Raw genomic sequence first — 72,089 nt, 5'->3', positions numbered from 1 at the left:
TCAACCTTTTGTGCCTAATCTGTCAGCAGGTCACTCATATGTGGATGGTGACTCTATAGCGGCTCTGAATAGAGCCTTGATGAGGAGCTTGGCATCGCATCTGTGGTTACTCCTAGTGTAAGAAGAATGAGGGCTATTTTGAGGACAATTTGCAGTGATCCAGGTGTATGCAGGTCTACGAGGGTTAGGTACCCTGTTAAAAGGTTGAGATATGATGGATATATTTCCGATCATTATGCTTACAAGGTTAAAGCAATATAGGAATTGGAGCCCACTTGTTTTGAGCAGGCACTTGGAAATAAGAAATGGGAAAATGCCATGAATGAGGAGATGGCAACATTGGATGAGTTAGTGCCTTTGCCTAAGGAAAAGAATGCAACATGGGAGTTAGTGCCTTTGCCTAAGGAAAAGAAGGCAATTGGATGTAAGTGCGTGTATAAAGTCAATCATAACATTGATGGTTCAGTGAGAAGGTATAAGGTGGCGAAAGCCTATGCGTAGACTTATGGCATTGACTATGAAGAGACATTCAGCTCGGTTGCAAGAATGGCAACCGTGAGAGCTGTCATTGCTATGGCTATAGCAAACGGTTGGTCTTTACATTAGATAGATGTAAAGAATCTCTTCTTGCATGGTGATTTGTAAGAAGAAGTTTACCTAATGCAGCCACCAGGTTATGAGAGTGATGCACACCCGGATTTTGTGTGCAGGTTACGCAAAGCCTTGTATGGCTTGAAGCAGGCACCCCAAACAAGATTGGGGAGTATCTTGTTACCATTGGATGAAATACTACATTTGGGTGTAAGCAAGTTAATGTAGTATGTTATTTATGCTTGTTAGCACATTTCAAAAGCTTCTTTAACTAGCATAGAATATAATAGTTGTGTGGGGTGATATTATAATAGCCTAAAATGTGTGATAAATCTTAATAGTATATTTACCATGTGTGAAATGTCACGTCAAGTTTTCTACCACTATTCTTAATGATGTGTTCTCTTTCGTTCTTCTCATTTATATAATTCTGATATTGATGTTTCTTGCATGTCATTTCTAGAGCAAGATGGAAGGCCCCTAAGGTATATTATCCACTTCAAACCGCTTTTTGCTTAATTCAAGAGGATTTCCACACACAGTACAGCCTCAACATAGAAGGCAAGGACCCAAGGCTCTTAAGGGATTCAGATGCCTCCGAATCTGATTGGTTGTCAGTATTCAAGCACACAAGGGAGATAGGTGCATATCGGATTAAGTGCAATAGTATTCGAGGAGAGCAGTTCCAGGACGTTTTGATATTTTACAACACGGTATACCAGAAGCATCCTACAAACATGGAGTTTAACGTCTCGTTTGCTAGAGCATATGTGTTGCAGTTCAGTCCAAGTGTTGTCAGAGCAGGAAAGGCAATGTCTTTTGCTTAGGCTGTTGTTGTTGAAGATCACAACAATGATCTTCAGAAATGCAGCTACTTTGACATCCATTTCCTCCGTTGTTGGAAGGTAAACAATGGTGGCGTGGACACTGTCGTGGAGGACAACAAAGGGGCACAACTCCAAATTGAAGAAACTCCTAACTCAAGAGCAGTAAGCAGGAGCTTAAGTTTCCCGCATGTAGATTATATGTATGAGGCCTTGAAGATGAAAGCATTAATTGAAGATATAGAAATAAGAATGAGAGAGGCCAAGGATGCATATGCAATTTGTGAGAAGAAATTGGAGGCTGCAAAAGTTCAGAAATTGAGTGAGGAGAAATTTGCCAAAGCCCTCAAGCTCTTAAAAGAACAAAGGAAACAACACAATCCAAGTTGGCTTCCTTGGCCTAATGAAGACTCCATCACAAGAACCACACTTAGTGAGCAGCTAGCAACACAGGAGTCGATGTTGCAGGTTCTTGGAGAAGGATCAACAGATTTTGTGGACCTATCTATGATTGAGGTGTATTTATTAGTTTTTCTGTTTTTATATTGATTGTATGTGTGTACATTTTGATTGACTACCTTATGTTTGTTTTCTATATGGATATTGATTGACTGCAGGTTGATATGGAGCTACAGGTTGATGTAATCAAGCGGCCCAGCAAGTGTGCCTCTTCCCATCTCCACCTTCTCTGGTCTCCCACACCATAGACAACCTTACTGTAGGAGGAAAGTGTGCTGGGTGTGGGCAGGGTTTTAACGTCAACGAAACCCTCATGTTGGTGGTACTTCCATGCAAGCACACATATCACTCAATGTGCTTTGCATCATTATGCACGCTTAGGGATCAATGTATATTTCCCTATTGTACTATGGTGATTCCACATAGTGCTCATTTGAGTGTGGTTTGGAGAGCAGGTAAAGACCTTTGTTTCATTTTTACATGTATATAATTTGTCACCAATATACTAGTTAACACTCACATGTATGGTAGTTGATAGAATCCAATATACTAGTTAACAATCACGCTAACATGCTAGTCAACAGTCACCTATATTAATCAGCACTCAACATTTTCTAGTTAGCAGTCACCTATTCAATAGTATGCTAGTCAACAGTCACCTATATGCTAATTTATAGTCCCCAGTATGCTAGTTAACCCTTACCAGTATGCTAGTTAATAGTGCCAAGTATGCTTATTAACAGTCACCTACTGTTATTAACAAGCATGATAGTTAATAGTGCAAAGTATGCTTATTAACAAGCATGATAGTTAACAATGCCTAGTATGCTTGTTAATAGTCACCTATTAACAACCATAATAGTTAACAATGCCCAATATGCTAGTTTATAGTCCCCACTATGCTATTTTATAGTCCCCACTATGCTAGTTAACACATTATCAGTATGCTAGTTTTAACAATGCCCACTATGCTTGTTAACAATCACCTTTCAAAACAAGCATGATAGTTAACAATGCCCAGTATGCTAGTTACCACTCCCTAGTATGCTTGTTAACAATTTCCAAATCACCTGTTCACTAGCATGCTAACCAACAACCACCCATGTTAGCTAGCACTTAAATATGTTTAGTTAACAGTCACCTGTTCATTAGCATGCTAGTCAACAGTCAGCTATGTTAGTTAGCACTCAAGTATGTTTTGTTAACAATCACATGTTCACTAGTATTTGACTAGGTCTGTTAGTTAGCACTCATATTTAGATAGCACCCATACGCTAGTGCAGTCAACTACTCCCTAGACTCATATGTTAGATAGCAAATGCTTTCCAGTTTGTACTTATGTTTTCTAGTTGGTTTGTCTATTTTTGTAGCTTCGTTGACATGCAGCTCATCAAGACAAACAAATTCCCAAAATATGTTTTCACGTGGAAAAATGGAGAGCGACGTAATAGCGGTCATATGCACATGCAGGATAAGGGTGGTGAAGACAACGGCGCTTCTGCACATTTGGCCAATTTGAAGAATGCCACCTTGTAGGTCAAATTGCAAGGAAAAAGGATCATGAGCACATGGTGAGCCGAGCATCTCCTGCAAAGAAATGGAAGGTCACAGCACGTACAACAAAATCCTAGAAACCGAAATCACCTAGTGTAAAAGTTGGCAAAACTCGTGCATGCAAGAAACTGTGAGGTCACAAGGCTAGGTCTTTCTTTTGTCCATCCTAGTAGCTGCACACCTCATAGAGGTGGTGTATTTTGTAGTTCTCAATTATATTGGAACTATGTTTTGTAAACCAACGATATAATATAAAATGTCATTTTTTAATCCATGAGTTTCAATTTTGTGTATGAGTGCCTAAGTAGTACAACTTTGTTTGCAGGATACTTTGTTCTAGTGATATGGGTGCCCCCATGTTTATGTATTCCAGTTGATTGGTCAGTAGGGGGTTTAATGCATGTTCTTTGGGTGCCTTTTATCCATGAGTTCCAATTTTGTGTATGAGTGCCTAAGTACTACAACTTTGTTTGCAGGATACTTTGTTCTAGTGATGTGGGTGCCCCCATGTTTATGTATTGCAGTTGACTGGTTAGTAGGGGGTTTAATACATGTTCTTTGGGTGCCTCAAGTTTTGTGTTTGGATGCAAGTTTTCAAGCCTACAATCAGTTTAGTGAGGTGTTTACACATCTAAACATACCGATCATAGTTGATGATGAACAGTTAAAGCCATTGTTGTCCCCTGGTCACAGCCAGTAAAGTAACGAAAACAAAAGAAAAGAAAACAGGTAGTAAGGCAAGTGGAAGAAATAGTGATTTATCGAGTGCTACCTGTGGGGTAACATGTGAAGAGCCAGATTTGAACCAGAAACCAGCTTCAGAGGAGAATGATCACAGAGCATTGATACTAGATCTTAATGGTGTACTGCTGTGCCATTTTAGGGAAGGTGAATACATTCCAAGGTATACAACACAGATGAAAGAGGTGACATATGCCCCTGGAGAGCGAGTATTTGTCCATGAGGGAGCCTCTGCATTTTTGCTATGGTGCATGGAGAACTTCACTGTGTTTATATGGAGTTGTGTGAGGTCAAAGAATGTAAGCAGGCTGCTAAGGGTAGCATTTCTAGAGTCTCCAACCAAATTAGCATGCCAGATTTTGTCCCAGTAGCATTGTCAAAGACATGAAGACCGCAAAAAGTTCTTGGAATAGAAAAGTCGATTTTTTATAAGTGCATGTCTGATTTTTAGAGCCGCTACAAGTAGTTTAACGATTCGAACACTTTGATAGTTGATGATTCAACTTACAAGTGTTTCAAAAACCCACGTCACTATTGTTTAATCATTCCAAATCTTGTAGACGTGGAAATGTCAGATCTCGTAGGGTTAATGACAAGATTGTTAATTGGATTTGGCATCGGTTGCTTGCAGAGAACTGTCCAGAGCATGCAATCGCCAATCTTATATGTACACCCTTTGATAAAGAGAGCCTGGAAGTGTTTTACATGGTAACCAAAAAGTAGCTTTAGAGGGATTTTGTAAATTTGTGGTCCAATATGTAATCAATACTTCTTTTCACCTCTTGTGGCCTTTTCAAGGGGCTTTTGTAAATTTTTGTAAATTTTTGACCCAATATGTAAACATTACAATGAATATACATTCAAAGAATGTGCAGTCAATTAAAGTGTGTATAAACTAACATGTATAGTTTATGAAAGAGTGTTGTTTGTTCAAATGAGCCAGCTGTTGATTAGTTACAACAGTCACCTATTCTCTCTAGTTAGTCAATATGTTTAGTTAATAGTCACTTGTATGCTAGTTAACAGTTTTACCAGTGCTAGTTTAATAGTCCCTGGTATGCTAATTAACAGTCACATGTATGCTAGCTAACAGTTACTACTACTTGTTAACAATCCCTGGTAAGCTAGTTAACAGTTAGCAGTATGCTAGCTAACAATCCCTAGTATGGTAGTTAACAGTATACCAGTCTTCTTTTCACTGGGAAAACAAAGAGGCACCTATTATGTTCTCTTTAGTTAGTTAGTTAACAGTCGCATGTATGCTAGCTAACAGTTACCAGTATGCTAGTTAGCAGTCACATGTATGCTAGTTAACAGTTACTAATATGTGTGTTAATAGTCACCTTTCCACTAGCATGTTGTCAACAGTACCTATGTTAGTTAACAGTATACCAGCCTTCTATTCTCTGTCAAAACAAAGAGGCACCTATTTTGTTCTCTCTAGTCAGTTAACAGTCACATATATGCTAGATAATAGTTACCAGTATGCTAGTTAATAATCCCCAATATGCTAGATAATAGTTACCAATATGTTTGTTAACAGTCACCTTTTCACTAGCATGCTATCAACAAAAGTCACCTATGTTAGTTAACAGTATACCAGTCTTCTGTTCTCTGGGAAAACAAAGAGGCTAGTTAGTTAATAGTATACATGTATGCTAGTTAGTTCTCTAGCTAGGTAGTTATTAGTCACGTGTATGCTAGTTAACAGTTACCAGTATGCTAGTTAATTGTCACCTGTATGGTAGTTAACAATCACTTGTATGCTAGTTCACAGTCACCTATATGCTAGTTAATAGCACCAGTCTTTTTTCTAGGAAAACAAAGAATGTGCAATCTATTGAATTGTGCATTTATTAACACATAGTTATGAAAAATCGTAGTTTGTTTAAATGAGGCGGTTTATAAAATGCCATGTATTAAAAATGAGTCACATATCAAATGGCATGCTATTATAGATTGCCTCATAGGTTTTTGGAGTGATACAGTACAAATTTCTTTTTCTTGGAAATGCTCCATGGGTATCTTAATACAATGCACAAGATGTGATAGTATGTGAACTGGGGACATATTAGAAAGAAGATTAAAGGAATATGCATCTCTCTGCTTGTAATACAAACCCTTGATGACATATGTTCCTTTAGCAATTTTATTATGCCATTCATGCACATAATTGTCTTCAGTCTCATTCTTCTCTGCAATACATTTGATGAGGTAAAAGTCAACTGTCTCTATATTGGTTGGCAGCATCTAGTTGTACTGCAAAAGTGTCACCAATTTGTAGTGCATTGCTCAACACATCATGATGTCCCTCATATGACACTTCATCATATGCATCTTCGTCATCAGGAAGGGGTTCGGAATCAGGCAAGGGTTGCAAAATATGATAATCCCAGGAAGGAACATGTGCTTTGTTGACACATCTATTCCAACGACCATGCATACATGCATCACAAAAGCAAGCCAAATGTCTGATGGCAAGTCCTATAGAATCCCGTGGGTTATGAGCACGAATGGCATGCACAGAGAGCGTGACTTTGGGATAGGTTCACAATTCCATTTTACCTCCCTATTTACATCTCCTACTTTGACCTCCCAAAAAACACGGGCACAGTTTCTCTGTTTTGAAGAATAGCAAGCTTCAGCACCCTCTGATAGGTTGGCCCTATAGTAAGTGACCACATCAGGCAATACACTTTAAGGTAGCACCGTCTCGCTTTAATTGTTCATGTGTCAACATTCTCTTTACCGCAGCTCCTGCTCCGTCATGTTCTCCCTTGCCATGTCGTCCTGATGCTAAGACGAAATGACTCATTTGTATCCCAGTCAAACCTGCATACCTTGCTACAAAATTCTTCACACCATAGTTTTTGCATTGCCCCATCAAGCACTTTCTGTTATGGAAGGACTCATCTTCTTGCTTCGGGCAGACTATTGACTCCCACAACTGTGTGACACCATTGAAGGTATGTCCTATAGATGAGCATGTTTTGTTGCATGCCTTGAACTGTGAAGCACAAATCTCACAACTGCATGAACATCCACACCCATGGAGACCAAACTTCTCAGAGCGCATGTGATTGAGTGAATCTTTCAAGAAAGACATCTGCACGTGATATTCATAGCAACATGTATATCTATCCTTCACTCGACTAACAAAGAAAGACTTCAAATACTCAAATGAACGCAATTAAATTTTGCATTATGGATGACAAGCTTTGAATCTACAAAACAACTCAACCTACAGATAAAAAAACCAAAAAGATACATTACTTAGCATGAAAGATGTGCTACTTGGGTTGAAAGATATGCTAACAGCACGATAGATATGCTACTTAGCATGACCTGAAGTAGGAAAGATATGCTAACTAACATGCAAGATATGCTAATTAGTATGAAAGATATGTTACTCAGAGTGAAAAATATGCTAACTAGCATGTATGATATGCTACTTATCATAAAAGATACATTACTTAACATGACTTGAAACTAGCAAGATCAAATAGATGTGCTACTTAGCAGGAAATATATGCTAACTAGCATGCAACATATGCTAATTAGCATGAAAGATATGCTACTTAGGATGCAATATATGCTAACATCATGTTTTTCATGCTACTTAGAATGAAAAATATGTTACTTATGGTAATAAATATGCTAACTAGCATGTATAATATGCTGCTTATAGCATGAAAGAAATGCTAACTAAATTGAAATATATGCTACTTAACATGAAAGATATACTATTTTTAGCATGATAGATATATTACTTTGCATGATAGATATACTACTTAACACGATAGATATGCTAACTAGCATGAGAAATATGCTACCTAGCATATATGAACTTTTTATGCCATTTAGTTAGTATCATTTAGGCTAATCAACAGATGATAAAGATACTAATTAGGCAAAGAATGTGTCCATAAAATGAATTAGTAAGTTGGTTAACAATTGAAACTAGAATAATTAAACATAATATACCTGCGGCTCATCGAGTAGATGGACTGGTGGGTGTTTGATGTAACTTTTCTTTCCTTATCTTTTTCTACAAACATCCTTCTTATTGGGAGAAACACGTGACTCAGATTCCCAAAATGAGTAAACTAGTTCTTTCAATTCTTCAGTTATGGTACTGCCACATTGATGCTTCCAACATGACGCCAATGAGAATAAACCATTACCATCATCTAAAGTGGCTTGGACACGAGACCTTGCCTTGTACAAGGATGATTCGCTGCTTTATTGATTCATCAATCTCCATCAAGTTAGTCTCGCTCTTGCACTTGCTTCGTTCCCGTTGTTCTCTCTTCTTTTTGGCCTCGTACTCCCTGAGATGATGGCACGTGATTCAAGTTGTTTCTCCCAAAGGGTATGATTGATTGAATCTTCATGTCTTTAAAATCCTACAATTCGTGAAAGTGAGCTTTACAATCCAGTCAGGTGACTTGGTAACAATATAAAAATGTAGCGTGTACCATCTTCTTCCATGAACATTACAATCATAATACAAAAATTTACCTTATTCCATCACTATTGGAAATGCACCTCTGTTGTCCTCAACAATCAACCCTGTAATCTTGCCTCTAATGTCCATGTTTGGGAGAGAGAGAGAGAGAGAGTGAGTGAGAGGAAGAATGAGACGGGGCATTCTGAGTTTGTGTGTCCACCAAAACATTTGTGAGTATCAACAAATCAGCCCTTCCATCACTACTGAGAATGCACCTCTGTTGTCCTCAACAATCAGCCTTGTAATCTTGCCTGTAATGTCCACGTTTGGGGAGGGAGAGCGCAAGCAAGAGAGAGAGAGGACTTTCTTGGCAGGTGTTTGTTACAAAGAGGGAGAGTGGGAGGGAAGACATGGGAGTAACTGTTGAGGGTTCTTTTTTAAATTGTATTAAAAAATGTCTCATAAAAAAAAAACTCTTTTTCAAAAGGCACCTTGTTAAATAAATAGAAAGGCAAATAGCATATGCTAGCAAGCAATGTCCATGGACATGCTATTTAGTAAACGTTAACATGCTTACACCCGTTTACTTTTCGTAGCAAAGAATTTGTGCTTTCTTAAGATATCCAAAACTTTTCGGGTGTGCTTTTCATGATCAGTTGCATTCTTAGAATAAACTAAGATATCAGCAAAGAATACTGTACCAAAATCATCAAGATGTTCTTTAAAAAATTCTTGCATTAGTTGGTTGAAAGTTGCAGGAGCATTGGTCAATCCGAAGGGCATAACTGTAAACTCATAGTGCCCATATTTGGTGTTGAATGTTGTCTTTGGTATGTCTTGTTTCTTGATCTAGATCTAATAATATATCAATTTTGGCGAACATCTATGCATCATGTAATCGATCCGAAAGTTTGTCAATCCTAGGTATCGGGTACTTATTCTTGACAGTTAACTAATTCAATTCTCTATAGTCAATACACAATCTTAAAGTTCCATCATTATTCCACTGGAAAAGAATTGGCACGCACCCCACACTAGGCTTGATGAATTTCTATTTTAAAAGTTGTTTTAGTTACTCCTTAAGTTCAATTGCTTCAGGTACCGCCATTTTATAATTGGTTCAAGCTCCGAGTACAAGGTCTATCTCATGATCCACTTCACGCGGGTTGGGGGCATTTCAATCAATTCCTCAAGGAATACATCTACATATTCAATCGACCATTCAAGTTGAAATAAACCTGAGTCTTTCCCGGTAGGTTGCTTCTTTCTTCCTAAGCCCCTTCATCATTGTAGATGTCTTTACCAATTGTAACTTTGGCGATCTGGTGACTCCAATACCGCTTGATTCTGAGTAAGCTAATCCATTCCGAGAATTCCATCATAAATTTCTAAAGGTAAAACTTTGAATTTGCATTCAGTGGAGTTTTCATCTAGAGTATATTCAAGATTGTTCATTTCATAGCGTATGAGCAAAAGACTCCCACTAGGTGGCCAATTCGACTTGCATTGGTTTACCCTACTTCTAGTCTCTCTCTAACTTTCACCAAGCATGCAGGCGAAATGAAAGAACGAGTGCTTCCAAAATAAATTAAAAAGCTCAAATTGCTTACCTTGTTAGTTTGCTGATACACGAATAATAGAAATTGGTTATTTTTGCATTGATGCTCAATGGTTGCATGAATTCTATAACATCTTCGTTCCCCTCTAAGCTACACGGGTACTTGGGAACTTCCTCTTCTTGGTCCCACATTTTGAGAATCTTAGCTCAAATTTTGGATTCTCTTTCTCTTTGACAGGCAAATTTTGGTTCTCACCTGGGCTTGATAATCTTTTTGAAACAATCGAGGACATTCTTCTAGCTTGAGGCTTTTCTTTCGGAAAAACTTTATTGAAGTCTTCTACCATACGCACTGCTTCGGTTGTTAAGCCTAGTTTCACATTCTTGACCACCTTATCTACAGGTGAATCGAGCTTTCTAACAAACCTAGTAAGCAACGTGGTATCATCCATAGATGGGATGAATTGCAATAGATTTCCATAAGCTTGATGATATGCATCGACAGATTACATCTTGGGATATTTCCAAAAATTCATTCATCTTATCTTCTTAGTATCCTAGTGGGCAATACCTCCTAAGTCGTCCCATTTTAACTGATCTTGATTTATGATTTTTGAAACATGAACAAGCTAGACCAACAATCTTAAGACGGACCAAGGCTATCTTGCTTTGTTCATTGTAACCAGCAATATAAAAGTATTCATCCATGCATCCACCCAATTACAAACAGAAGTTTTCCCCAGCAACTTGAGACGAATCACAATCCCCAACATGATGAATATAGCTATCATCAAGTCCTAGGGAAATCATGGCTAAGGCTTTTGTTTGCTATACAAGTTCTCCATCTCTAGTTTGAGACTTATGAACTTGTCCTTCAGAACTTCATTTTTACTTGCCAAGCATGAAAGGCATGCATGGCCTACAAATTTTTCAATGGAAAGCAATGTAGATACCATTTATACCTTTGACTCAAAGTTAGTGTCTAGGTCTTTTACAATGATGCAAAGAAAAGATCAAATCTTGATTACTTGGAACCCAACTTCCCCATATTAGAAAATTTAAAAACCCTACAACCCTGGCATGTGCATAGTAATGAGGCTTAGTGGTTGTTTTGGACTTTGTTTTCTTGGCCTTGAGATTAGACTTGATCAGTATATACCCATTGCCATGAATTGGATATCTACGACCTTGCTCGCCAACTAGGGCAGTGTCACATACACATGTGGACATGCTTAATCTCAAGTTTTAGGTTGTGATTAGGAACCCTTTGGGATAGTAAACAGCCCAAGTTAATGCTAGGTATTTTACGCAAGGAGTTAGAGGACAGTTCCAAGCAATTAGGCATGTTATGTGTATTTATGCTTGTCCTCTAGTTTTAGGGAGTCCATAAATAGGCGAGTTAATTCCCGTTTGTGGGAGGCCAAGATTGATGGATACATAGAAAACGAATTTCAGCTACAGTCATGGATCTGGCATTGGGCAAGTCTGCTGCCAACAAAGTTACAGGGAACCACCGAGCTGGACAGGCACAGGAGGTCTGCAAAAAGACAGGCGAGGGCGGTCAGTGTCGATGGAGCAGCCTTTGGAGGGGAAGGGAGGGCAGAAGCTTCCTGCTTGATCTCAGTTGGTTTCTCTTATCCAAACCCGTCTACCAGGTCAATAGCTCTCATGCACAACAACCAGCCCTCTTCTCAGGAAACCCCCAAACCCCCCTCCCACTCCTATAAGGGCGAGTGTGGCAATCCCCTCACTATCAGCCTGAATCACCTCTGTTGTGTGTCCCTCGGCTCCTAGCTTCACTTCTCCCAGCCCCTTGCAGCAACCCAATGAGCATCCTTAGTTGGGTTGACATTTTGGCCCTAGCAACACCTACTCTCTCCTCCTCTAGATTGGCCCCGCTGGGGGGTAATGAACTATTTTGGCCACCAGGAAGAACTTTTGCATACTAATGCACTTCCATTTCATTGTTGGAATATCCAACGGATGTAGTTTTCGAGGTAACTTCACTCTTTCAACTTTAATCTTTTGACAAATAAGGCATTGACGGACATGATTCAACACATCCTTTTTCATTCCACCGAGCCAGACAGGGCGGTCACTGTCGATGGAGCAGCCTTTGGAGGGGAAGGGAGGGCAGAAGAGTTGACTATGAAGACACCCCCTGGCAAGGCCAATCTAGAGGAGGAGAGAGTAGGTGTTGCTAGGGCCAACATGTCAGCCCAACTAAGGACGCTCGTTGGGTTGCTGCAAGGGGCTGGGAGAAGTGAAGCTAGGAGCCGAGGGACACACAACAGAGGTAAGTGAGGCTGATAGTGAGGGGATTGCCACACTTGCCCTTACAGGGGTGGGAGGGGGGTTTGGGGGTTTCCTGAGAAGAGGGCTGGTTGTTGTGCACGAGAGCTATTGACCTGGTAGACGGGTTTGGATAAGAGAAACCGACTGAGATCAAGCAGGAAGTTTCTGCCCTACCAGGAAGGACTTTTGCATGCTGTTAGCTTTAGCATGCTCCCTCCCCACTCAAAATTGCTGACAATCATCACGCAAGATCTACCTTTCCTGCTTATAGGAGTCTTGCAGGAGCTGGCTCACTATTGCAGGATGCACTATGCTGCCAATGGAGGAACCCCCTACAAACACGACATTGCCATTGGAATTTGCCTAAAGGCCCCAGTGGCTGGTGATGGATCCTCCACCTCTTCAAAATGGGCAGTCATACGATCAGCACATCACCAAATAACAGCCATAACAGAACCATGGAACCCTTTAAACTGCACCAATCAAAGATAAAGGAGCTCGTCAGCAAGGCGGCCTGGCACATGTAGCGCAAGCTGTGCATCAAGGCCATACACAAATGTCACCACTTGGTCAAGATGATCCAATTCTAATGGAAAGATCTTATTCACACCCTCTGTGATCATTGGGAGTGCCTCTAGGGTCACTCAGATCATGCAGGTGCGTCAAGCAGCTTTTCTCTGCATTTGGAGCAGTCTGAGAACTTTTCTGATTTGCCAGACAGAGGTATCATATGCAATCAAAGGTCCCTCCGTGTGGCTTTTTCCTCGTTCCCCCATTGTTATCTCACTCCCTCCATGGCTAGCTTCTCTCAGAGGACTCCTCCTTGTGCACCTTTCCTCTATAGAGAGCTGAAATCTGCTTTCATGCAGTTGTACATATTTCTACGAAGGATCAAAAAAAATTTGCTAGCTCTTGCACAGATACAGAACAGCATGCAGCAATAAACATCATAAAATGACAAACTTGCATTACCATTAAATAAAACACTAAGAAAAATACAGTGAAGCATTGAATAAAGCCATTAAGGCAGTCTTTGACCACCTTCAAACTGCTTTAAATATGCCTAGATGATTACTGGACAAATGACTCAAATCAGCACCTAAACTAGACTTTCCCAATCCAAATCCCACAAGGCCACACTTCAAATGCAAGGCACCACAATCAAGAAATCTCTGAAGCATCTTTATCCTGCTTGTTCATATGGTCCAAAAGTGACGAGGCTTTGCGGCGTGCTCTCACCGTGCCATTCTTTGCAAGCTCACTTAATGGATCGTGAGCCCCAATTTGCCATACCAAAGCTGTCTGTACAGGGTCATTTAAGCAAAGGGATAATAAAACAGCAGCAGCATTCTCCTTGTTTCGAGGTGAACCTGTTTTGATGAGCTCTACCAAGACAGGAACGGCAGATGCCTGGGTGATAGCAACTCTGCCTTCTTGGTGTGTGGCTAGGATGGCAAGGATTGCAAGAGCTTCATCTACCATTTCTGATGCTGGATCAATAAGAAGCTGCATCAAAGGAGGCACAACCAGTGCCCTCACTGCTCTTGCTTTGTTGCCTTGGTAGATTGACAAATTAAAGAGGGCAGTGGCAGCATCTTTCTTTCCTCGCAAGGTACCATCACGTAGCAGACTGGCAAGTGCAGGGATTGCCCCAGAAGCTCCTATTGTCACCTTGTTCTCATCCACAACAGACAGACTGAAGAGCGTGGCAGCTGCATTTTCTCTAGCTTCCATGTTTCCATGCTTGAGAACCTCTACGATAGGATCAATTGCACCTGCTGCAACAATTGGACCCTTGTTTCCCTCGTGTATAGACAAATTCAGGAGTGCGGTTACAGCGTGCTCTTGTGTGCCTTGATCTAGGGATGACAGCAGCCCAACCAAAAGAGGGATGGCACCTGCCTCTGCAATACAGACCCGGTTCTCAGCATTCCGTTTAGCTAATGCCCGTAACTCTCCAGCTGCTTCTCTCTGCACATTCAGTTGACCATGTGACAATTTTTGCAGCAATATCTCAACTGTCTTTCGATCCCCTGGACCAATCTACAAATGCAAAATACCAGAGTTTACTTGATAGTTTACTTTCAAAAATTCTTGCATCAACTAAAACTGATCGACTCTGAGCCAAACCTTTTTGGGCAGCTCAATCCCATGAGTCTCACACCACTGTCCAATCAAGCTTTTTAGCACATAATTGGGTGTCAATACCAACTGCGGTAGGACTTGCTGTGTCTTTGGACAAGTTTTGTTTCCAGCATCAAGCCATTTCTGGATACAGGCTCGCTCATACGTCTTCAAAAGAAAGACAACTCATTATATACAATAGGAAAAGTAGAGGCAAAGCTACGGGTTACATATAGAAGAAAGACAGACCTGGCCAGTTGCCACAATAACTGGATCCTTCATGAGCTCTAATGAGATGGGACAACGGAAATCATCTGGTATGATAGGACATCCCAGCTTTTCAAGTTGCACAGTCTTTTCATTATCAACTACATCCAATAATGCATTGTCTTTCAATGCAAGGTCTTTGAGATGTGCCATTAATAGAGAGAATTGCTCATATTTCTCATTATTATCCCCATAATTTCCAGCATGAATAGAGTTCAAAGCTCGGCACTCTTGCTTTATTTCTGACAAAGTTTTAAGTTGCAGCTTCTCAGCCAACCTTTCCAAAGCAGTTTTGCTAACTGCTTTATCATTCCCTTCTGACAGCACAACAGCGAGATCACTGTAAAGATCTAAATCCTGTGCATCAGCTCTTCCTTTCGCTCTCTTTAATTGAGCATGTACAAGCTCAACCTGCATGGGAAGCATAGAACACCAAAAGCACGAACGCAAGCACAGGCACGCACACATGCATGCAAAATCAAGGCCACATTAGAGTGCCATATTTTTAGACATGCTAGGCAGCATGCAAAACAGGTGACAGACCTGAGAAAATTGTGCTATCATCTAGCCCTCAAAAACAATGTGATACAGAAATTCATAGCATTAGCTGCACAAAGCAATACCCTTCAAAAAGCACTACACCTGCTCTCGCACTTCATCAGATATGTCCAGCAGACTAAAGGGGGCCACATCTAGTGCCTGTTCCAGCTCTGCTGTTACCGAGAGAAATCTGTTTATAAAAGCTTCCCTTTCCAAGACCTGCAACAAGCAAGAAGAAAGTCAAATAATCAGGAATAAGCATCAAGTGGGGTATATACAGTTACAAAATGCAACACATGATACAAAAGAACACAATGTGCCAGCATCTCAAACCCTCCTGTCAAGCCTAATAGAAGAGCTTGACCACAAATGGTTGCGCCTACATCAATCTACTCAAAGAGAAAGCCCCCCTCGCTCTAAGTAGGGATAAGTGGGATAAATAGAAACAAGGATTACAACATACAAAGAAGGATTATTTATCATATTTTAGGGGACTACTTGGGCAGAGGACCCTTGACTCACACACAGAACACGTCAGAAGGCCCAATCATAATCTTCTTCTTCTTGGACAATGTTGCATGTGTCTTTGTCACGTGCATGGACATGGACATGGCTGATCTAAAACTAATCCATGATTTGCAGCAGATAAAACATCGGAATTTGAGCAGTAGCTGTCACACGCATGAAGAGGCCTAGGTGTGGACCAGGACCCTGTTGGCCAGCAGTTCAACATTCTTCCGATGAAGTCAGCAGCACATAGATTTATTGGTGTCCATGGAACTGGCCGCCGACAGCAGGTCAGCCAGTTGATGATGTCCTTGTTGGGTTTTATGCTGTGTATGCACCCAGAGGAGTGCTAGTGATCATCAGTAGATTACTGGGGCACTTTTTACTTCAGTTAGTGGAGGTTTTTTCCCCCAGTTTAGGTTAGTTTCACTTATGTGCAGTTTATAAGTGTTTTGGTCCACCCGGCACATTTATGGCCGGACATGTGAACACTTATCTTTTAGGGTCACTATCATGTGGCTATTGTACTTGATTTTTATTATTCATTGAAACATATTGGAAGTCGTGTTCTCTCATCTTGGTTTCCACGCTTGCTTGCTTGAACCTGTGTAAACCCTAACCCTAACCCTTGAGTGCCTTCAATTGGTATCAGAGCATTGAAGCTCTGCATTGCTGCTGCCCGTACAGCATACGTACACACCATTGTGCGCCGCCATCAGCTCAACGTGCGCATTAGCTGCCCATACGTACAGTCAAGCGCCGCCTACAACCTCGGTACCTGGTCGCCTTCAGTCGGGTACTGCTACCTGCATCGCCTTCAGCGTACGTGTACCAGCCCGTACAGTCAAGCGCAGCCATACAGCTGTGTGCCGCCTTCTGTAACCTGGTCACCTTCAGTCGGGTACTGCAACAGTCAAGCGCTGCCTACAGTACCTTCATTTGTACCTGTTTCGAATGAGTGCGCCTGTCATCGTCTGTACCTGAAACAGCAGCACATGCGTATACTGTACCTGATTCGAAGACTGCGCCAGGACAGTACTGTGGAACTGGTAGTACACGACTGCAATAGTACAGTCAAAGTACATGAACAGTACAGCACCTCGACTGAGTTGCTGAGTACCTGCACAATACAGAAGTGGTAAGCATTACATATTTTGAATATTGGGCATTTTTATTTTCTCTGTGAAAATATACAGGCACAACAGGCAGATTTTCTAGCAAGAAAATATACAGGTTTTTTGCACAGTTTGGGTGCAGCAAATTTGGGCATTTTTGGGGCATTTTGGCATTGTGTACGCCATTTGCTGCTCTACTCAGTCATTGGTGCATTGAGCTGCACATTCAGAGGATTGAGAGTGCAGGCAGATTTGGGTGAACTGTATTCAGTGGAGTACAGTTGTTATCAGGGTTTCTGTTATTGGGTTTTTTGGTAAACAGGTACAACATTGTGCGTAAAGCATAATGGCAAATCAACAGCAAAGTGATGTATTCACATATTTGTCTAAGGAAGACAAATTGGATGGCACGAACTACTCCTTGTGGAGTTTTATGCTGAAAAATGTGCTTGTGGCAAAAGGTCTTTGGGATTTTGTTAGTGGTGATGAACCACGTCCAGGTCCATTGGCTCCAGAGACTCCTCCCCAAGGGGGTGCTCGTGGACGAGGACAACAGGTACAGGCTCCAGGACAGCCATTGCCTGTTCAAAGAACAAATGCTCAAAAGACATGGGATGCCAGGGATGCACAAGCTTTGTCACTCATTGCATTGTCAGTTCAGAGGTCCATTATACCTCATATTCGTTCAGCTGGCTCTTCACAGAATGCATGGGTGACTTTGGAGCAGATGTATGCTGCTCGTAATGAGGCTAGGATCTCATTTTTGAAAAGAGAGCTGGAAAATCAGAAAATGAATGAAGGAGATGATATGTCTAGCCACTTAAACAAGCTGCAGGATTTGAGAGAGCAACTCATCAATGTGGATGAGATTATTCCTGAGACACAGCTTGTGTCCACCATCTTGCACTCTTTGCCAAGATCTTACTTGGCTTTCCATACCTCTTTGAACCTCAGCATGAGGAATGCTGTTGAACCCCTCAAGTATCAGGAACTTGTTGCTCTCTTACTACAAGAGGAGCAAATGAGGAAGAATATGAATATGAACACAAATGCTGAACAAGCATTTACTACAGGTCAAAAGGGGAAAGGAAAAACTCAGCCAAAGAGTGCAAATCAAAACTCAGGTGATGGTGGTTCTTCACAGGATACCAAGAAAGGTGATGGACAGCCCAAGAAGAAGGGCAAATGTCATTACTGTAAGAAGCCAGGTCACTACATCACGGAATGTAGGAAGAGGATTGCCAAAGAGAAGGCAAAGGAAGCTGGGATGTCTGTTAATGATGCTCCTAAAGCTCCTCCAGAGACTGCTTCTTTTGTTGAGGACAGGGATTACTGTTTTTATACATGCAGCTATGATGCCTCTTGGTCTTCACAGGCACTCAGTTTGACAGAGCATGCATGTACTTGGTATTTTGATAGTGGTGCCTCAAAGCATATCACATCTCGCAGGGATTTGTTTAGTCATGTTGGCCCTGCTCCTGTTGGCAAAACTGTTCAGTGTGCCAACAATGCTTCATATCCAGTTCGTGGCATTGGGGAGATTCAGCTCACAGCCATTGATGGCTCCATTCTCCGCCTTACAGATGCCTTATATGTACCAGGGATAAAGAAGAATTTGTTGTCCATTTCTTCTTTAGCACATTGTGGAATGCAGGTCCACTTTGATGATGATAAATGCATGGTCAGAGACAAAGCTAATGCCTTGACCTTGATGCTTTCTGGTACATTATGTCATGGACTTTATCAGTTGGATGCATTTCAGCCAGTGGATCAGTCTGCTTATCATGCATTCACTCTTACTCCAGCTATGGTTGATGCGGAGTTATGGCATGCTCGCATGGGGCATGTAAATTTTGGTAGTCTTATGCTTATGCAGCGACATAATATGTTTACAGATCTACCTCTCATGGAGAAGCCTCCAGATCACATTTGTGAAGGATGTATTTTGGGAAAAATGCACAGGTTTTCCTTCCCACGTGATCAGGCTCTAAGAGCAACTGCAAAGTTGCAACTTATACACAGTGATCTTTGTGGTCCCATGCAGACGAAGTCATTAGGTGGTTGCTTTTATTTTGCAACATTTATTGATGACTTCTCTCGTATATGCTGGGTCTATCCTTTGACACAGAAATCACAGGTATATGATGCATTTTTGGCCCTTGTAGCACTTGCTGAGACAGAGTCAGGATGCAAGGTGAAGACTCTCCGTTCTGACCGAGGGGGGGAATATATGTCACATGTGCTGAATTCCTTTCTTGGGAGTAGAGGTATAAAACATCAGTATACTACTCCTTACACTCCACAGCAGAATGGGGTTGCAGAAAGGAAGAATCGGTCACTCATGGAGATGGCCAGATGTATGCTAAAGGCAAAAAGACTACCACATATCTTTTGGGTGGAAGCAGTAATGTGTGCTTGTCATATTTTGAATCGATGTCCCACAAAGGCATTGGTTTCTATTACTCCTTTTGAGGCTTGGCATGGCCGCAAGCCTTCTGTATCGCATTTTCGTATCTTTGGGTGTCTTGCATATGCACACATACCCAAAGAGTTGAGGAGGAAGCTGGATGATAAAGCCACAAAATGCATTTTTGTTGGGTATAGCCGTGAGAGCAAGGGCTACAGGTTATATGACCCACTATCCAGGAAGATATTCATCAGTCGGGATGTGATTTTTGATGAAAAATCAGAAATATCCATGGCTGGTTATGAGGCAAATCAGGCTGAAAATGATGTGTTTGAAGGTCTACTACCCATGGAGTTTCATTCCACAGTTGGTGATCCAACTCATGAGGGTATTGGACAGCCAGCAAATGATGTAGGTGGTGCAGAAATTCAGCAGCCAAATGAGCCAGAAGCTGAACCAAATATGGGACAGCAGGCACCACAAGTCAGACATATACCTAGATGGTATTTGAGGACATTACAGGACAGCCATTTAGAGGGTCCTCTTGCTGGTCGTACTCGTAGGGAGACAAGGACCAATGAGCATGCACACATCATGGATTTGAATCTGGTTATGGCAGCCAGTTTACAGGATGATGATGAGCCTGATTCATTTGTGGATGCACGAGATAATGTGCATTGGAACAAAGCCATGCAGGATGAGATTGATTCTATTAAAAAGAATCAAACATGGGATTTGGTTGATCTGCCCAAAGGCAAGAAAGCCATTGGTACTAAATGGGTCTATAAATTGAAAAGACATGCAGATGGATCCATTGACAGGTACAAAGCCCGTCTAGTTGCAAAGGGCTATGCACAGAAGAAGGGCATTGATTATGAGGAGACATTTGCTCCTACATCCCGTATGTCGACACTTAGGTGTGTCATTGCATTGGCTGCACATCGTGGTTGGGTTGTTCACCAGTTGGACATAAAGACTGCATTCCTACATGGGGACCTCGAGGAGGAAGTTTATGTATTTCAGCCCATGGGATTTGCAGAACATGGTCATGAGGGGAAAGTATGCAGGCTGAAAAAGGCCTTGTATGGTTTGAAACAAGCTCCACGAGCTTGGTATGCAAAAATAGATGCTTTTCTACTCACTCAGGGATTTGTGAACAGTCCATCAGAGGCCACTTTGTATGTGAAGAAAGAAGAGACAGATCTGCTGGTCATCAGTCTTTATGTGGATGATCTCTTGCTCATGGGATCAAATGATGACAAAATTGCAGCTTTTAAAGAGATACTGCAACAGACATTTGACATGTCTGACTTGGGCCTTGTACATTACTATTTGGGCATACAGTTTGTGCAGGATAACAGAGGCATTGGGTTGTTGCAATCACGTTATGTTGCTAAACTTCTGGAGAAGTTTAAATTTCAGGATTGCAAGCCTATTAGTACTCCTATGGAGCCTGGGATGAAACTGTCACTACAAGATAACAGTGTTTCCTTTGATGCCACTACATATGCTCAGGCTGTTGGGTGCCTCATTTACTTGTGTAATACAAGGCCAGATATTCAGTATGCAGTGTCTCAGTTGAGCAGATTCATGCACAGCCCACGGTTGTCACATTGGCAAGCTGTGAAGCGTGTATTCCGTTATTTGCAGGGTACCTTGTCTCTTGGGTTGCTTTATCCTGAGGGGGGTGACATGCAGTTACACGCTTACAGTGATTCAGATTGGGCTGGTGACTTTGATACCAAACATTCCACTAGTGGAAATTGTTTCTTCCTTGGCGCTTCATGCATTTCTTGGCTAAGCAAGAAACAGACCACAGTGGCCACTTCGTCTTGTGAGGCAGAGTACAGAGCAGCCTACACTACTACTCTTGAGTGTGTTTGGCTGCGTCGTCTTATGACTGATATGGATATTTCAGTGGAGGAGCCTACACCTATCTATACTGATAGTCAGAGTGCCATTGCTGTGGCCAGGAATCCTGTGTTTCATGCTCGTACGAAACACATTGAGATTCACTATCATTTTGTTCGGGAGAGACTCCAGGCAGGAGATATCAGTCTGATCTACTGTCCTACAGATCAGAATGTGGCAGACATCTTCACCAAGGCATTACCACGTCCGAAATTTGAAGCATTCCGCAATGCTTTGAATTTGTTTCCTTTTGGTGGATGATGTACAGTGATCACATATCACTCCAGGGGGGTTTGTTGGGTTTTATGCTGTGTATGCACCCAGAGGAGTGCTAGTGATCATCAGTAGATTACTGGGGCACTTTTTACTTCAGTTAGTGGAGGTTTTTTCCCCCAGTTTAGGTTAGTTTCACTTATGTGCAGTTTATAAGTGTTTTGGTCCACCCGGCACATTTATGGCCGGACATGTGAACACTTATCTTTTAGGGTCACTATCATGTGGCTATTGTACTTGATTTTTATTATTCATTGAAGCATATTGGAAGTCGTGTTCTCTCATCTTGGTTTCCACGCTTGCTTGCTTGAACCTGTGTAAACCCTAACCCTAACCCTTGAGTGCCTTCAGTCCTCATTGCTCGGTTCAGATCATCTCACTCCCAATTGGAGTTAGGTCATAGATAGGCTTATGATTATCCTTTTTGGAAAGCCCAAAGGCCATAAACTATTGTGCCTTTTTGTATCATATGAATATATTGAATACACAGCCATCTCTCTATTCTCTGTCTATGTTGATTGTTCTTGCATCAAGAGTTCCTATGCAATGCTTAGGGCTGAGAGAAGGCAAAGAGCTTCCGCATAGGTAACATTGGTATCAAAGCTTCAGGCTGATTCTTGGATAGTGTTGATGCCCACGTCCCACGCACCCTTACTACATCACGCATGGATGAAACCATCGCCCATGTCTTGATCTTTTGGTGGTGTGGTGACCATGCGACTGTCACGTGCATCCCGCACTTGGATGCCACGTGGACATATATGAACAAGAAGGTGAGGACCTAGAGTGGAAACTAGTCCCATGTGAGCCCAATCCGGGACAAGTCAACCAAGGTTCCACTCTACGCGTTCAAAGTCAGGTGTGCATTGTCTTGCACATGAAGCAGTGCTAGTCTATATTGTGAGTCTGGCACGATGTCGTGCGGCACAACCTCGGCGCTTCAGCCTGTCTATGCTGGATCAACCTATGCGAAACATTATGGGATGAGTCTATCTCAGCTGCTCCCATAGCCTACCATTTTTCCAGTTCCACACTTTTAACAGATATGCCTTTCTCTGGCAGTTGTATCATGCCACTAGTTCCTCTTTGGCCACATGTTATAGCTAGTTGTTTTTCAGTTTTATGCTTTTCATTTTCTACTCGGGACCATAGTTGTCTGCGGGACGCGTACCGCAACACAGGTACGTAAAGTACGGGACAGGGCGAAACGACCGGAGCGAAACAAAACCGAAATGTTTTTTTAGGCCGACAGACGTTTCGGTCCAACAAAACAAAACGAGACGGTGGGTTCGTACCGTACTGTACTGGATGGATGCGAAAAGGACCCGGAAAAAATCGCCGTTTTTTACCTCTTTTTTTGCCCGTTTTTTATCGTTTTTTTTGCGCCCATTTTTTCGCGTATGTCTTTCGCCCGTTTGTTGTAGCCGTCTGGCCCTTGGAAGTTGGGCATGTCACATGTGCCATGGCCTTGGATCCCTTTAGGCTTTCACCTCCATGCTTGAGCCTTGGCCCTTGTTACTTGTATAAGAGCTCTCAAGGTCTCTCCCTCTCTCATCATTCAAGCTCAAGCTCTCTCTCTCTCTCTCTCTCTCTCTCGGCTCAAGCCTCGACTTTCAAGGCTCAAGCTCTCAAGCTCTCTAACAAGAGGATTGGCAGGTGTACTACATGCATCCGCCTCATATGCGTTTCCCTGCACTATGATCCCTTCCACCCCCCCCGCAACACTGCCCCACAGAACAGTTGGTATGATGATGAGTGTCGTGAGACACAAGCACAGCTACAGCGTGAGATTGCCATTGGGACTCACACGCATAGATAGGCCAGGATGATCTTTCGGCGCCTTGTGCGGAGGAAGAAACGAGCCTATCTGGCTAAGCTAGAGGAGGAGATCTACCAACTCTTCCTGGGGAAGGACAACAAGAGGGCATGGAAGATGTTTCAAGAGAGAGAGCTTGGTACTCCGATTACTGCACCTCAGGCATGGCATGCTTATGCTAGATAGCTATATGATGCACTGGGACAGCCCCCCACCCCCCCTCCAGTGGGAGCTAGACCGGCTAGTAGCACCTTTTTTACTATGCGGATGGTGCTAGATGCGATAGAGAGGTTACAGAATGGAAAGGCACAGGATCATGATGGACTAGTTGGAGAGCACTTCTCATATGCACGCGACACTTTGGCTCCACTCATCGTACATGTGTTTAATCGTGCCATTTGTGAGGGTTTCGCGACAAGCTCGACAGAGCATATCATTGTACCACTCTTTAAGAGTGGGGACCCCATGGTACCAGGCAACTACAAGACGATCATGATTGGTCATTACTTGGCCAAACTATATGACTCTATATTGGAGTCGGAGCTGAGCCGCTGGGCAGAGAGGCATGGTCATCGAGCACATGGACAAGCCGGCTTCAGGAGAGGATTTACTACCTTGGATCACATACTGACACTTCAGGCACTTATTGAAGAGGACAGGGCACAGAAGAGAAGGATATACTGCTGCTTTGTGGACTTCCACAAAAACTTCGATACCGTACCACGTGCCAGGCTTATACACAGATTGCATGACATTGAGGCACCCGAGGATATGCAGTGGGGGATATATGCTTTGTATGAGTCTGTGAGACAGGCAAAGTCCGAGCTCCAGGCGGACTATCCAATATGGTGACCAGCACGATAGGGGTGAAGCAGGGATGCCCGCTATCACCCACCCTCTTTGGACTATACATTGATGCTGTCTCTGATTATGTAGACAGATTGGGAGACCCAGGGGCATGCTTGGCAGGGGTGTTGATACCCATCTTGTTATATGCTGATGATATTGTTCTAATCTCACCACCCTTTTAGTACAGTCTGGATTGTCCATTTTTGGATCTCACCCGCTCAGAGCAAAACCGCGTGATCAGGATGGATATCATCAGAGTGGACACAGAGAGGACATGGACTAGCCGCCTTGAGCCCTTAGGCACGAAAATGGCTCATTACAAGAGCCATTTTCTACACCTCACCAGATGATTTTATCACCCGCCGGGCATACATAGATGTACACCTATCACATGGGATACGTTGTGCCATTGGACAGATCCGGACCTCATCACACCAGCTGCGGATTGAGACAGGGCAATATGTGCATCAGATCTTGGATGACCGCATTTGTCAGCTATGCTACCAAGAGGCAGAGACAGAGGAACACTACATTTGCCGATGTACAGTCTATTATGAGATCCAAGGGAGATATCATTACCTCTTCCGAGAGGGTTTTGGGCCGTTACGCAGGGTCATGGAGTTTGAGGATCAGAGACGCCTGGGATTGTTCCTACTTGAGCTCAGGAGACACAGAGAGACCCTCTTGGTAGACAGGAGACCGAGCCATGATGTACCTAGACAAAGGACCCTGACAGATTTCTTCGGCACCAGCACCAGCAACCTAGCCCACACACCTCCTAATACCTCCTCCATTGGGCCATCAGGACACCGACCACGCTCCCAAGCAATCACCACTGATAGAGCAGTCATCTTATGTCGTGCTCGTCGGCCACGCCCACCAGGATCCCGACCACGGCATCCTCACCATTGCCAGATCAAAGCCATTATTGCTCGGTATCAGAGGCGCCTACCTCGCTTCTACGACCCCTCCATTCTAGACAGCCCCATGGCGGAGACACTTGATCTAAGGAGAGGGCAACACTTCAACTGATCAGCATACATGGATCTACCTGATATACATTTTCCAGTATTTTCTACTCAGTATCATCTCGGAGTCTTACAATTCTGTTCTTATAACTGTAAGACAATCAGTTTATTGTACTTTTTAGTCTCATTTAGTTGTTCTCTTTGATGAGACACCAACTTCAGATGTACTCTCAGTTTTGGGCTCATAGGCCATTATGGCCTCTTAGAGACGTTAATATATCATTTCATTTCATTTCTCTCCCCTACCTCTCTCCCTCTCCCGAGTCCCGCCCTCTAGGGCCTACTACCTAGTACCTAGAGGCTAGGCTCTAGAGTGTAGCCTCTCCCTCTAGGCTCTATCTCTCTCTCTCTCAAGCTCTCTTTCCCTCTCTCAAGCACTCTCTCTCTTTAGACTTTGGCAATGAGGTCCGGAGGAAAGGACAAGCATGAGGCTTTTGCCTTATATACCACCACCGGTGAGAAACCTACCGGTAATTCAAGGTCATGGAAATGGACGTGTAACTTTTGTGGGAAGGGTTACACAAGTAGCGTCACAAGGCTCCTTGCACATGTGTCCAAGCTTGGTGGGGAAGTGGCGCCGTGCAAGGAGATTCCCCAAGAAATTGCGGATGGTATAGTGAAGAAGTACTCCCTCATCCGCAACCAAGGCAAAGGTGGACGTGGGGGAGCTTCCATGTCCGGTACCTCCGCATCCGACTCCTTCGCCCGTCCCATTTGGCTCCAGCTCCGCCTCAGGCGGCTCCAACTTCCAATCAAAGAGGCCAAGGGAGGAGAGCTCTCCGGTAATGAGGCAAACCACCATCGGTGCAAACATTAACAACCTCACCTATGTGAAGGCGAAGATGAAAGCAACGAATGAGGAGATTGCACGCACGGTGATAGACTGCAATCTCTCCTTCAATGTGCTCAAGGTTCCACAATGGCACAAAATGGTGAAGGCCATTGCAGAGGTGGGGCCATCCCATGGTGAATGGCATGGTATCACCTACCATGAGATGCGGCAAAGGATCAACGACAAACTCACACCCGTGCAGGAAGGATGGGCAAAGTATGGTTGCTCTATCCTCTCCGATGGATGGAGTGATCGGAAGAAGAGAGGTATCATGAACATCCTTGTTTCATGCGCTCTCGGCACATACTTCTTACGCGCCGTGGATACCAGAAAGGCGGGGCAAAAAACATCGGGGGACTATCTATCGTCACATCCGGAAAGCCATCATAGAGGTATGTACTATGTACTATGTTCAAGCTTCTACTTCTAAGAATGTCATTGTATTTGCCAAATTGCCATTGTGTTACTTGTAGGTCAGACATGAAAATGTCATTCAAGTCATCACGAACAATGTATCCAATTGCCGCAAAATGGGGCGCTTGGTAGAGACGGAGTTCCCACCCATTGTACGGACTCCTTGTACCTCCCATTGTCTAGACCTACTCATGGAGGATGTGGGGAAGCTAGAGTGGGTGAAGAGGGCGGTTGCACAAGGCCTATCCATTGTGAATTTCTTCACAAAGAAGGTAAAGGTGCTCGCTATGTTTCGCGAGCAAAGCAACTTGGAGCGCCCTCTTCCACGCGGTTTGCCTACATGTGGCTTCTCTTGGAGCGGCTATACGACATGCAACCGAAGCTCCAGATGATCATGGTCTCCCCGGATTTTGTCGCATGGCCAAGAGAGGAGTTGGTGATTAGTGCGGACGAGGCCCAAGCCGTTCAACGACTATGCATGAGAGAGTCCTTTTGGCACGAGGTGCGTGCCATTGTCATTGCAGTGACTCCCTTGTATAGGGTATTGCGCATGGCCGACATGGAGGGCTCCACATTGGGGCTACTCACCCACTTCATGCGAGAGGCTCTAGCGGAGATTCGTACGACCACAGTGCTTGATGAGGAGGACCCCGACACTCCTATGGAGGGGATTAGGTAAACCCATGTCCCATGTTTTCAAATCTCGTTTTCACCTCTCTTTCTCGTTCCTTAAATACTTAACCTTAAAGTGAAATTTTTGCATTCTAGGGATCCCACCAAGCCTCCACCCACTTCGCGACGCGATTCGATCATGGTGTTTGTGGAGAGGAGATGGCGATGGATGCATAGACCTATCCATGGTCTTGCACCTTGTTGCATCCCGCCTACAAAGTACCAAGGCTCTTCGTCGCCGATGAGGAGCTACTTTCTGATCGGGATGCCTACTTGCCAAGGATACTTCCCGTCCACGAGCAAAGAGACTTCCTCCAAGAGCTCATTCGGTATAATGATCAGAGGGGAGCTGCTTTCACGAACCCACTTTGCTCAAGTAGGGAGTCAATGGTCTGGCCACCTTTTTGGTGAGAGTCATTTGGTTATCAAATGGCTCACGTACAAAAAGTGGCTTTGAGAGTCTTGTCACAGGTGACTATTGAATATATAGTGTATACTCTAGAGTCATAACTACTAACCAGTTCTTACATTCTAATTTCTAAATCTCTTATTTTTCATAGGATTGCTCTTCGGGGGCATGTGAGAGGAATTGGAGTTCCTACTCACTCATACACACAAAGATACGAAACCGTCTCAGTACCATGTAGTTAGAGCGGCTTGTATATTGCCGTGCTAACATACGCATGGTGGAGAAGATGCATGACATGGAGATCTCCAAACAGGTAGAGATCTCCAAAGTTCAAAGTTCGACTCATTAATAATGATTTATAAATGCATGACTAAAGTCTAATAATTTATAAATGTTCGAACTTTGCTTTCAGGTGAATGTCGAAAAGTTTAAGTTGACAGTGAACACAAGGAGCGAGATCCAAATGAGGAGGCCATATATGCCGATCTCTAAAGGGAGCTAGAGGAGATTGACCGTCAAGTTTCTCGTACTCGTAGAGGTCACGTAGCTAGAGGTGGCACACGAGTAGGTCGCAGATGCAGTGTTCGGCGCCCTACTTCGACCTCGGTGGCTACATATGTGAGGCGTGGCTCCGGCTCGCCTTCGAGTCGCACTTTAGCACTTGTTGCTAAAGAAGAGGATGCTCCTATTGCAGGCATCAGAGAGCCCGAGTATGATGACGAGGGCAATGTCCTTAGCGAGGGCAGTTTTGGGTTGGCCTCTGATGATGGAAGCACCTCTAGCAAGGGCATTCCTTCCCCTAGTGATTTCTCTGAGGAGGAGGACTAGAGTCTCTAGACTCTAGTCTCTAGAGTCTAGACTTTAGACATTTTTGTACTTAGTGTTGTGACTAGTCAGTGGTCACAACACACTTTTTTGTATTTCCTATTGTAGGTCGTGGGCCACGACTCTTATTTATGGCATGTTCAATGTTCATTGTTCACGACTCTTGAGTTTTTGTACTAGTTTATGTCATATGACAAATCATAACTTCTCTAGACTTTGCATCTCTAAATGTGTACAAATATCTTTTTTTCAAGTGTTTTTTAAAGTGGATCGTACCTCAATCGAACTTATTTTCAAAATTTAAAAGTCTCGTACCAGTACTGTTTTTTCGTACCTGACAACTATGCTCGAGACATTTAGTTTCCTTGAGTTTTGGATGTATTGGTACTTTTGTCTCATAGGCCACTTTGGCCTCTCGTAGACGTTAATATATCTTTCTTTCTTTCTTTCTTCTCTCTCTCTCTTGCACATCTTCAACATTGTGCATTATTTTATTTTTTTTTCGAGAAAAGATCCTTTCATTAGTTATAAAAAAAACGCCCGTAGGGCTACAAAAGATCCTCTCCTGCTCACAAGAGAAAACAGAGCAGAGAAAAAAGCAAGGCAGCCAGGGAGACTCTCCCTAGGTGCTGAAAAGTACAAGTATCAGTACAAAGAACTGAATGGCTATATCATACAATAGGAGGGGGGAAAAGCCAAACAGGTGGCCTGTAGTGCCAGCGGGGGAACCCCGCGTGAAGGGTATAGAAGGGGCCGCTACGCCAGGTGGTGTGAAAGGCCTGGCGCCGCAAGATCGCCTCATCCGAGTCGCCCCGAATGCGGTCGTACTGTCCCCGCAAGGTGTGGATCAACTCCTGCCAGATCCCCCGAACAGTCTCTGCTGGTGGCTCCAGTCTCCCCTCAAAGGCCCTGAAACACTGGGCCTTCCAGGTGAACCAAATGGTGATGCTGCTGAGGAGCTCCCATCGTAGATCCCTCTCCTGTGTCTAGCTGGCGGACGAGAAATCCGGTGAAGGAACAAGGCGAGGCTGGCCCCTAATGAATCTGATGGCCTGGCTGTCCTGCTCCATCTCATAGCCCATAGCAAGCCCTGACGAAGTCGACCAAGCAGCGGCACCCCACGTATACGTACCCTCTGGAGAGAGGGGGGCCAGAATACGCAGCATCCGCAGCCAAATCTGCTGCGCCTGAGGGCAGTCCCAAAGGCAATGTCTCTGTGTCTCCATAGGGTGGCCGCATCGGACGCAGGCCGCCGGAAGACCGCTGTAGACAAGCCAGGTGCCAACTGCTGAGCCCCTGTGGGCGACCAGCCACCACTGGAAAGTCGAGATCCTGCGGGCCTGTCGACTAGCCCAGAGCCGGGCCCAAAAATCCTCCAGAAACTCCTGTGATGAGAGTCCCTGTAGCCGCCCGCTGCAGCTGGAGAGACCATCCTCCTCGCCGTCAAAATATGCCGTCCCAACCGAATAGTATACTGAAAAAAGATAATCTCTGTGGCCTCAAGGGATGCATAAGGATCGTGCCACTCGTACTCACCAGGGTCCCACTGTAGCCAGGCCAAGGGGCGCGCTGCATATGCCCATATGCGCCAATCCGGGAGCACATCTACAGGGTCTGGGTCAATATGCCACTTCCGAGAAGCGGCGGCCACTACCCGTATCCTCTGAAAGGTGCACTCTGCAACCAAAGGCGACTCCACCTCCACTCTCTGAAGTCTGCCCTCATCCTGAATCTCATAGTAGAGACATCTGCCATCCTCAGTGCAAGCTCTGAGAGCAATCAGGATCTCCAACTGTGTAAAGGCTCCCATCCACCATGGGGCCACTAGCTCGATAGGCGTGAACCACTCCTCTGTGAGTACCTCCTGAATGTCATCCCTCATAATCAACCCACCTCTGAAGTGACTCAGCCTCTCCACCTGGATCTCCTCTGGTAGACTGCAGAAGGCCTGCCAGTCTCTAAAGCTACTTGCTGGGCCTGCCGCCAAAGGTCCCCAGGCTAGACGAGGCCGAGAACCCAGCATATGACCCTGCTCTGTGCGAACCGCTGGGCTCCAGATGAGCGGCTGTCTGGCCCGCTCCTCAACACAAGAAGGACGCTGAGAGAGCCCCGGTCTCAACAGCTCCCAAGCTCTCAAGATGCTCAAAGCAAATCTGTCCTCCCATCCTCTACTGAGACCTGTCCTCCTCATCTCTATGAAGATCCATCGAATCTCTGGTGCCCAAGTGCCCCCTGCTGGGGGAGCCCGAGCCTGCAGCCGCTGCAAGAGAAGCTCTTTCCAAGGCTCAGCGCCTGGAAGCAGCCCCCGAACAATAAGCTTCCCCAATAAGGCTCTACTCTGATCGACTAGATCTATAATGCCCAAGCCTCCCTGAGCCAGGGGAAGTGTAATAACTGCCCATGCAACCTTTGCCCGAGCTGGCTGCAGCAAGACGTAATGTACCACATGGTCGCTAACAGCACCTGATTTGCCACCACCACCCTCCCGGCCAAGGATAGTCGAGCTGTACTCCAATACAAAAGCTTCTTCCGAATGCTCAGAAGAAGCGGGGCAATCTGCTGCTCAGGTGACAAATCTAGTCCAATCTGGCATCCCAAATACCGCACTGCTGTGCCAGGAGGAATCCATCTAAAACCGGGGTCCGGGCTCCATGCCGGAGTGGGAGCACTACTGATCCAAAAGGCCACTGTCTTGCGCCAATTGATCAATGCTCCTCAAGCTGCACTAAAAACCTGGAGCGACTGCTCTGCCCGAAGAAGATTGGCCTCCTGGCCAAGCAAAAATAAGCCCGTGTCGTCAGCAAACTCAGCATCGAGGAAGTCCTCCCCCCGAACTGGGAGCTGGAGTCCTCTCAAACCAACCTCCTCTGCCGTCAAATACATGCTCATAGCCTCCGCAAAGAATAGAAAAAGAAAAGGGGCGAGGGGACACCCTTGACGGACTGATCTGGTCAGCTCAAAACTCGGCCCCCGTCCTCCTGCAATCAACACCTGGCTGCGAGCTGTGGAATACAGAGCCGCCACCCCTCTAATCCAACCTGGCTCAAAGCCCAGGCGAAGCATAGTGCCCTCTAAGAAACCCCAATCGACTCTATCGTATGCCTTCTCAAAATCGAGAAGCATCACGACCAAGTCCTCACCATGAAATCTAGCTCAGGCCGTCGCCTCCCAGAAGGTGAAAATGTTGTCAAGGATACTACGCTCCTTGACGAATCCTGTCTAGGTAGCATGAATCAACTCCCCCAGGAAGGGCTGGATCCTCAAACTCAAGGCCTTTGCTAAGACCTTGTAGACAGTATTGAGGATCGTAATAGGTCTCCAATGCCGAATATCATCTGATACTCCCTCCTCCTTGGGGATGAGAAAGATCAAGCCCTCTGAAAAGCTCTGTGGCATCACCCCAGTGTCCAAAACATACTGAAAGCCCCTGTGGAGGCTTGGCCCCAAAAGGTCCCAATAGCGCATAGAAAAGGCAGGCGTCAGCCCGTCCTCCCCTGGGCAACTATGGCGCGGCAAGACCCTCAAGGCCTCAGCAAGCTCAACCTCTGAAAGAGGCGCACCAAGGACTGTACGCATACGATCTGTGACCCTCCTCTGCACATGGGCCCACACCGTCTGTCTACAAGCATCCCGAGCCTCAGTGGCTGGCTCCGCTGAAAGCAGGTCTCTATAGAACCCAGTGGCAATGGCTCTGATCTCCCCGGGCTCAGTAGCTACAGACCCGTCCGGCCTCCCAAGCTGACGGACTCCTACTCGAGCATGGCGGGGTCCAGTAATCTCAAAAAACTCCCCAGTCACTCTATCCCCAAGCTGCATCCACTGAGAGGCCTGAAGACGATAGTAAAACTCATGTCTCTGCTCCTCTGCCTCTCTAACCTCCTGGCGTGCCTGGCTCAGCTGGGACGCCACCCACTCACATGCAGGCTGCTGCTCTTGAAGGCGCTGAAGCGAAGCAAGGCTGCGTCTCAGCCGCTGCTCCCGCTCGCGAATCTCTCCCAGCCGTGTCAAAGCTGCAGCGTGCAGAAAAGAGCTAAGCTCCATGAGTCCTTGGGCACACTGGTCTGCTGCATCCTGGTCAGAGCACTGACTATCATGCCAGATCCTCTCAATGTCCTCTGCGAGACTAGGATCTGTAAGTACCCTCTCTGGGATCCTCAACTGCAAGCTGGGCTCCCGTGTCCTCTCCTCAAGTGTCAAAATAACTGGCGCATGATCTGAAAATGAGGTGCCAGCGAGAATGCCAACGGAGCCCCCTCGCTCCCCTAACCAGTCGCCCACATAAAAGCAATCAATCCGTGATAGATTAGTCCCTCCCTGCCGGCGATCCGACCGAGAGAAACTAAGACTATCCTGAGAGCGGGAGAAGGCCCCATGCTGCCATGCATCAGTGATCCTCAGTGACATGCAAAATCGCTCCCAAGCTGCAAGCTCCGTGCCGTGCACTGTAACATGACTGCCTCCCACCCTATCAGCCGGGTCCTCAAGCATGTTGAAGTCACCCCCGACACACCAATGTGCGGCCTCTGGCAATGCATCCGTAACCTGGGTCCAGAACTCTGCTCTGGCACTAGCATGGTTGGGCGCATAGACGTTAAGCACGCCCACTAGCTCATCATGCATCCTCAGAATGACATACTATGCTCTACCAGGCACAATGATCCCTCGATCCACAATGGCCTGCCGCCATACATCTGCAATGACCATGCATACTCCTCCCTGTCCACCCAAAGGACCAAACCCTGCAAACCAAAAGGTGTCCCATCTACCACGCATCACCGAACCATATCTCCGGATCCTGCTCTCACCCAAGTGGTGCTCCTGCATCATCAAAATGTCAATGCTGCCACCAACCAGGCATCTCTGAAGCTCCTGCCTCAAGCAACCACGATAGCGTATATAATGTGCTCCGCCAAGGCCCTGTACATTCCATGAGATGATCCTCATGGATGACCTGCTGAGGTGGATGCTGTCTCAACCGTACAACGGGCCTTCGCAAGCGGCTTGGATGGAGAATAGTCCCCATCCGAGCGGCTGCGAATCTGCCCACCCGGTGTACTGCAAGAATCACGGATTAGGCGCCAGTGGCTGTGTCCCATGGCGACTGCCTCCCGCTCAGACAGAGCAACCTCGTGTATACAAACATATCCAGGGTCGCATGCTAAGTCTGCCACTATGCGAACGACCAAATGACGAATCCCTGAGGCATCCACACTCCCGGGATCTAAGAAAAAATGAGCCAACTCCCATAGTCGGCCTATCACATCTGTCACCTCCAGATCGCTCACATGATGAGAAAACTCAACTGCCTGCGTCTTCAAAGTGCTAAGAGCGAGCTCTAGAGTCCACTCCCGATCGCATGGGCCACATAGAGGGAACGAGAAGGCCACCGCTGAATCAAGTGCCTCCTCCCCGCGGGCCGGAGGAATCACTACATGAACTCTGATGGGTGCTGGCTCATGGGGGCCCTCTGCTCCAAAAAGCCGTGTGAAGGCGTAATCAAAAGCCTCCGAGCACTGTCTAGTGCCGAGGCGACTCAGCCGACTGCGGATAGATGATATCCGTGAAGCCCGAATCGGCATGGTAAGTCTCCTCTGTGGTGCTCGAGCAAGGTCGGTGCTCAGCGCCCTCCGGACTGCAGGTGAACGCCAGGGGACTGCCAGGGCCTCCCAGGGAGGTGAGGCGGGGGGGGGGGGGGGGGGGGGGGGAGGAGGGGGGGGCGAGGGGGGTGGAGAGGGAGCCGCTGCCGAAACCGGAGCGGGGACGGGAGGAGGCGAAGGTGGAAGCGAGGCGGTGGGGGGGGACGGGGGTGGGGGGGGTGAAGGAGGGGGTGCTGGCATCTCCTGGTCCTCCGTCGTCACTGGGGTCTCCTCCTGGAGGGGAGCAAAGCTGTTCCTCACGGGAACCCAGTGATGCTGAGACTGTGGTTGCTACTGCAGCGGTCTCTGGGCGTGCTACAGTGGCTGTCTCCCTCGACGGCGCCCCTGTCCAAGCTGCCACTCCAAGGTCTCTGTGGCCTGAGCAGGTGTCTCGGAGGTTGCCTGCCGAGCCGCATCTGTGGGCGGGCCATCAGGGGCCTGCTGCTGTGGTGAGGGTCGGGGTCTCCTGCGAGGGCAGGCCTTGGCCAGATGACCGACCTGCCTGCAAATGAAGCACTGGTTCAGGAGCCCCGAGAACACCACTCTCTGATCAATCCATCCCCCCCCTATCCTAGGTAGCTGAATGACCTTAGGAAGGGAGGAGATGTCAGACACCAAAACTCTGACCGAAGGTAGCCCAGCTGCTCTGGCCACCACTGAAGCTACTGTGGAGCTAGTCTCTAGTACCGAACCCACCAATGCTCCTAGCCTAGAGAGGAGCGGAAGATACTCTCGACGGAGTCCAGGGAAGCAAACTGTAACATGGAAAAGGCGCTCGCCCTACTCGGCCGCTACTGGGTCAAAGCCATGCTGCCAAGGTCTCAAGAAAGCCCGAGCTCCCCTGATGTCAAGGGGACTCATGGCTAGGACCTTGGCCACGCTCTGGGCGGTCTCGAACTCGATCTGGTAATATCCACGGCCCAGTAGTTGTACGTCCAAGATCTTGCCCACATCTGCAAGAAGGCGGGCCTGGAGAAGATCCCGGATCTCCCCTCTGCTGGGGCGAGTGCCGACTATACGGCAGATGGTGGAATGAGCCTGGAGGCGTTCCACCTCTGCGGTGAGGCTCGCTTCCTCTTCTGGTGAAAGAGAAAGCCTGATGGGGGTGTCCTCAGGCGCGGGCGAGGGGGCTGCTAGGGAGTCCCTCTGAGGCGGGGCGGGAGGAGCCTCCATCAGAGTCTGAAGCTGTGTCGAAGGCGGAGCGAATGCGGAGAGCCTGCTAGAACCGAGCTGCACACAAAGAACAGAGGGGGAAAGCGGAAGGCAAAAAGTGAAGAAAAACCCAGGGAAAACGAAAAATCAGAAAAGGAAAAGAGGCGGGGGGAAGGCGGCGAGGACAAAAAACCCTAGGAGGCGGCGGCTGCAGCGCGAAGAAGGGGGGACGGGGGGCAGAAGAGGCGACGGCGGCTGAAGGGGGGGGCGGGGGGCGGCTGCGCAGTAGCGCAGGGGGGCGCAGAACAGCCAGGCGGGGGAGGGGGGAGCAACGCGAAGGCGGAAAAAAGCACGGGAGGGGGGGGGTCGTGCAGACAGCGCGAGCAGGGGGAGGGCGAGCGAGAGCTTCAGCGAGCGCAAGGTTTCCATTGTGCATTATATTCATCGTGAATGATTGCTGAATTATGAGGATTGAAGTTACTGATTCGACAACGAAGCTTCCGCATGTTACAGCGACATTGGTATCAGAGCATCAAGCTCAGCTATGCTAGGTGCTATTGGTGTCCCACAAGAAGTGCACAGGTCCACGGAGAGAAACTCAACATGTGTCAAGACCCCCAAAAGCTGTTCATCATAAGAGTTGGTGTAATTCCACCACTTGGTGTGGAATGTTTGGTTGAAAACAATGCTAATCAATACAATTAAATACACTAAGAATTTAATGAACAACAAGCACAATACAAAATGTAATTTACTGACATTGACAAGAGACGCACAATGAGCCGCAATGATCGGCCCCTCCCTCAAATAACGTATATTGATCTTGGAAGAATCAAGTATATAGCATCATGGGCATTTTCAACCAGATTTCCATACCAATGCATATGAAAACACTATTGCAAACAACATGGTTGTCAAGGAAGATTTCCAAAGAGCTGCCATCTCATACTACCCTCTCAAGTGCCCTTATTCCCTTCCATTTGCTCTCTATTGTTCTACCCAAACATGGTAAAAACAATCTTCAAGAGAGCACGTAGGACAAGAGAACACTACACATGGTATGTGAATACAGAGTCCTACCCTTCCCTCTTGCTACTTGCAACCATAATTGGTCATGTGAGCAAGTAGCGTCGATGACAGTGGAAGTCTTCACAATGGAAGCGTCTAGAAGGCTGAAATCTTCAATTTGTCGCGATCCTTTGCAACAAAAGTCTTTCAAGCAGGTGCACAGAACCCCGGGAAAGCTTCCCCTATGGTTCTACTTAAGAAAGGATGGCTGAAATTAAGGTTTTCCGTCAAAAGACCAGAACAACCCCTTCTATGCTGGTGCTTTGAAGCTAGCAAGTTGATAAGGGATGGAGCCATAAGCCAATGATTGCCATAGCATTGTCTTTCTTATCTTCCCACCTCCGAATATTTTTGGTGCTCTACTCTCTTGTCAGTCCTTTTCCAATTCCATTAACCACATTCCAAATACCTTCTCTCATCAAGAGAACTCTGCATCTTTGTTTGCCGAATACAAAAGTTTGTCCCGTTGAATTTCTCCATGGCTATGATGGTTTTTTGAAGCTCATGTTGATGCCAAGAAATAATTTTGCCCCAAAAAAAAAATCCCAAATTTTATGGAGTGCAATCCACTGTGTTGGTCATGTCCACTCCCGGCTAGTTCAGGTGTGAACCCAGCTTACTCACGGGCACTTTTTCCCTATGACTGGACACACGTTTTTTCCCCATGTGAACACACTTATGTGTGTTGGGCACTTAGCCCTAGGCTTTTTAGTACTCACTTGTACTTTCATTTGATATCATTATTGAGTACATCTTTTCCAGCACTCTCACGTTTCTCTGTGCTTGAGATTGTGTGTGTGTGTGTGTGTGTGTGCAGGCTAGTTGCCCCCTACCCAACATTGGTATCAGAGCAGGGTGCTGCCAGGGTTAGGGTTACCCCCATTGCCCTTGAGCTTCTCCTCTTGCTTAAGCCTATTGCACACATCATAGCATTAGGGTTAGGGTTTCTCCCTGCATCCTACAGTAGGGTTTCTGAGCATTAGGGTTAGGGTTTCCCCTACTGCCCTCTGCATCCACCCTCAGATCCGTCGCCCTATTGCCGCCTCCATCGTACTGCCACCCCTACGCGCCGTCGCCGCCGCCCGACTGTACTTGCGCTTGTACGGTGTTGATCCAACTTTGCGCCGCCCCAAATCTGCTTCACCCCGCCCCATATCTGCGCCGCGCCACCCCATATCTCGCGCCGCCTGTCCTCTACCCAGCGCCGCCCTGTACCTTGCGCCGTCGCCCTGCCCCAGATCTGGCACCGTCCAGTTCATTCTGTGCCGCCCTGTTCTCCTTGCGTCATCGTACTGCCCTTGCTTCGACCGACTGTACCAACTATGCCATACAGCCGACACCGCCGCCTGTTGACTGCCCGTTTGTACCTGAGCCGACCTACTGCCCTTGCTGCCCACTGCAAGTTCAATAATGTTTTACTAATTTTTTTGCAATTTTTTCAAAAATTCAAAAATTGCTAAAAAAAAAATAGCAAATTAGTTGCATTAATTTTGGGGCTTTTCACCATTGAGCCTACAATTGCAAAATTGGCAAACATTGGCATTGATTTCAGCAGATTTGGTGCATAATTGCACTAGAAATTTGGGGATTTTGCAGAAATTGGCACTATTTGCAGATCTATTATAGACATTTGCAGGCATTTTGGTTGTTACAAGCACATTTACTTGGCATTGAAGCATTTCCCCCAATTTTTTGGACATTCCGGCATTTGGTACAAGTGACAATTGCTTTAGCAGGTTGACAGGTGCAGATCTGGTTCAGATATGGTCTAATTGGCTACCTGAAAATTGGGGCTTTTCTACATTGAGCCCATTTTTGCAGCATTCGACCAATTTACCTTTGATTTTGCCGAGATTTGAGCACTTGCAGCTCTTATAGGTCTCAGCTGATCGTGTTTTTCACGGCACATGTATACATTTGTGGTTTGCTGCAGTATATGTATGCCATTGTGGACAGATTTGCATCATCGTGCAGTACACTTGCAGATTTGGGACATGCATATGTATTTCTCGTAGTGAAGGTGTTCCCTTTCAGTCCATTGATTATCCTGCTATTTATCTCCCACATTCTTACGATTTTGTTGGACATTGTGATATGCAGCGAAAGTCTTTGTATTGGAAGATCCTATCACACAGATGCTCACACCGTCTTCTGTATCCTGAGTTTCGTGAGTTTAGCAATCCATTTCAATACTTCAAACTTGAAAGAGATGAAAGAGAGATATATGAGAACTGTACACCAGATTGGGTCCCGAATTACCCACTGAAGGGCCCCCTATCCCAATAACGAGATAGTATTTGCTTTATTTCTTTAGAGAGAATGACTGTGGACTGTAGATAAGCCAAACCCAAGATCTCGGAGGATCGGAAGCTTGGCTGAACTGTACACGGCTGTAGAAACACCTCGATGAACTGATCTCGAGCCTACGCACTCTTCCCAAGGGCATGAGGAAGGGCTGCACACCTGAGGCTGAGAAAAGGAGATGGTGGACTGTTCTAAGCTATGTTAGAATGCTGTAAATGCTTATGAATGCTTGGTTACCTTCACCCGAGGGCTGTAGCATGTATGGATGATGCATATAGGCAGAGGAACTGCTGTAGAACTGCTGTAGGACTGAAACCCCATGAAAGGGGCTGCTGGAAATCTGCAAACGCAGGACCGAATAGCTGAATTCTGGCGTGGAACTGAGGCTGGAGATCGTCCCTAAGCATAATGTCCTGGTGTCTGGATAGGAGGTCTGCTAACTGAGGGATTGAAGATGTAACGGATGCTACTAATGAGGGAGGGGCTATTTGAGCACGAACATAAAGAAGTGCTCCTTCTGCTCCCTTGCGGATAGCTCGTCTGGCCTGGAGATGCGAAATCAATGGGATGCCAAGAATGCTTCTATCCCCACGAATCATGACAGGCTCACGAAAACCTTTACAAATAGTAAAAGTGTCCTGCCCCCAATCGGGAATAGGCTCATACTGACGAAACCACTAAATTCCTAAGATCATGTCACACCCCAACAGAGGAGACGATGAAATCTCGTTGAAATGAGGCCTTCTGAACTTCAAAGGCAAATTGCTGTGCCTTCTGGGAAATGTGGGTGCGAAGACCAGGTGTAAACCCGTCCACATCCAAATGATATGGGACTAATGTGCAGTTCAATTTATTAGCCAATTGGAGAGAGATGGCGTCTTCAGAACTACCCATATCGAAAAGGACTACAAACTGGCAGCCCTGGGCAGAGCCATAAGCTCGGATGAGGCTCTTCTGAGCAGCATCGCTCTCACCCTCCTGCTTAGCATCAAATACCACGGATGGCATAGGATGCATGGAAGGTAAAAGTTGAACTGCATTTGACGTAGTAGTAGGCGAGGCTAGAGGAGCTGGGAAGGCTGTGGCAACTGTGGCAGAAGGAGCTTTGGCGGCTTGTGCCGCTTGCCATTTGTGGCAATCCTTCTTACCATGCCCTATAATATGACAGAAAAAACATCTATTTTCTGACTGGTACTTCCTTTGCTCCTCTGGAGGAAGATAACCTCTAGTAATGCCTTCTTTAGCCTTTTCATCAAGGGTTTTCTTAGGTTCTTTATCTTTCTTACCCCCTGAACTAGAGCTATTACTGTTGTCCTTCTTAGCATCTTTAGAAGACGTGTTACCTTTCCCTGTCTGTGCAGCTGATTGCTGCTCTGCTGGGGTTTGGTACTGGACTGAGATGACTGCTTGGGCTTGCCCCCGTTAAGCTTCATTTCTTCATTCTGAGCGAGAGTCAGAGCCCGGTCATCTGTACTTGGTTCAAAGTTACGAACTGTGAACCGAATGTTAGAGTCCAATCCACGAATGAATTGCTCCATCTTAGCCTGCTCAGATAACCCTAACTGTTGTGCTAAAGTAATAACCTTACCGGAGAACTGAAGCACTGGGGATCCGTTCTGTCTGAGTCCATAGAACTTGTCTTTCAGACCGGTCAGGTACTGGGGCGGGAGAAATCTGGTCTTCAGGTCATGGACAAAGATGTCCCAGTCAAAGGCTGTGACACCTGTGGCCTGGTCTGTATGAATACTAGACCAATGCTGCAGCCTGCCACCAAGTGACTGTCTCACCAGTGAGATGGGGAGCCACTAAGTGGACTTTGTCTTGAGGGTCTGTGATCCTAGCTAATGGAAAATGAGCATTAAACTGATGAATAAATTGATTAACTGATGAATGATCACACTTACCATTATACTTACTGAAGTTTGGTTGATTGCGAATGATGGTGGTTGATGCTGCTGCGGACTGCTGGCTGGTGACACCTATGACTAGGGACTGAGGAGAGCTGCTGATACCTCAAGTGTATGGCCATACTTACTAAAGTTTGGTTGACTGCGAATGATGGTGGTTGATGCTGCTGCGGACTGCTGGCTGGTGACACCTATGACTGGGGAGACTGAGGAGAGCTGCTGATACCTCAAGTGTATGGCCTCCTTTTCCCGTTGGTGCTCGAGTAACATATGTTCTCCATCAAGCTCACGTTGGTGTTCCCGAGCCGCGAGTTCAGCCTCTCACGCCGGTCTTCGTCGATCCTGCGTTGGGCTTCCTCATAGTCCCGTCTTTCTGCTTTTTCTCTTTTCCTTCGGGCCTAGTCCTCTCTCCTTTGTTGTTCCATCTAAAAGAAGAGGGAGATGTAGTCGGGTGCTGCTTGAGGTGGAGAAGGACGTGCTACTGGTGCCTCCAAGAGTTGGAGACGCTACATGAGCAGCTTGTTCTGAGCTCTAAGAAGAGCTATGGTGTCTGCTGTAGGCGGAAGAACATGGTCTCCTTCGGGGGAGACGTCTTTCGACTGATGAGTACTCTCTTCAATAGACATGATGCTGAAGTCGGTGGTCGTGCCGGAACGCAATCTAACCATCCAAGGATGCCCCCACGCTAGGATACGGTGTGTGTGGACAATCGAAATCTGATACCAATGTGATATGTAGCGGAAGTCTTTGTATTGGAAGATCCTGTCACACAGATGCTCACACCGTCTTCTGTATCCTGAGTTTCGTGAGTTTAGCAATCCATTTCAATACTTCAAACTTGAAAGAGATGAGAGAGAGATATATGAGAACTGTACACCAGATTGGGTCCCGAATTACCCACTGAAGGGCCCCCTATCCCGATAACGAGATAGTATTTGCTTTATTTCTTTAGAGAGAATGACTGTGGACTGTAGATACGCCAAACACAAGATCTCGGAGGATCGGAAGCTTGGCTGAACTGTACACGGCTGTAAAAACACCTCGATGAACTGATCTCAAGCCTACGCACTCTTCCCAAGGGCATGAGGAAGGGCTGCACACCTGAGGCTGAGAAAAGGAGATGGTGGACTGTTCTAAGCTATGTTAGAATGCTGTAAATGCTTATGAATGCTTGGTTACCTTCACCCGAGGGCTGTAGCATGTATGGATGATGCATATAGGCGGAGGAACTGCTGTAGAACTGCTGTAGGACTGCAAACGCATGAAAGGGGCTGCTGGAAATCTGCAAACGCACGACTGAATAGCTGAATTCTGGCGTGGAACTGAGGCTGGACTGAAACGCTTGCTGAATTCTGATGCTGGACAGAAAACGCAGAACTGGAGGTGCTGCAGATCTGTAAACGCAGGCTGACTGTAGGCGGCTGATTCAAATGCAGAAAACGCAGGTCTTCTTGCTGATTCAGGGGCTGATCTGATGCGCTTATGGCTGTAGGGCTGCTGAAGATGCATGCGTTGGAGAACCAAGGTAGGCTGAAGCAAACTCAAGCTCTCCAAGGGCTGGATGAGACTAGTCTAGTGCTGAAGGCAAGGGAACTCCTAGGGCTGAGGAGGAAAGCTCTTAGCACACTGAAGACTGAATGATAAACTAAGCCCTATACAAGCCTATTTATACTAACTGGAGGTTGGTCAAGTTGGCTGGTCATTTAATAAAGTTTATATTTATAAATGACAATAAATGCTAAATAAATAATATAAAATATGGGGAAAATACCAGATAAATCCTAGTAAATTCCCTAAGGCTTCTGGGATGTTCTAAATGATGCAGAGGCATATGAATGCATATTATGCAGGATGCAGAGTGCTTTCTGATGCAAACCCTAAGGCTTCTACGAACTCTACCTGCATGAATGATTCTCTCCAAGTGGGTTAAGGGAGTTGACTGACTGACTGACCCGCTAAGGCTGAGGAATGACCTACGTAGCTCGTGCCTGACTTATCCTGGACTGAGGATGTACAATGGGGTCACGGCGTACGACAAATATCATCCTACTAGGTTCTAATATTGTACAACTGTTGCACTGCTGATGATGAGCCAGTTTGTCACCATGCACTGAGTGCAGAGTGCATGTGACAGGCATTGCCTACTCATGGTGACTTGACACAGATTTGTTGTGTTACCACCATGGCCAACAGTAATAATGACCTCTTTGGAATGCTATCTCAAGAGGACAAGCTCAATGGGGATAACTACCCTATGTGGGCTTATATGATGCGTCATGTATTGGTTGCCAAGAATGTATGGCTCTATGTGGATGGCACTGAGGAGTGTCCTCTTGCACCTGCTTCAGCGGAAGGTGAAGTGATTCCCGCTCACCAACCTGCAGGTCCACTTCCTCGTCCTCCTCCTACTCAACCGTAGCGTACTTGGGACGCTAGGGATACTCAGGCCCATGCATTGATTGCTCTCTCATGCCACAGGCATATCATTCCGCACATTCGTTCCTGTACCACTGCAAAGGGTGCTTGGGATACCTTGGCGGCGTTGTATTCAGGTCGCAATGAGGCTCGTGTAGCTTACCTTCAGGGCAAGCTTGAGATTGACTGCATGCTTGAAGGTGACTCTATCGATCAGTACCTTACGCATGTGAAAGACCTACGAGAGAAGCTCATTAACATTGATGAGGTCTTGACAGATGGCTATCTTGTTCAGACAGTTTTGCGTAATTTGCCCGACTCTTATCAGACATTTGGCACCACTTTGCGGTTGTTGGCTGGCAATGCACCTAATGCGGTCACTTTTGACAACCTTGTGACTCTCTTGCTCAGTGAAAAGCAATCTCGTTCCAACAAGAACAACATGATGTCTACTGAGTCAACAATGGTTGCTCCCTTTCGTGGGAATAGATCTAGGCCTAAACCTAGCCCATCGGATCCTCCCAAGACAGAGGACAAGCCTGAAAAGAAAAAGCGTTGTAATTATTGCAAGAAAACAAGGCACACCATAGAGGAATGCAAGAAGAGTATTGAGAGTGAAAAGAGAAGAAGCTAGCATCTTCTTCCACAGGTGCTAATCAGGCCAATTTGGCTACACATGTATCAGCCTTGACCCTTACATCTTCATCACCTGCAGAGATGTCTTTTGATGCCGTTGCTTTTGATGACTATGCTCTATAGTCTGTACTCCTTGGTATGCATTGTCTGGCAAATGCATTTCAAGGGGGGATTTTACTTGCCCACATGCAGTTGGTGATGCCTCATGGTCACTTATGCTTGTTGACCCTTATGCTTGTCCATGCTAGACGCTTTCTCTTATGGTGATGTCTTCTAGAGATGCCTTTTATGTTGTTTTCCCTTGAAGCGGGATTGTTTCTACAGTGTTGACATTGTCACTTTCTCACATGTGATGTTTACTGGGAGTGCCTTCTACACACTTGGCCAGTGTTGGCTTGCTCTCATGGTTTTGACATGTCACATGTATATTATTCATTGTGGGATTATGCATCTTTACACTTGCCATACATGCCACTGATCATGGCATCGTTGAGCGTTTACCCATCCTCTCATAGCATTGGCTGATGCCCGCCCCGAGCCCCCACTTTTTCTCCTAATTTTCAGCTTTTCCCATTGCTGAATTTTTATTTTTATCAGCCCTACCATTGCTGATTTTTCCTCATTGGATCCTCCATTGATGAGTTTCTCTCTTGCAGCTTACATTGCATGTCTCACATGCATGACGTCTGGATCCTGTTGCCTTTACACACGGTATATCTGCTACATCTTCTTATGCTTATCACTAGTGCAGTTACAGAGCTATGCTTTGCTCTCTTGTTGTCATTGATGTGGATTACATGCAGTTCAGCTTGGCATTTGGATGCTTGCCTTCAGGGGGTATTATGCGATGCCTCTTGATTTGATGCAGTTGATGTCCACGTGATCTTTGCCATGCATTTCAGGTGATGCGTTTATGTACTACTCTGCTCTAGCATTAGCACTATGACATTGGGGATTCTCCTTTTCCCCATCATATAGTGCTTGTTTTTCCCATTGGCACCGCAGTTCATCTTTGCCATGGTGATCACTCTTGATCACTATTACTGTGGAGCATAGTGCAGGGCAGCATTTACAACTTTATCACCCTACTACCCATTCACACCGTTCACTTGAGGGGGGTTTGTTGGTCATGTCCGCTTCTGGCTAGTTCAAGTATGAACCCAGCTTACTCACGGGCACTTTTTCCTTGTGACTGGACACAAGTTTTTTCCCCGTGTGAACACACTTGTGTGTGTTGGGCACTTAGCCCTAGGCTTTTTAGTACTCACTTGTACTTTCATTTGATATCATTATTGAGTACATCTTTTCCGGCACTCTCACGTTTCTCTATGCTTGAGGTTGTGTGTGTGTGTGTGTGTGTGTGTGTGCAGGCTAGCTGCCCTCCTACCCAACACACTGTAGCTCAAAAGAAACCCCAGTAGATTGATGGAAATTATGTCACATGCATCCCACACTTGAATACATAGACATATCTGAACAAGAAGGTGCAAGACCTGGAGTGAAAACTCGTCCCATGTCAGCCCAATCCGGGACGAGTCAGCCAAGGTTCCACTCTATGCGTCCAAGGTCAGGTGTGCATTGTCCTCTCCATGAAGCAATGCTAGTCCGTACTGTGAGTCTCCCTCTGGAATGATGTCAGATGATCTGAGTAACCGGTTTGCGACTAGGTGCCAGACATCCGTACGTGCATTTAGGTTGCATATAGAAGAGGGGGCAACCCTTTCGGCTCCCCCAAAAAAGGAGGTCAAACTTCTTGCATGACTCATAGGAGATCTTTGAGACCACCCTAGTGAGGGCCAAGAGGCCCATGCTTGGGCCAGCATGCTGTCGATCAGCCCTAGGGGGGCCTAGACAGCAAGGCAGCCAGCCTGTCGGCCAGCCCCAAAGGCTAGGCCAGACTATGGGCTAAGCCTACGCAGGTTTTACAGCCTCAAACAGGTGGCTGAACAGCAGTAAAGAGCAGTCCACATTGTGAATCAATGTCACCAATTGGCCGACCGTTTGGCCCATCTCCAGACTTATGTCTCGTTCACTTGAGGCCAAGCCGGTGTCTCATGTGAAGGGGCCAGTATCTTGCATAACATGGGCACGAGCCAGACTGGTGCCACCTGTGTGTTAGCAGGACGGTGTCGTATGGACGGGAGCCAGACTGGTGCCACCCGTGAATGACCTGGACTGTGTTCTATCCATGGGATTGTCACGCCACGGAAGAGCCAGTATTTGTGCCGTGTCTTGCCTATGGGACTGTCACTCCATAGGGAGGCTCGTGCCTGGATCTGTGTCTTACCTATGGGACTGTCACTCCATAGGAAGACCGGGATTTATGTTTTCTGTCGTGCCATCATTGTGCCCGACAGAAATGTGTTGGGATAAAGGCATTATGCCCACCCTTATAGTGTGTACTAGCCCATAAGTTATAGTACATAGTACACTTAGTACTTTTAATGTACTAAGTGCACTATGTGTACTAGTGCAAATATACATGTGTGATAGGGGAGTCACACTCACATGGTGAGTTGACTTATCCCCACAACTCTCTCTCTCTCTCTCCCTTCTTCTCTGTGTATGTCTCCCACATGAAAACCTAACCCTAATTCTCCCATTCAACTGGTATCAGAGCCACGGTTGTGTCCGTGTGTGTGCGGAGTCATCTTCATCGCGAAGAAGAAGCTCGGCTATGGAGCCTTGAGCTTGGCACGAGCAGAATGCACGTGCGCTGCAAGTTTCCTGTGCGAGTGAGCATTTGGAAACAGCGCTGGAATTTGGCCAGCGTGAGCAAGGCACAGGTGCTGCAAAGCGATGCACAGCAGGCGTGTTATCGTTGGCGCTAGACGGCTGGCTACTAGGCGAAGTCGGCGGCAACAAGAACGTGGAGAGCATCCGTAGCACGAGCACCCGTAGCGCGAATGGGAGACCAAGCGATGGTGAAGAGCGAAAGGCAGGACGCGTTCTCTAGCGACAAGCAGCCCACATGCACTTCGCTCATCACTTGCAAGGCGTAACAAAGCTTACGCGTGAAGCGTGTCCCCGTGAGGGCCCATCGCGTGTAGCGCTGGCCTTGGGCAAGTTTGCTTCGCTCCTCTTCACCTTCTCCAAGGCGTACGAAGCTTACGTGTCCCCGTGGAACTCCGTCGCCTATCATTTTGTCTCCACGCCTTCTGCAGCACGCCTGAGGAGAGCTACGCACTTACAATCCCATTTTGTCTCCACGCCTTCTGCAGCACGCCTGAGGAGAGCTACGCAGTTACGCTTCTGTGTATAGAAGCTCCAACCAGCTGCAGTTCATCTGCACAGATTTTCAGCAGCAACAGCATCAATACAGCAGCACCAAATTTGATCCTGATTGAGACCAATGTCACCCAATTTTGCCAATTTTGCTCAAAAATTGAGCAATTTGGCACTTGTACCTGCTCAATTGATGATTGTACCTGCTCAATTGCAAATCCCAAAAAAAATTGAAGCAAATACCTCGTAATTTCTGATTGCAGGAAAGGGGGGGTTGAATTTGGGGCTTCTGATGTATTTGTGCAATTGGGCATTCATACATGCTGTATGATGTGAGCAATCTCACATTCAGGCCAAAATCGCAGGAAATTGATGTGCAAATCAAAGGGCTTTTGTGCCGATGGATTGATTTGCATGCAGGCACTCGCATTTGATGCTTTGGGCAATGTGTTGATGCCTGTCAAGCACTCAATGTGCCTGTAAATCAAGGAGCTTTTATGTATTGGATGTATATGTGGCCAGGGGGAAGCACTGTGAAGACTCTGGATGCCTTCATGTGCGTTAATGTACCATGTATGATCAGAAATTGATCTTAAATCAAGGGGCTTTTCAAGATTTTATGCTTGTTGAGCTTGGCAAAGCAGCAGGCAAGACTTTTATGCCTTGAATCCTCAGAAATCAGCTTGCAGTCAAGGGGCTTTTGCCCAATTTCTGTTCGGGACTGTTGTATACAGTGATCGGGACTGTAAAAGTCTGATTTTCACTCATTTAGACAGCCAGGAGAGCATTTATTTGCTGGTACACATTTGGTACAGCTTTGTACAAGTTTTGGCATGGCTGCACATTGATTTGAGTGAACAAAAATCCCAATTTCAGTTGTTGTACTTGCCGGTACAGGTTTGGTACATCATTGGTGAGCACTTGGTACTGTTGTACAGTACTTTGGAAGGGCAACAGAGCACATTTAAGGTGCTGTCCTAAATCTGCAACAACCAGATTTTGGTGATTTCATCACATACAGTGGGAGTAGAGTTGCATTTGTGCTTTAGCAGTGGGAGATAAACTTTGGGAGAACAACTGTGAGCACTTTGTGTGCTTTTGGTGCAGTGTTTGCACATTTTGCAGGGAGTCAGGCATTGACAGGTTGCATATTGCTATGGCAACCATAGGTGAGAGCTCTTCATTGCTTCACATCAAGAAGCTTGAAGGCTCACATAATTATGATATTTGGCAAACCCAGTGCTATAATGTGTTGCTCCAGAAGAAGCAGCACAAGCCTATTAAAGAAAGGGGTGTAATGCCCGCTTCTCTTACTGCTGAAGAGTGGGAAGATATGGATGAGCTGGCAAGATCTACTATCATGTTGTCTGTGTCAGACTCTTTACTTTTCAGCATTCATGAAGAGAAGACAGCTTGGGGAATGTGGCAAAGATTGCAGGACTTGTATGCCCAGCAAAGTGCCTCAAGCAAAGTGTATTGGTTGAAGAAACTCATAGGTCTTCAGATGAAGGAAGGGGCGTCTATGACAGCCCATCTAAATGAGTTTAATGGTATTGTCAGCCAAGTTATAAATCAAAAGTTGGCAATGGACGATGAGTTCAAAGCCACCTTTCTCTTATGCACTTTGCCAGAGAGTTGGGACACATTCAGGACAGCCACTAGCAATTCAAATGCTATGCTGTCATATGCAGATGTGGAGGGTGCTCTTCTTCAAGAGGAGATGAACAGGAAAAACAACTCTGTTGGAAAGTCCAATGCAATGAATGCACGTGGGAGATCCCAGCAAAGGGGTAAAAACCAAGAATGGGGAAGGAGCAAGTCCCGCTCCAAAAAGGACTTGGAATGCCATTATTGTGGCAAGAAGGGACACATCAAAAAGCAATGCTACAAATGGAAAAATGATCAAAAGGAAAAGGGAAAAGGCAAAGACAAAGACAAAGATGAAGCCAAAGATGTAAAGCCAAAGGGCAAAAGTGGACTCAAGATTGAAGAAGTCAATGTGTCACATGCAGGTGACAGTGAGGATGAAGTCCTATTCATGTCTTCACTTGATGCCCATTCACTTCTTGCAGGAGCTGGTCATGGTATGCACTCATGGATCATTGATTCAGGTGCCTCCTTTCATGTCACAGGTTGTAGAGACTTGTTTGTCAGGTATACTGCTGGCAATGAAGGAGTAGTTTATTTGGGTGACAACCATGCATGCAAGATTCTTGGCAGAGGTGATGTGAGGCTTGTGTTTTCAGATGGCTCACAACTTATGCTCCATGATGTCAGGCATGTGCCTAAGATCAAGAAGAACCTGCTTTCTACTAGACAGCTTGATGATGCTGATTATGTTACCACATTTGGTCGTGGAAAGTGGAAAATTAGTAAGGGCTCACTGGTTGTTGCCAGAGGCTCTAAGGTGGACACTCTTTACTTCATGCATGCAGGTGTTTGTCACCATGCTAATGTAAATGCAACCGAGCTGCCGGAAATCTCTATGTGGCATAGCCGGTTGGGACACATGAGTGTCAAAGGAATGGAGCAATTGTCTCGTTTTGGTTACTTGCCTTCTCTAAAGTTTTCAAGTTTTCAGTTTTGTGAGCATTGTATATATGGCAGGCAACTCCAGTGCCCCCACAAGAAAGCTCTTGGACAGAAAGATGCTCAGCTAGAGCTTGTGCATACAGATGTATGTGAGATGCCTCAGCTTTCTTTGGGAGGGGCAAAATATTTTGTCTTTTATAGATGATGCCACACGCAAGGTGTGGGTTTATCCTCTTCGTTTGAAGAGTGATACATTCTCAGTGTTTCAGAAGTTTGTTGCTCATGTTGAGAATCAAACTGGCAAAACACTGAAGGCTTTGCGTTCCGACAATGGTGGAGAGTATATGTCCAAACAGTTTCAGGACTTTTGTGATACTAAAGGCATCAAGAGGGAGCTCTCTACTCCTTATGATCCTCCACAAAACGGGACAGCAGAGAGGATGAACAGGACCATTCAGGAGAAGGTCCGTTCTATGTTGTCACATGCTGCGTTACCTCATGGTTTTTGGACTGAAGCTGTTATGACAGCCGTTCATCTTATAAACAGGTCACCTAACACGAGGCTTGGTGGGAAAGTGCCAGAGGAAGTATGGACAGGGAAGCCTCCGTCCTACAAGCACTTGAGAGTGTTTGGTTGCGTTGCGTACGTGCACATACGCAGGGAAATGCGCACCAAACTTGATCCTAAGTCTCACAAATGCATATTCCTAGGATATGGTGACAGAGGTGAAATGGGGTATAGACTTGCAGTGGGAGTGGTTTCTAGATACATGGCCAAACCTGGCAAGAAGCATTGGAAAGCAGTGAAAGGTGTCATGAGATACCTGAAGGGCACACAGGATATGTGCATTTGTTTTGGCAAACAAGATGCATTAGTGCATGGTTACACGGATTCGGATTATGCCGGTCATCCATATAACCGGAAGTCTACTACCGGTTATGTGTTTACATTCACAGGAGGTGCTGTGTCATGGATATCCAAGATGCAGAAGTGCACAGCCTTATCTACTACAGAGGCCGAGTATATTGCAGCCACAGAGGCTTGCAAGGAGGCATTATGGCTATCTCGGTTAGTGGTTGATTTGGGTTATACAGGGGATATTCCATTGTTGCATTGTGACAGTCACAGTGCCATCCAGTTGGCAAAGAACCCTGTCTTTCATGCAAAGACGAAGCATGTGGATGTGAAGTATCACTTCATCAGAGAGGTGATAGAGAACAAGCAAATTCAGCTTGTTAAGATTCATACGGATGACAACAAGGCTGATCTGTTGACAAAGAGTTTGCCTCCGGAGCGGTTTGCTCATTGCAGACACTTGATGGGCATTGGATGAGGCCAGTTTCAGCCTTGATATGGCCTTGTATATTATCATGTACATGCTGATTTTTCTTTTCCTTTACTTAAGGGCACTTTGCCTTTAAGTGGGAGGTTGTTGGGGTAAAGGCATTATGCCCACCCTTATAGTGTGTACTAGCCCATAAGGTATAGTACATAGTACACTTAGTACTTTTAATGTACTAAGTGCACTATGTGTACTAGTGCAAATATACATGTGTGATAGGGGAGTCACACACTCACATGGTGAGTTGACTTATCCCCACAACTCTCTCTCTCTCTCTCTCCCTTCTTCTCTGTGTATGTCTCCCACATGAAAACCTAACCCTAATTCTCCCATTCAAAATGTTTAGTACTTGTTCCATGAACGGTAGATATGTCCATGATACTGTTTGCACATGCATTCATGTTTTGCATGCTTGGAACTGTTTTCGCGTGACTTGTATTTTTGTGTTTGCCTGTTTGACATGCCACTTACTGAGCGGGGATGCCTGCCACTGAGTCGTGAAGTTTGCTCTGTCTTCTGACGAGTTTTGTTGCGTGTGAACAGGTGGTAAGTGTATTGCATTTGTTTATTTTATAGCATTATTTCTAACCTTTGTTTTTATAAGGTTGCAGGTTCACACTCATTAATGAGTGGGCAGCCTCCCCAATATCTCTTGGTGCCCTTGGTAGGGTGGGCACCCACATATGGGCCATGGTGGGGAGGGAAGCCCTCCTTTAATCATGTGTGTGGGGGTGGGTGCATTGCCACCTACCCACCCACCCCACCTTGGAACCTTTGGAACTGGCCGCCTCCATGCAAGCTAGGTGGGCCGGCCAGTTGTTGGACGTGTGCCTTTTCCATCGCCCAGGGTGATTCTCCTCTTGCATATAGACGGCTGTGCATGGCCACCTTCTGCGGGATCTGACTACACAGGCGACCTCTCCATCGCTTACACACAGGCGACCTTGATCTTGTTCTGCAGGCGGCTGTCCTCTTGCCTTGCGGGTCCTCTCGCTCCTCTTTGGCCAGCAGGCGGCTGCGCCCAGACACCACCTTCTCCACCTTGCAGGCGGCTGTGCACAGATCTCACTACTCTTTGGCCAGCAGGCGGCTGCGCCCAGACACCACCTTCTTCACCTTGCTCTACAAGCGGCTATCCTCTCTTGCCCTGCAAGTGACTATGCGCAGGTCCTTCCATCTCTCTCTCTTGCTTTGCCTGGCGACTGCAACTTGACGGCTGCGAACAGGCGACCTCTTCATCTGGCTACCCGCAGACGACTGCGCATAGGTCTCCTCTGTCACTTGCCCACAGGCGGCTGCGCCCAACAACAGCAGTAATAGAGACTTCTCCTTTCATACGTGGGTGCCTAGTACTTCCGAAGGCCATATCCATTATTTTGCAAGGTAAGTGGATTGAGATTTAAGCAAAGGTCTTTTATGTAAATCTTATAAGGGATACTCTCTACTGCTAACACCCGTTCGGTGCCGGGTAGTCCAAGCTTCTGGAGAACCACGGTCCAAGGATGCCGAGATCGGGAGAGCCAGGCGTTAGTACGGAAGCGCCTGTTTGTGCGTAGTCCTGGAACACCAGTGGGGCGCTCTCTGCGGATTCCAATGAAGGCACATGACCGTAGAGATTAGTCTTCTTCAAGTGGATCGCTCTCCTTCGAACGTCTACTTCAAGTCTCTTGTTTGGTAACTGTATTCATCTCAGTTGTACATGGACATCATCTGGTTCATTGAACCCATGGAGCATTGTATCACTTAAATACTCCCAATAATATATCATATATTGAGGGGGGGGGGGGGGGGGGGGGGGGGGCGGGGTCGGCCCGTTCCGGCCCCAGTGCTAGTGTCCATTGATCATCATTTCAGTTTTCAGTTGTTATTGAGTTGTCCATTCATATTGTGATATTTAAGTTGTGCTATTTACGCGTGTGGGTGTCCAACGGAGTCTATTCCCGCTTGACGGGATCAGTTTCAATCAACCGCTTAAAAGGAGCATTAAATGCTATTTAAAGTTTAAACAAGTTGTGAGGGTAGCCGCCTAGAAGCTTTTAGACGTTAATAAAATCTTTCCTTTCCTTTCTTTCCTTTCTCTCTCTCAAAGAGACCCAGAGGCACGCTACATGTGGATTAGCCTACAGCTCTCAGAGGTGAGAACAGTTTACTTGGTAATATGCTACTTCCCGCCGAAGGGATCGAGATTCAACACAGGTCACATGGAGGACCAAATTGGAGGAGGAGAGGAGAGAGGGGCCCTTCCTAGTGAGTCTCCATACGCCACTCTATCCGCAGATATCCTACACTATTCGACCATGGGGGAGGTTCTCCTGATGGGGGACTTCAATGCACGCACACAGAATCGACAGTGTGAATCATTCGACTTCACAGATCCCCTCATCCTACAGGCACTAGACGATGTAGATGCAGGGACCACGAGGATGTCAAAGGACAGTGGGCCAGACAGTACAGGTTATGGGCAACACCTTCTGGACCTAGGAGCTAGACACCATCTCGTTATTTATAACAGGATGTCACAATGGCCAGAATCGGGAAGACTCACATGTTTCCCATCATCAGGAGGCAGCAGCACTGTTGACTACATATTGGGCTCGCGGGAGAGCACAGACCTGATAGACTCTTTCACTATCCCTACATGCCCCATTGGTGCGGACGATACTTATTTGGCTTTTTCTCTTCGGAGCTCTCTTGATCTGCCACCCCCGACCACTCAGGCATCTCGTACCATCTTCCACTTTACCCGGGAGCTTGCAAACGTTTATGATTCAAAAGTACATGATGGCCTCTTTCGTATGGACCCTACAGCACCCATTGATGTACTGACGGCCCAGCTTTCACATACTGCACACAGCAACTAGCCACAGCTTTCCACACCATCTCTAGACAGGGAAGCCACCTAGATCCGAGGACATGCCCCAGAATAGATGGTATGATAATGAGTGCACAGAGCTTCATCGACATCTCCAAGCCTAGATAGCGAAAGGGGAAATAACACAGCAGCAAGTCAGTAGACAGATGCGGTCTCTTACACGCCGTAAGCGACGCACATTTGCGGAGGCTCAATACTGGGACATCTACCACATGCTCGTGAGCAAAGATGCAGCCACTGCTTGGCGACGACTCAGAGAGCCACGCCCCCCCACCCCGATTACTGATCCTCAACGCTGGCACAGTTATGCAGAAGGTCTTTATGATGTTCCGCACCAGCCACTCATCCCTCGCCCCACCGAGACTCCACCGACCTCATCGGTTTTCTTTACTACCGATATGATATCTCGAGCTATACATAGATTCCAACATGGGAGAGCTGAGGATCACACCGGCTTACAAGGTGAGCAGTTCATTTATGCAGCTGACACTCTCTCCTTTTATTGCTTACCTCTTTAACAGGGCTCTGGTAGAAGGTTTCCCGGCTGAGTGGACGATGCACACTATTGTACCGATCCACAAAGCTGGGGACATGTTGGACCCCGGTAATTACAGGACTATCATGATTGGTCATACCTTGGCCAAACTCTATGGGGCTATCCTGGAGGCAGAATTGAGCACACATGCTGAGAGGGAGGGGCTTCATGCTCCTGGTCAGGCAGGTTTTCGGCGAGCCTTCTCTACTATTGATCACATTTTCACCCTGAGATGCCTGATTGACCAAACTCGGGCACGGAGACAGAGACTCTATTGCTGTTTTGTGGACTTCCGCAAAGCCTTCGACACAGTCCCGAGAGAGCGCCTCTTCCACCGCTTACAGACACTGGGCATACCCCCGACATGATGTGGGGGATTTATAGATTATATGAGCAAGTGTTTGGACGAGTTAGATTGTCACCAATTGGCCGACCATTTGGTCCATCTCCAGTTTTTGTGTCTCGTTCACTTGAGGCCACGCCAGTGTCTCATGTGAAGAAGCCAGTATTTTGCTGACATGGATGGGAGCCAGACTGGTGCCACCCGTGTGTTAGCAGGATGGTGTCGTATGGACGGGAGCCAGACTGGTGCCACCCGTGTATGACCTGGACTGTGTTCTATCCATGGGATTGTCACGCCATGGAAGAGCCAGTATGTGTGCCGTGTCTTGCCTATGGGACTGTCACTCCATAGGGAGCCTCGCGCCTGGAACTGTGTCTTATCTATGGGACTGTCACTCCATAGGAAGACCAGGATTTATGTTTTACGTCGTGCCATTTTTGTGCCCGACAGATATTTTGTACTTGTTCCATGAACGGGAAATATGTCCATGATACTATTTGCACATGCACTCATGTTCTGCATGTTTGAAACTGTTTTCGCATGACTTGTATTTTTGTGTTTGCCTGCTTGACGTGTCACTTACTGAGCGGGGACGCCTGCCAGTGTGAGTAGTGAAGTTTGCTCTGTCTTCTGACGAGTTTTGGTCCATGTGAACAGGTGGTAAGTATATTACACATGTTGGTTTAATACTTTAATCTCTAACCTTTCATTTTATAAGGTTATATGTCCACACTCACTTAAAAGTGGGCACCCACTTAGGGGCCAAGGTGGGGAGCCTCACTTATCTTTTGTGTGTGGGGGGGTGGGTGCATGGTCACCTACCCACACCACCAAAGAGCTGGCCGCCCACATGCAAACATGGGGAGCCAGCCAGCTCTAGTCGTGCAACTCCCCCTCCAAACTTTACAAAAGGGAGCCACCACTTCTATCATAGGTATCCCAGCGTCCATCACCTTGGTTTTCCTGCATCACTTCAGGCTGCGCGTGTTCACCATGTCACGACCCTGTGTTTTTCTCTGGACAGTATGCAGGTGTGCACGGGGACATGGTGGACAGTGTGAATGGCATCAGGTTGGAGTGAAAAAGGAAGCCCATGTGTGGACAACCCCAATTGTGAAGGGGGCAAAAAGATTTTAACTTAAAAGGTTTCAAAAACCTTTAAAAATCATTATAATGCCCTTCATGAAAGAAAACGTGGCCTTTATGCTATTTTGGGGCCACGTGTGTGCTTTTCTGAAGAAGAGGGGCTGGCGGGCAGATTGGAGGGGCCTATCTCTTGATGAGTGTGTGCTTTCCGCAGGAGGAGGACTACTCTTACACGCCGGTTTCCTCCTTTGCATAGAGGCGGCTGCTGGATAGAGGAGTACTTGTGGGATGGTTCTCCTTTGCAAGGACAGCAGGCTCTACAGGCTTCTGACAGGTTGCAGAAGGGAAGGCGTTAGTGGCTGTGGGACTGGCTGCAGGCGGACTGAATAGCCGCGCTGCAGGTACAGGTGTCCGCATGCCACGCTCTCGCTCTCTCTTGGCAAACGGGTGGCTGCAGGCAGCGCTGGACAGAGCAGCGCATGTTTTTCTCCACGCACAAGGGGCTGGACTATAGGCGCAGCTGAGTGTCTTCTTGTGCTTGCTTTTTGGGTGAAAACAGTGGGACTGCACATGAGCCTTAACTTTCTCTTTCCCTCCCTTGCTTGCTATGAAACGCCCAATAGCACTGGTGCTTTTTGGAGGGGGCATGTTTTTGCAGAAGGTGGACAGGGGCTGGCTTCTCTTGACATAAAGGTGGACAGGGGCTGGTTTTTCATGAACATAGACATCATGTTGATGGCGTTCAACTGATGGAACTTTCAGCTTCTCTTTGCTTTGGATTCAGGACTGTTTTGGGACAGTTTATGGGCTGTTTTTGGTTTGGCTGCAAATTCAGCTATGTGCTTGGGTTTTTGGCTGCAAGTACTGGTCAATTGGTTATGTTTCTTGGCATGGGAGTGATGCAAGCTCGCATGGCTGCGTGCTCATGGAGCAGATTGTTTTCTTCCTGCTAGAAAGGAACAGAGGGACCTACAGTTATGGGCATCTCTATATTGCCAGATGTTTCATGAGGGAACAGGTAACTAGATGTATGTTGTTGTTAGCACTGTTGTTGAATGGTGCCATGAATGGTTCTGTATGGAAACAAGACAGAAGTTTCAAAGGGCAACAGGCCTAAGGGTTTCATGTGGAAACAGGCCGTAGGTTTCTCGAGGAAACATGTTTTTGGGTTTCTCCAGGAGATAGGTCACATGCAGGCAGAGGGTACAGGAGTGGACACATGCTAGGTACAACCTTGCTACTGATTGGACAGGGGACAGGGGATCCATGACAGAGATTGATAGTATCCTTGGAAGGTAGAGAGGGTTGGTACAGGTGTGTCAACTGTATGGTATGCTGTGCTGTGATACGAGTTCTCTTTTGAGAGACAGTTTGGGAGTTTGAGTTGTGATGCAGAAGCACTGGATGTGTCAGGGTGTGATGCTGTTCATAGTGTGAGAGGCTATGAATGGTTGTGGCAGCCTTGATCATGGGAGAAAGCTTCTGTATGCAAACTCAATGTGAGAGAGTCTTTCGATGTGAACAATGGCTGGATTTGTTTGTGGATGCCGTGTGGACAAGAAGCCATGATGCACGTTCTTTGCAGGCTTCAGGAGTTCTACTATGACGGCTGAGTTCCCAGCCTTATTGTAATCAAAGCTCTTATAATCAATTAAAGAAATACCGCAAGGGGCGCCACTACGTTTTGGGGCCAATCGGAGTCCGTGTACTGTTTGCAGGAGCACTCTAGCTCCCCTTGTTTGTTTTCCTTTTCTAGGTCCTCAATGGCGTTGAAGTGTTTTATGTGCGAGTGTTTGTTTCACCGCCCGTCAGGCCGGTTTCAAGGTTCCGTTGCCGGGACAATCGCCAACTTTCCTAAGGGGGCGAGCTCGTGGTTGTCTCATGAGAGTCACATCAAAAGCTTCAACATGAGGAAAATGAAAAGGAAGTGCAGCAGACAGTGCAGGATTGTGTGTCTTTGCCTATATGAGGTGAAGAGCAAGAGCTGAAGATGAAGTTCAGGAGAAAAGACACCAAGGACAAGAAGTAGTCGGCCAAGAACAAGAAGCAGTTGAAGTGTTATGGTGCAAAACATTCGACAGTTTGTCACCAGTCGTATCTTCATAGAGGCTTCATGGGTTCGGAAGACAGTTTCTTTCTATGTTTAGCAGTGGTGATCTACTATGCTTCATCGAGGACTTGTGCTTACCACTTGGGTGGAGTGCAAGCAGGTTTTGGGTGCCTAAGGATGTATCAGATGAGGCTCAGACGGAAGCGGAGGAACTTGACGAGGTTCTTATTCCCGAGCAGATACTGGCACATAAGGAAAGAATCATGGGTACCAAAAATAAAAGAAAGGAACAAGAGCTGAAATGCCAAAGCTGATCCCAACACAAAGAGCGTCAAGCTCTCACATCACCCTAAAATATCCCACATAGGGCGCTGCATTATGGTACCCAATGTAGTAAAGTTGAGCGACGAGAGAAAGTCCTGTGGTGGTGGGAAATGATAGCTCTCATCCTCTTGTGGTGACGCGAGCGCGGGCGGGGGCCATGGGGTCATGGGCGTTGGGCTCTGCATGGCTTGATGGCTCTATCTAGTGTCACTCCTCTTTGTCGAGCTCGTGCATCAGCCTAGAGGTCGAGTGTAGTGGATCTGCTCTCAGAGCTTTACTCTGGAAGAAGTCAGTGACAGCTCTCTCTATGCTAGTCCTCGAGCGGGTGCAGCTAGTCTAGGCCACAATAAGGACTCCCTATGTCTACAGAGCTCTAGAAGAAGGAGCCTCATGCATCTCTAGTCCAAGAAATCCATGATCCTAAAATGTGGTCCAAATCCATCTCGGAAGAGACCCCCCCTGATCTCATAGTGTACCGGGTAGCACCGGCATGTGTAGTGGGCCCTTGTTTCAACCTCTGTATGACAAAGTTGGCATATCCTGTCCTCTAGTGCAACTACCCCTAGCCCATATCTAGCTATCTCCACTCTCAACCGATGGGATAGAGTGCAGATCCACCAATCGCACATCACACCCCAAATGACAGATGTGTGTCCATGTAGCACGGGCGTATGATGAAACCATCCTCTGTCAAGCAAAGAAGATGATCTCTATAGAAGGCCATCTTCGTCCCCAAGGGCTGAATGGGTGAATGTCAGGTCCTCTGAGTATCCAGTCTCACAATGTCCTTCCTACTAACCCTGTTCAACTCTATGCGGCTGAGAACAAAGAAGGGAGCCTCTATGCAATACTGAAACGGGAGGAGTGCCCCCATCTGCTTGCCATGTATACCGAACCAAGTGCTCACCTGTGCATACCAACACTACGCATCTCCGTCTAGTGCCATCTGTCTCGAGGCCTCTAGGGCGAGCTTCCATAATCTATGCCAGTCCGTCACTGCATGGAATAGAGCCTCTATCACGATCGGTGCAGCCCCCATCTCCGCTCACACAATCTCGTGGCACTAAAGGCTTACTCCTAATCATGTGCAAGATCAACATCACTAGGGGCCTCTCCGTCGTCTTCCACCCATCATATACCTCTTCCGTAACTATCTCGATTGGCTCCCCCCTCCATCTCCTCTTGTGGTACAAACTGGGACCCAAATGGGAGCTCCATACAATAGTGCAAGTGTGACTAGTGTGTCAAATAGCCAAAGCTTCGTCGTCCGAAATTGTATCTATGAGCACTGCCTCTCGAGTGAGCCCAAGGCTGCATAGCCACGCATCAATCTGGTTTCGACTGCGTTCTACATAGAGAAATATGGTCAGCAAAAGTGATCCCAAGATATACATAAGAGGTCACATACTCCACAGGCTCCCCACTATATGTAAACTATGGTGCATATCTGCCTATCCACTACGTGGAGGTATTAAAGATCATAACCTTGGTCTTCCCAAGGTTCACAGTGAGGTCCCGGTCCTCGCAAAAGGCCCGTTGTCATGGCCCTGTGAAAATGGAGCAGTACAAGTGTGGGCATGGTGGTTGCAGAGTCAGAATATTTTATGATTCACATGGGGGGTGCCCGGACAGAGTTTAAGATGTGTGGACATCCCTAGGTGTGTAGGGGGGAACTAGAAACATTAAACTTTAATGTTTATTAAAGTTTGCCCCTAGGCCTTAGTGGCCCTAGGGAACTTATTAAAGTTTGGGGCCCTAGGGATTATTTTGGGGAAGAGGGCCACTTTTGGAGTAAGTGTATCTCTCTCTTCTCTCTCTCTCTCTAGCTTTTGGAAAAGAGGGAATCGTGGAGTTCTTCAAGCGCATGTTCTCAAGCGTGGAAAAGCACAAGGAAGGAGGCGGTTGCTGTTTTCTGTGTGTACTGCTGCTGTTTTCTTTTGCATAATCAGCTGTACTTCCCACGTGTGCAGTCCGTACAGTGCAAGTACAGGCGGCTGCTGAAATCTGCTGCAAGCGCTGTGTTCTCTCTGCTGGATTCTCTGCGCACAGGCCCTGTACATGCTGTACCAGCAAGTACACAGCCAGTACCATACTGTACGACTGCCGTACAGTGTACGGACAGTCAGGTACAGCAAGTACAACTGCTGCAGGCGGTGTAAACAGGTGCTGGACAGAACTGTGTACTCAGATTCAGGCAGGTACAAGAGTGGACAGCAGGCTGATTGTACAAGTACAACTCCTGGCACGTATCCCGAGGTGGTACAGACGGGTACAGTGCTGATTTTCAGATCTGTATTTTCAAGGACAGCATAAGAGTGAACATCAGGAGGAGGGTACAGGCAAGTACAAGCACATGTGTGAATCAGGGTTGTGGATACAAGTGCCTGCAAGTACACATTGGTGCTGTTGCTTCCTCCAGTGCTGTTTCACGAGCTGAACTTGGTAAGCCTTGTTTCTGTTCATCTATCTCTCTTTCTACTGCTTGATGTCTGTTGCAGATATGAGTTATCTGGCCCTTTGTGAGAGGAGGGGTATGGCAGATTGACAAGGGTTGAGACAGAGTTTGGACAGCACATGTATGTTTGAGCTGAGATGATGTATCACGCACTTGAGTTATGCCAGATGTATGCCCATGGCTGGCCTGCTTAGTGATCTTGGCTGATCAGAGGGAGGCACAGTGTGTTATTGTGGAACACAGATCTGTGTGCATAGATCCTCTGTGCTAAGAAGGATTTGTGGGCCGTCAGATTGGACTTACAGGTGTAAACTCTTGGCTGATCTTTGTGTTGTACTCAGCCATTCATATTATTATAATTGAATAAAGAAATACCGCAAGGGGCGCCAAGCTTTGGGGCCAACAGGTGTCGCTGTGTTTTCAGATTTGGGCACTCTAGCTCCAATCTGTTTTGTTTTATCATCTAGACTACAAGTGGACGGGTGATTGCTAACCTACCGCACTCTGGTTTTCTATCAGAGGCCGGTTTCAAGGTTCCGTCCCTGGGACCAATCATTAACTTTCTGAAGGGGGTGAGCTCGTGGTTGCTTCGAAGAAAGCCATCGCTGAAAATTCAGCAAACATGTCTGATACAGAGGAAGAGTACTTCTATCATGAAGAAGAAGAGCAAGACACTTCTCCTGAGAGAGATGTATCTGAGGATATTTTTGCAGGAGAACAGGCTGCAGATGTTGAGCCTTATGGCAGCCAGAAGATGTGCATGGTAAAGAGGATGATGATGCTCGGTTCAAAAATCGCTTGGCTAGTGTTATGGATACTTTTATGCAGCTCACACAGAGTGAGAGATTTGCTGAATTTATGAGATCTCGCACAGAGCCCCGCACAGAGCCCAAGAAAAAGAAGAAGAAGGTTCGTTCAAAGAATCTTCCTCAAGGTCATAGTGGTACCACTCCACAGGATCCATCTCCTGCACAGTTTCCAAACATGCAGCATGCTTTTGGTGCTAACCCACAAAGTTCCTTCTATGGACAGCCACCTATTCCTCAGCAGAACATGCATCCAGGTTATTTTGGTGGTGGTTCGGTGTTCCAATCCATGACTGGGGGTTACCCTCAGGGAGGCATGGGTATGTATGGGCCTTTTGGAGCCAATTTTCAGCCTGGCATGCAAGGGAATATGTATGGTGGTATGCAGTCCGGTATGCAAGGAAATATGTTTGGAGGCATGCAACCTGGGATGCAAGGCAATATGTTTGGTGGCATGCAGCCAGGTATGCATAACGGAATGTTTGGAAACATGGCTGGGATGTATGGTATGCCTGGTGTGGGAGTGGGAAATGTTGACCCAATGATGGGTATGAATGTTGGGGGCAGCAATCTTACGAAACCACTTCCACACTTTCAGTGGGGCCAAGGATAAATTGAAGGCACTTACCTTTTTACAGCAGTTTGATGCTGCTTTTTCTGGTGGGAATTACACAGAGTCCTCTAAGGTGAGGAAAGCTGCCACTTTTCTCAAGGGCAATGCTTTGCAGTGGTGGTCTACTCTTCTTTTGCAGGGCATAGCACCCACTACATGGGTCCAATTCAAACAGGTTTTCTCTTCCGTATGGCTCACATCTACATTTGAGGTGGATGTTATGACCGCATGGCACAAGCTAGATGCTTCAAAGTGTGATAGTTTGGAGGATTATAACAAGAAGTTTTGGGAAGCTCTACTCCCAGTGACTTCTTATCGTGCCGTGCCATTATCTGAGCAGGTTGAGAAATATTGTTGTGGGCTACCCAAAGAGGTACGAGATTATTGTATAAAGACAAGAGTAACGAACATGTCACAGATGATTGAGAATGCTATGACAGCTAATGCGTTACTCACAGGTGGTTCATCTGGGTTTAAAGGCAGTAAGAAATTGAGCAAGAAAGCTGAAAAATTTGGGTATGCTTCTCGTGATGCTAAAGGGTCTTCAGAGACAAAGTATAAGAAGTTGCCAATGCCCAAGAGGACTTATGAGGAAAGACAGGCTTTGAGAGATGCTCAAAAGTGTTTTTACTGTACTGAAGAGGGGCATATGTCATTCAATTGTCCCAAAAGAAAGTCCCAAAAGGACCCTGACAATAAAGGAGAGCCCAAGCCAAAGAAACCAAAGCCTTCTGCAGGCTTAGTTCCTGATCTTGTGGGGGAGCAGCTAGGTGGTGAAGCTACAGAGTTGTGCAGGGCATGGGGCAAAGTGAGAGATCAGTATGCTTTGATCTTCTTTGATACAGGTGCTAGAGCCAACTTCATTTCACCAGATTTGGCTGGCCGATTGGGGATTCGCGCAGAGGAGATGGGGCCGTTACATGAGGCAAATATGGCTTGTCCAGGGTATGCAGAACCCGTTACTCCTATTATTGGGAAGCTTCGGCTTCATTTGCAGGGTTATGTGGACAGCGAAGAGTTCTTCATCATGCCTTTGGATGGCTGTGATGTTTTGTTGGGGATGCCATGGTGCCACAGGGTACATGCGGTGGTGGATACTTACAATAGGACAATCACTCTGACTCATAGAGGGAAAGAGCATGTATTGGATGTAAAACTCAAAGGGGAATCTGTTCCTATTGTATCCGCTTCGGCGATTTCATCAGTAATGAAAAAGCATCTTTCCGCGTACTTGATTTATGTAAAGGATGCACAGGATGATGAGTCTAAGTCTAATTTGTCTATGTTAGATAAGGACAGGACTGATTTCTTAAGTGGGTTTCAAGACTGTTTTTCCGAGTCATTGCCAGGAGAATTACCTCCTGAGAGGCCAGAAGATCATGCCATAGATCTGATTCCTGGTAGTACTCCACCGAATAGACCGCCGTATCGTGTTAGTGCAGCCCAACAAGAAGAGATTATAAGTCAGGTGCAGGAGCTTTTGAATAAGGGGTTGATACAGCCTAGCTCATCACCCTTTTGCTCACCTGTGCTCTTAGTGCAGAAAAAGGATGGTTCTTGGCGCATGTGTATTGATTACAGGGCGCTGAACAAGAATACCATCAAGAATCGATTTCCCATACCGAGGATCGATGACATCTTGGACCGCTTACAGGGCTCAACAGTTTTTAGTCGTATTGACTTGAAAAGTGGGTATCATCAGATACGCATTAGACCCGAGGATGTGCATAAGACAACATTCCGAACCACGTTCGGGTTGTATGAGTTCTTGGTTATGCCCTTTGGTTTGACGAATGCGCCTGCCACATTTAACAGAATGATGGACAGGATTTTCAGGCCTCATAGAGAGTTTGTGGGCACATTTTTTGATGATATGATTGTGCATTCACGAACTGAGGAAGAGCATAGAAGGCATTTGGCCATTGTGTTTGCAGAACTCAGAAACCATAGATTGGTGGTTAATGGCAAGAAGAGTGAATTCTTTTTGCAGGAGATACATTTCTTGGGGCATATTGTGTCTGGTCATGGAGTCCGTATGGATCCAGCCAAGGTAGAAGCAATACTTAATTGGCCAACTTTGAGGACCGTGCATGATGTACACAGTTTTCTAGGATTGTGTTCCTATTACAGACCGTACTTACGGCACTTTGCTGAAATTGCTTCGCCTCTTCATGCTTTGACGAAGAAAGCAACTCCGTTTAGATGGGCTGATCGAGAAATTACAGCATTCAAAAAGCTCAAAGAAAAGCTTACTTCGGACCCAGTATTGGTGTTACCGGACCTCCGAAAGGCTTTTGTTGTCCAGTGTGATGCATGTGGAAGTAGCATTGGTGCAGTTCTCATGCAAGAGGGACATGTGATAGCCTATGAGAGTAGAGTTTTGCAAGATGTTGAGAAGCATTTACAGGTGTATGAGAAAGAGATGTTGGCTGTAATTCACGCTCTTTCTACTTGGAAACACTACTTGCTTGGGGCTGATTTCACTATACAGACAGATCATCAGACCTTGCGTTATTTCCTCACGCAGACTAAGCTTTCAGAGAAGCATATGCGTTGGGCAAACTTTTTGTCAATGTTTCACTTCCAGATTGTGCACATGGAAGGCAAAAAGAATGTAGTGGCAGATGCTTTGTCACGCAAGCCACAGGTCTCTGCAGTTTCACTTGCTTATCATCATGAGCTTGATGAAATGAAAGAGCAGTATGCCCATGATGAGGACTTTGAAAGGTTGTATGATCAGATGTCTGAGGGTCAGCGGCATGAGCGCTATATTCTCAGAGATGGGTTTTTATTGATGCATGGCAAACTGTGTATTACCAGGCCATTGCGACTCAAGGTTATAATTGAAAGTCATGCTCCACCGTATGCAGGTCATAGAGGTATTGACGCCACGGTCAAAGCAGTGGAGACTTTCTTTTATTGGCCAACCTTGAGAAGAGATGTTGATGCCTTTGTGAGGCAATGCATCGTATGTCAGAAGGTAAAGTTTGACCGTCAGAAGACACCTGGGTTATTACAGCCTTTACCTATTCCAGATAGACCTTGGGAGAGCATTGCCATGGATTTTGTATTTGATCTTCCACGGACACAAACGGGAAATGATGGCATCTGGACTATCATATGCAGGTTCAGTAAGCAGGCACATTTCATTCCCGTGAGGAAGACAATTAAAGTGGATCATATGGTGAAGTTGTTCATGGCGAACATCTTCAAGTATCATGGCTTGCCTACGTCTATCATTAGTGACCGTGATCCACGGATGACGAGTTTGTTTTGGAGAGGGTTGTTTGACAACATGGGTACAACTCTCAAGTTTTCATCGTCATTTCATCCACAGACAAATGGTCAGTCAGAAGAGGCTAACTCTACAGAGTTGGATCTTCTCAAGTGTTATGTGTCAGAGCACAAGCAACAATGGGAAAAGTATCTTCCTTTGGTGGAGTTTGCATATAACAACACTGTACATAGCTCGACAGGCAAGGCGCCTTTTGAGATTGTGGAAGGAGGGAAGAAGGTTCCACCCATTTTGCATACAAAGGATAAGATCTTTGAGGCTGATCAGTATGTGGAGAGTTTGGATGAAACTTATCGGAGAGTTAAGTTGGCCCTCCAGAAAACTCAGCAGAAGCAAAAGAAAGCCGCAGACCGTCACAGACGTGATTTACAGTTTGCATTGGGTGATTGGGTTCTTTTGCGCTTTGAAAAGGCTAGACTCAAGAAGATGAAGGGTAAAGAGCGCTTATTCCCTAAGTTGAGCATGCGATATTATGGGCCTTTTCAGGTTTTGGAAAAGATTGGTGAGGTAACCTATCGTTTGAAGTTACCAGATCACTGGAGGATTCACAATGCTTTTCACGTGAGTCTTCTTAGACCTTTCCGTGGGGATGTGCCTGAGGATGTATCAGATGAGGCTCAGCCGGAAGTTGAGGAACTTGATGAGGTTCTGATTCCAAAGCAGATAGTGGCACATAAAGAAAGGAAGATACGAGGCAAAGTTTCCCGTCGCTATCTTGTGAAGTTCAAGAACTATTCACCGATGGATGCGAAGTGGATGGAGGAAGGTGACTTAACAGATTCACCTCAGGTTTTGCAGCTTTATCTCGATGCCTTTGAGTTAGAGCCGACTCTTATTGTGGCTCATTCAGGTTCAGCAGAGCATGGGTCTGGAGCATTACCTGATGCTCAAGAGGGGGGTAGCACCTCCACTCCCTTGATACAGACAGGCTCAGATGACATCTAGAGGTCGCTTGGTGCAGTTTTTATCTCACCCGAAGGTACTGAGGCTGACAGTACATCTATTTATGGGACTTCTATGATATATGTGTACTAGTCACATGAGATTTTTGTGCATATGTATGGTTCACAGTGGTATACAACTTGGACTATTACTATGCCATTGGTTTGCAGTGAATATTGATACATGTATATGGCTTAGAGAGATTGGGACGTTGATCTTGCTATATTGTATATTTCACTTTGGATATTTTGATGCATCACCAGAATGCAATCGAGGACGCTTGCCATTTTTCAAGAGGGGGGTATGTCATGGCGCTGTGAAAATGGAGCAGTACAAGTGTGGGCATAGTGGTTGCAGAGTCAGAATATTTTATGATTCACATGGGGGGTGCCCGGACAGAGTTTAAGATGTGTGGACATCCCTAGGTGTGAAGGGGGGAACTAGAAACATTAAACTTTAATGTTTATTAAAGTTTGCCCCTAGGCCTTAGTGGCCCTAGGGAACTTATTAAAGTTTGGGACCCTAGGGATTATTTTGGGGAAGAGGGCCACTTTTGGAGTAAGTGTATCTCTCTCTTCTCTCTCTCTCTCTAGCTTTTGGAAAAGAGGGAATCGTGGAGTTCTTCAAGCGCATGTTCTCAAGCGTGGAAAAGCACAAGGAAGGAGGCGGCTGCTGTTTTCTGTGTGTACTGCTGCTGTTTTCTTCTGCATAATCAGCTGTACTTCCCACGTGTGCAGTCCGTACAGTGCAAGTACAGGTGGCTGCTGAAATCTGCTGCAAGCGCTGTGTTCTCTCTGCTGGATTCTCTGCGCACAGGCCCTGTACAGGCTGTACCAGCAAGTACACAGCCAATACCATACTGTACGACTGCTGTACAGTGTACGGACAGTCAGGTACAGCAAGTACAACTGCTGCAGGCGGCGTAAACAGGTGCTGGACAGAACTGTGTACTCAGATTCAGGCAGGTATAAGAGTGGACAGCAGGCTGATTGTACAAGTACAACTCCTGGCACGTATCCCGAGGTGGTACAGACGGGTACAGTGCTGATTTTCAGATCTGTATTTTCAAGGACAGCATAAGAGTGAACATCAGGAGGAGGGTACAGGCAAGTACAAGCACATGTGTGAATCAGGGTTGTGGATACAAGTGCCTGCAAGTACAGATTGGTGCTGTTGCTTCCTCCAGTGCTGTTTCACGAGCTGAACTTGGTAAGCCTTGTTTCTGTTCATCTATCTCTCTTTCTACTGCTTGATGTCTGTTGCAGATATGAGTTATCTGGCCCCTTGTGAGAGGAGGGGTATGGCAGATTGACAAGGGTTGAGACAGAGTTTGGACAGCACATGTATGTTTGAGCTGAGATGATGTATCACGCACTTGAGTTATGCCAGATGTATGCCCATGGCTGGCCTGCTTAGTGATCTTGGCTGATCAGAGGGAGGCACAGTGTGTTATTGTGGAACACAGATCTGTGTGCATAGATCCTCTGTGCTGAGAAGGATTTGTGGGCCGTCAGATTGGACTTACAGGTGTAAACTCTTGGCTGATCTTTGTGTTGTACTCAGCCATTCATATTATTATAATTGAATAAAGAAATACCGCAAGGGGCGCCAAGCTTTGGGGCCAACAGGTGTCGCTGTGTTTTCATATTTGGGCACTCTAGCTCCAATCTGTTTTGTTTTATCATCTAGACTACAAGTGGACGGGTGATTGCTAATCTACCGCACTCTGGTTTTCTATCAGAGGCCGGTTTCACCCGTAATGCATCCAAATGCCTCTGTAGCCCCTCCGGTGAGTCATAGATAAGGACAAACTCATTTGCATAGAATAGGATAGGTATCAAGACTCTTGCCAATCGTGCTGCTGGTCCTCCCTGTTTGTCTATGTAGTCAAATATCTCATCAATGTATAGCCCAAATAGAATAGGAGACAGGGGGCAGCCCTGTTTCACCCCAAAAGTGCTGTGTATGACCTCTGAGTCACCCCTTGGGGCCCACACTCGGCCAATGACAGACTCGTAAAGTGTGAGGATCCCTCAAAGCATATATGCTGCTACTCCCATATCCTAAAGTCTCCTCATCAACCCGGCCTGTGGGACAGTGTCAAAAGCCTTGCGGAAATCCACAGAGAGAGAGAGAGAGAGAGAGAGAGAGAGAGAGAGAGAGAGAGATTAAACGTCTTCAAAATACCATGAGGTCTATGAGACATAAGGGAACATCAGTTTCCAGCATTTACATACAAGACCTGGGCCTACATCTGTGTTTTCTATTTGCTTCACTTTCTTTCAATTACAAAGATTGTGTTACAAAATAACTCGTAAACAGACAACGAGAGAGAGAGAGAGCATATTGCATGACTCAATGATGATTAGATTCATATTAGCCTTAGGGTTCATCTACCTCATAGACTCACATTTAATGCATACTTATCCACCCTATATAAGAGTGACTTCACACACACACATGAGGCTCCAAATTCCAACAGGTCAGGCATCCCAACACAATGAGAAAGCATGCTGTGGATTCATATCCCAACATCACTAAGACGAAAAATAAAGTTCTGGATGAAGCTAAAACAGTACTCTCATCTTAGAGCCTTAATGAGCACAGGGATAGCGGGCTGAGACTGAAACTCAGCCTTGGCCCGTTTGGGACAGCACTTACTGCAGCCACAAAATCAGGGCCAGCTTGTCTCAAAAAGGAAGAATACAGCCACTGACTCAGCCTTGCTGCAGTACAGTGTGGCAAGTCAACTGGATGGACCTTTCCTGATAAAAGCAGATCAGGAGACTCAGGTGGGTCAGGCATCCTGGATGTGCCCAATACATTGAGGAGGCATGTTTGTGGATTCAAGTTTCACATCGTAATGTCATTTTCAAACTTTATATCACCAAGACAGGATAAAATTCTGGATGTAGCTACAAATGTACTCTCTTAATGTGCACAGGGATTGCAGACTGAGACTGAAACTCAGCCTTGGCCTTTTTGGGACAGCACTTCTTGCAGCCACAAAATCAGGGCCAATTCATTTCAAAAACAAGAACACAGGAGCTGATTTCCCCTCACTGAGGCCCACACCATGGCAAGTCAAATGGATGGACCTTCCCAATAAGAGCAGATCAAGAGATGCATGTGGGTCAGGCATCCTCCATGTGCCCAACACATTAAGGAGGCATATTCACAAAGTTTCCTCAAAGGTGGCTACTGGGATTCAGAGAGAGGGATGGAGATAAAGCTTGTGAAAGAGACTGTGTTCCATCTCCACATTGATGCAATGGATTCCTTTATAGACAGCCATCTAGCCAGCCGTGTCAGCCTATTGATAGGCCAGCAAAGTGGCTGTCTTGCAAGCATTCTTGGTCCGCTGCCCAAATTTGTCCATATAATTGTTCACTCCCAGGTTAATTGCTATGCCTCCCGAGTATGGCTTACAGATGCAAAATCACCTTGCGGAATTACTCCCAACAACCTTTCCTTGAATACAGTTTTAATGCATTAATGCCACAGGATGTGCGTTCATTATGACGTCGTCTTGTCATATCATCGACCATCCAGTAAGGGCAACCATTGTGGTGATGGAACCTTGTTGTCATTTTCTTATCAAAGGCAAACAAAGAAATAAAGGAATAAACAGACAAGCAAAGAGGGATTACTAGATAGATCTTGCTGCCGGAGTGGCAGGACCGAAGGAGCTCTCGTGCCGTCTGGAGAGCACGGTCGAGAGATTGAAAGCATCCAAGGGCTTGCTCGGGGAGGGTACCCTTGAATTCCTTGACCTCTTCGAAGAGGGGAGCCAGCAGCTTGACTCGGCGGGTGAGATTGGCGCACTCGGTCTTGAAGATCTTGCGGTACTCTCCGAGGGAGGAGATCTCGTTGACACACTCCACAAGGCACTGTACGAGGTCACGGAAATCCTCTTCCAGGTGCTCGGGCCTGACGGCCCCGCTTGGGGGGTGGGGAAGATCGAAAGGGTCACCGTTCTTCACCTCCAAAGGGGGCAGATCCATCACAGGGCTCTTGTTCATCATCTGCTGCTGCTATGCTTTCTTCTTTTTTCAAGAATCAAAATGGTGCAAAAGGCGCGCTGCAATGCAAGGTCTGAGGGACTGTCCTATGAAGTGGGATTTCGGAGTCCTTACGGCAACAGATCACCATCCACTCCAGCGAGACAGCACTAGTGACTAGCAGCAGGGTTGCATACAAGCGATTTGGTCAATGGCTTTTGTCAGAGAAGGAGAGGGAGTCACGACGACGCAGGCGGTGTGGCGAGAAGCCGGTCACCTGCCATGAAAATACCCCACAACAAATACAAAAAAACCCTTCCTAAATTCTTACTAATTTTTCAAGGCCGGCTTTGGGGGGAAATTTTTTGAGTTCGTCAATGCAAGCTTTAGAAATGTCCATTTATTTTTATTTTTTTAAAAGAGGCACATAGTCCATAGGGTAGAGAAGCTATCCTACATTTTTCTATTGGACTAGAACTATTCTCCACTCGTATAAAAACCACCCTTTACCCAGTGGGGTTTTTGGCAAATCAAAGAATGAGAACACATTAGTTAAAATTCTTTAAAATTAGAAATTTCTGCTCGTCGCGGCGACAACTGTACCAATATTGGGATAGGAGGTGAGTGCTTCACGGCACACCCACCCTAGACCTCTCGCCCAATCTTGTTCTAATAAGTAGCCACAGATGCTCTACTTACACCCGCCTTCTTCAAAAGCCGCATGGGGTAGATGTGTGCCAAAGGTTGCATGTACTAAACCCCACTCACACGACCCCTTAATTTAGTCCAAAAGTAACCCAGTAGTGCTAGACGTGTGTAAAATAGTGCACGTACTAAACCCCACTCACACGACCCCCTTAATTTAGTGCAAAAGCAATCCACCAGTGGTAGAATCTTTTCCAAATCTAAAAGAATTTGGCTACACTTAAATAGAAGCTATTGATTTATGCACTTCCACTACTTTTCGAAAGTCGAGCTTTGTGTGACATGTTCTCAAGCTTCCTTTAAAAAAACACATATGTTGTTGTGGGAGGTTGACATAAACCCAGTGAATTGATTGCAAAAATACTAAAATATCAAGCATAAAATAGAATCATCAATTGCACATGACACAATATTGGGTCCAATTTACCCCCACACAAGAGTGAGCCCATGCTTCCTCTTGGTGTACTTAAATATATTTCTTGAAATAACTTTTGGGGCTCAAAATAGTGTCCTTTTACAAATATGTAGACTTCTTCAAAAATAGCTTGCTTTACTAGACATGCAAGCTCAACTTCTTCAAAAATAGATGTGAACATAAAACTATATAAATGTGTACATATCGAATTAGGGATGAGAAAGATGGTTTTGAGAATTTGGTGGTTTTGAGAAGTGGTTTTCCACCTTGAAATGACTTTTGGGTAAAAGAAATGTGGATTTTTTTTGCCGAACGGACAAAAGCAAGCTTTCCTTTGAAACCATAGTCTTCCCTCTTCTTTGCAATTAGAAATTTATCTTTACTTCATCTTCGTTCACCTCTTTATCCACTAGCTCTTCACCGGCTCTAAAACTTGAATCATGCTCTGATACCATTGTTGTTGTGAGAGGTTGCCACCATGAACCCAATGAATTGATTGCAAAAATACTAACTATCAAGCATAAAATAGAATAATCAATTACATAGGACATAAAATTGGGTCCAATTTTCCCTCACATAAGAGTGAGCCCATGCTTTCTTTTGGTGTACTTAAATATATTTATTGAAATAACTTTTGGAACTCAAATAGTGTCCTTTTACAAATATGTTGACTTTTTCAAAAAAAGCTTGCTTTATTGGACTTGTAAGCTAACCTACTTCAAAAATAGATGTTAACCTAAAACCATATAAATGTGTACATATCTTATAAAATCAAATATGTACAAGGGCCTTTTCACGTGTCCCAAATAATATATACATTGTCAATAAATATGGATGGTGTCCAAAATGAATAATGGCACTTGTTGTCACAAAATTAAATAATATTTATCGACACTCAAATTCGATTATTTCAAAATATTCCGGATCACCACCAACTTGCCTCCATTATCCAACCCAATGATCTATAC

The 72,089-nt window shown here is 46.1% G+C and overlaps 1 protein-coding gene across 1 annotated transcript; it reads right to left on the bottom strand.

Moving 5' to 3' along the window:
* Nucleotides 1-13,415: 13,415 nt before the first annotated feature.
* Nucleotides 13,416-70,328, bottom strand: LOC147614558 (U-box domain-containing protein 13-like). The gene is made up of 5 exons (XM_086781109.1): nucleotides 69,651-70,328; nucleotides 15,506-15,622; nucleotides 14,846-15,274; nucleotides 14,603-14,764; nucleotides 13,416-14,515 (listed from the first exon to the last, which is right to left on the bottom strand). The coding sequence occupies exons 1-5, from the start codon at nucleotides 70,023-70,025 to the stop codon at nucleotides 13,634-13,636; spliced, it is 1,965 nt and encodes a 654-aa protein (XP_086637235.1). The 5' UTR covers nucleotides 70,026-70,328; the 3' UTR covers nucleotides 13,416-13,633.
* Nucleotides 70,329-72,089: the final 1,761 nt, after the last annotated feature.

This window comes from Cibotium barometz, chromosome 42 (genome assembly GCF_041138505.1).
Source record: "Cibotium barometz isolate CiBa-2024 chromosome 42, ASM4113850v1, whole genome shotgun sequence".
Lineage (NCBI taxonomy): Eukaryota > Viridiplantae > Streptophyta > Polypodiopsida > Cyatheales > Cibotiaceae > Cibotium > Cibotium barometz.
This window is presented reverse-complemented; position numbering and strand designations above follow the sequence as displayed.

Coding starts and splice junctions, on each gene's coding strand:
- LOC147614558 (XM_086781109.1), bottom strand. CDS start 70,025: ATGATGAACAAGAGCCCTGTGATGGATCTGCCCCCTTTGGAGGTGAAG. Junction 15,623..69,650: donor CCGGCAGCAAGATCTATCTA/GTAATCCCTCTT, acceptor TGCTTGTTGCAG/GTCTTGGAAAGGGAAGCTTT. Junction 14,516..14,602: donor GGATTGAGCTGCCCAAAAAG/GTTTGGCTCAGA, acceptor TTGCATTTGTAG/ATTGGTCCAGGGGATCGAAA.